The sequence below is a fragment of the Nansenia antarctica genome (assembly GCF_963989245.1).
Source record: "Nansenia antarctica genome assembly, chromosome: 7".
Taxonomy (NCBI): domain Eukaryota; kingdom Metazoa; phylum Chordata; class Actinopteri; order Argentiniformes; family Microstomatidae; genus Nansenia; species Nansenia antarctica.
The window spans coordinates 57,976,376-58,048,464 of NC_137677.1; the positions used below are offsets into that span (position 1 = coordinate 57,976,376).

At 42.6% G+C, this 72,089-nt stretch overlaps 2 protein-coding genes across 3 annotated transcripts; one reads left to right on the top strand and one right to left on the bottom strand.

Moving 5' to 3' along the window:
• The first annotated feature begins 5,299 nt into the window (after positions 1–5,299).
• Positions 5,300–14,359, top strand: ndufa10 (NADH:ubiquinone oxidoreductase subunit A10). Its single transcript, XM_080535867.1, has 10 exons — positions 5,300–5,430; positions 6,393–6,561; positions 8,010–8,225; positions 8,473–8,559; positions 9,050–9,171; positions 10,581–10,660; positions 10,818–10,872; positions 11,070–11,155; positions 12,023–12,131; positions 14,065–14,359. The coding sequence occupies exons 1-10, from the start codon at positions 5,356–5,358 to the stop codon at positions 14,131–14,133; spliced, it is 1,068 nt and encodes a 355-aa protein (XP_080391993.1). The 5' UTR covers positions 5,300–5,355; the 3' UTR covers positions 14,134–14,359.
• A 27,973-nt stretch (positions 14,360–42,332) lies between these two features.
• gypc (glycophorin C (Gerbich blood group)) lies at positions 42,333–68,795 on the bottom strand (the record flags this gene model as incomplete). Of its 2 annotated transcripts, none has more annotated exons than XM_080535839.1 (4): positions 68,700–68,795; positions 44,558–44,584; positions 43,289–43,333; positions 42,333–42,529 (listed from the first exon to the last, which is right to left on the bottom strand). In XM_080535839.1, exons 1-4 carry the CDS (start codon positions 68,785–68,787, stop codon positions 42,333–42,335), a joined length of 357 nt encoding a protein of 118 aa, XP_080391965.1. In that variant the 5' UTR covers positions 68,788–68,795. The 2 variants fall into 2 exon arrangements, with proteins under 2 accessions (XP_080391965.1, XP_080391966.1); XM_080535840.1 differs by having other exon boundaries at positions 43,289–43,330; positions 68,700–68,749.
• Positions 68,796–72,089: the final 3,294 nt, after the last annotated feature.

The window sequence follows — 72,089 nt, forward strand, 5'->3', positions numbered from 1 at the left end:
TATTAGTCAATTAAAGAATGTAGACTTGTTCATTTCTCATCAGAATATAATTACTGTGCTCACAAATTAAAGTTATGAAATACTATTATGATATTATGATATTTATATAATATATTGTATATACAATTTAGGATAGCTGCTTTTTTATTATGCTATAGACTAATAAAACAGTGAGAGCAGTGCATGAACCATGACCCATAGCAGGCTTCAGCGGGGTCTCCCCATAATAAATCAGGGCCATCATTACAATAATTTAAATATCAATGTGCTCCCTCCCCCCTAAAACGTTTACGTTATCAAAGTTGCGCGCCCCAAAGAGTCATTAGACTGGACCTAAAATGAATATATAATGTATTTATTCTTAATGTTATGTAACTTTTTTTCTGAGTGGGGCAGTTGCACTCATATTCATCTTATTGGATAGTCAGTGAAGATAGACAGGAAAGTAAGGAGAAGAGGGCATGTCAGTAGGGCATGGGCCAGATTTGAACCCATGCCGTCAAGGGCATACTGTATGTGTGTACTGTAGACCACAGTGCTAGACCACTGGACCACCCCAGACCACATGAATATGTAATTCTGACACTGTCCACCCCTCACCACACCTCACTGACGACCAGAAAGCCGTACAGCACTACCCAGAGAGACCGATCAAACACTCCCAGAATGTTCTTCTCTCCTCTGTAAACATCAATGTTTATCTAGAGAACTGTGTGACACTTCCTCATAGCAACAAATCTGTCTGTCACCATGTTCCCATCCTCGCCCCAAAGTATGCTAGTCTTTCTGAAAAGTTAACTCTATCAGTGAAAGCAACACACCATTGCTTTTCATCACCGACTGAGTGATTTAGAGGTGCTTCAGATAGGTGCGTGTATAGAGAGTATCTGATGTGTATCAATGAGAAAGGATACATTTTACCCCTCAGGCCATGTATATCACTTCTCCTAACAACCAAAGAAAGGAGATAGCAAAGAGAGAAAAAAAGAAAGCACGAGAATATGTGGACAAGTGTTAATGACACAGTTTTTCACTGTCACCTGCTTTTCAGGTCTGGCGTGCTCATTAGGCCTACCGTACCTGCAGAGGACAATTAAAAACAACCACACATTTATGTAAGCTGTCATCTCGGCACATCACAGGGGAAATGGGATGGGTGACGAGACGACTGCGTTAACACTATCGTGACTGAGCTGCTTCAATAGGAGCGAGGGAGGAGGAGTGTTATTATTTTTATTTATTTTTAGGGTATTTCTGCTTTATTGGGATAGAGAGAGTAGAGATTGACATAAAGGTCAAGTCGATGGCTGGAATCAAACCAGGGACCCTGCAGTTACGTGGGCATGCGCCTCAGTGAGCTACGCCACCCAGGGGCCCCAGAGGAGTGTGTTTATGTGTACTGTATACGTGTGTCTCTAACACTTCCCCTACGTCAAACTCTTGTTGCCATAATCCTGCAGCAGGCCAGCCCTAAGTGTAGCAGAGGTGGTTTTGAACCACTTTCCTGTAATAAGTATAGGCCTTTCCTGAGACGGAAGATGAGTTGGGTGAGCAGGAGTTGGGTTTGAGTTGCACCCAGCTCAGTGTGTTATAGCTTTATCACACTTGGGGAGTATGATGGCCATGAAGGCCTTCCACATCCAACGAAATCAATACCCGTTCAGAATCAGACGCAATGCTTTTCTGCGAAGCTATACTACTGGGAACATGGTCGTTGTTCCTGGCCGCAGAATTCGGGGGTGCGGTGGTGTGGAGCGCCCCGTTGCAGCTGTTCCCATGGGCTTAATTCATTACGCGTGTTTGTTTATGCGGCTATGTCACATTCCTTTGTGACAGCCACCGGTGCAGGGCAATCAACGCCCTGCACGGCTAGATGTATTTTTCACACAGACACACATGCGCACACACACGCACACACACACACACACACACACACACACACACACACACACACACATCCACACACACACACACACACACACACACACACACACACACACATTATACAGAGTTTTTTCTTTGTGGACATGATGTAGACAACCTCACATGATTTTATTGCCAGTGTTACTCCCACACCACTGCCATCTATAGCCACACCACAACATCACACTGGTTTCAATTGTTGTTGTTGATTCTGTGGAATAGAGCTGAGAGTTTGTATGCAAAACTGAGATATAACTTTTTTGTACGGTGCACCTTTTTAAGGTTCTGTACCTTTACACAGATGCAATACAATGTGCTTCACAAAGAAAATAAATAAACAGATGATCAAAGGCACAAAAGATAACAACCCATTATAAAGATAATTTGAACCCATGCCGTCAAGGGCATTATTGTATGTGTGCACTGTAGACCACAGTGCACACATACAATATGCCCTTGACGGCATGGGTTCAAATCTGGCCCATGCCCTACTGACATGCCCTCTTCTCTTTACTTTCCTGTCTATTTTCACTGACTATCCAATAAGATGAATATGAGTGCAACTGCCCCACTCAGAAAAAAGTAACATATAGAAGGATCACCCTATCCATAGACAGGGGAGGCCTGAGAGAACACATGATGCAAGCCCTGTGGGAAAGCAGTAAGCGTGTGAAGGCTGAAAATGCATTTATAACACCTCCAGTTGTGACTCAGTCGTATAACAGACACTATAAAATGGCTTCTACCATTACCATCAGGTCACGTGATGTGTCCAAGGAGGGAGTGTGTGTCATGAATTCTTCTCTGCCCATTTGAGACTGCAGTGGTTGAGTGGTAAAGGGTGATGTTATTAGCTAACTATGGCAATTGCTTCTGTGTGTTCTGAGGGGAGGGGAGGGAGAGGAGTGGAGGGAGGGGAGGGAGGGAGAGAGAAACCACAGTTTCTGTCAGGAGAGTGAAGACCATAATTGTTGCCCTATGTTTTGTTTCTCCTTTGTCTAGGCAAGTTTTCCTTTCCTCCTGGATTGTGGCGTTAAAATCACCCCCCTACCTTCTTACTGGGATCTGGACAACAGTAAGAATAGTTCATGGACTATTCTGGTTTAATAAAGATAAATGAAAGAAAGGTCCCCAGTGGTCATCTGTTGGTACAGCATTGTACGCTTTTAGGTTTTGGTGATTTAGGTTGTGGTTGGATTCCCACTGGGACCATACTGAAAAATGTATGCACTCACTGCAATATAAGTTGCTTGGATAAAAGTGTCAACTAAATGGCATAGAAAGGACAATTTATTCATGCTTTTAATTATACACTAAAAGGAAACAGCAACTCAAATTAGCATTTCATTATTAGGTAAGCAATGTTTAACGTGATACGCCTCAGTTAGAGAATATAATATTAGGCCGATATGGTAAATGCAAATTCATTTTCCTTATAACACATTTTCAACAAAGGTATGCGGTACAATAGGCTACTAAAACCTATTTTTGTTGCCATGGTTGTCCAGTTGTTTTAATTATAAACAAAACAGGCACATTGCCTCCCCATTGGCACTGTTAAAGCCACTCTAAGCTGAAGAAAAGTGGAATAAAACCTGCCATAAAACCAAGGGAAATTTGGCAGCATCACATTGCCAAATCCCTAAACTAGCCTCACAGGGATTAAGCCGTGAGACCTGAATGTGGTGTATTGTTGTTTTACTGCACTGTACATTATTCAATAATTACCATGGTTCCTGTGTGTGTGTGTGTGTGTGTGTGTGTGTGTGTGTGTGTGTGTGTGTGTGTGTGTGTGTGTGTGTGTGTGTGTGTGTGTGTGTGTGTGTGTGGTGGGTGTGTGTGTGGGTGGGTGTGTGTGTGTGTATGCATTATAATGCTGGCAAGGATGTGTGTGTGTGGGTAGGTGTGGGTGTGTGTATGCATTCTAATGCTGGCAAGGATGTGTGTGTGTGTGTGTGTGTGTGTGTGTGTGTGTGTGTGTGTGTGTGTGTGCGTGTGTGTGTGTGCGTGTGTGCGTACGTGTGGAAATACGTGTCTGTGTGTGCGCAACTCTTGTACAGTATGTGTGTGTGCATCTTAGGTTATGTGTGTGTGCTTTGTCTGGGTTTTGTCATGCATGTACATTTAATCAAAGACAGTACGGCTTGAATATTGACTGTATTGGTCAAACTCAATATTGTATGGACTGCAGAGAACTGTTAGACTAGTGAAACAGGAAAGAGTAGTTTATACTGTAGCCTACTAGTCGGGGTTGTTAAACATTTTCAATTCAGGCATTCTATGTAAACTATATTTGAAAAAAATGTCCTGACTCTTGAACATTGTTTGTTCTGTATGCACAAAATAATGATTTAATGTATTTAGATGGGTCCCTACTTCTTCAGTAGCCTATCCTTGAAGTCAGTTCTCCATCGTTTTTCACGTCTTGACACGCACTCACCAATGTTTTTTTTTTTTTTTGTCTTTGAATATTTTTCTGTAAGAAAATAGGTGAGAAATGTGCCCCTGCACTCTGAACAATAGATGTTGGACTGAGGCTGACAGTATGCCATGTTGACATTCATGGTTTCCTAGACTACTGGGGAAACAGTCGGCAAGTCACGCTCATAAACTGACAGATTGAAGGTGTTATACTAAATCCAAGTGAGTTAGAGGTGTTAGAGTCAGTGTGGACAGTATTCTGGAGTGGTGTAGGGGCCCACAATGATGGGAACCAAGCTATCTGTCTATCAAAGTATCTGCCTTTTTGTATTCAAAGTGACCAAAAGGCAGTTCAAGTGATCTACTTGAGGCTGGACACATTTGGCTATTCACAGAGGATTTTTGTTGCAGGGTCTTAAGTCAGAATCAGGGAGGGTCATGCAAACAACACTGAATAGACCTACCCATGTTTACCCTATTTTGAGACTTTTCTTCCTATTCCTGTAAATCAGTGGCCCTACCCGGGTCAGTTTTGCTTCAAGCCGTCAGATTGTCTCCTAAAGACAAAAGAGAAAAAGCAGTTTCTGAGATTGCACTACTGATCTGCATAGTGGGGACCCCTGCTGGCAATATTGAGACATCTTCAGATCTATCCTAAGCTTATCCCTAATGTCATGCACATGCACAGCACACATATTAATGTTACATTCTCCTGTTCACTTCAACGTTTTGTGAGAGATAGCTTAGATAGATGGAGCATTCAGCATTTAGAAAAAATATAATTTTCATTCGTGGAAACATTAATCAAAAATAGAACTGATAAGAAAAAAACAACATAAATGCACTTTATGAATCGAATATTCAGGCACTACGTCACTACGAACACGTTGGTGACGTCAAATGTATGCGCCTAGACAGAAAGAACGCCCCCTCTGACGTGAGATTGTCGCGCCTCTAAAAGCAAGAGGGCGATTCTTCCATTCTTCGGTCAGATTTGAGGGTTTAACAACCATGGCGCTACGGGCGATCCGACTGGTCATCCCCTCCGGGACAGCGGTGTTTAAAGCAGGGACAAGCGTGCAAAGGGTAAGATTCTAAAAAGCACCTGTCAAAATGATTTCTCGCGGAAACGAAGGACCTCAAGATCACACAAACCTCTACAAGGACATCATAACAACATGCTAATGTTAGCAATGCTAACTGTCATAGAGGGCAGTTTGCGACAGTGCTGTCTGCTTTTTGGCAGTTAGCGGTAGGAGATTGTTATAAACAGCCATGCGTTGTCACGACAACAGATCACATCACCTATGCTGAAGTTGAAGGTATAATGATGATCTCACTGGCTTGCTTAGCTAAATGCTTTAGCCTGTAGGTAGCCGGAAGGGGGCGCTATCTTTCATAGCTGACCATTCCTGCCAGCCTTCGATAGGCTAGGTGCACAATCTCCACTACTTCCTGAAAGGCACCTTGCATGAACATATCCTGTCTCACTCTATTGGTTTAATTGATTAATCAGCTGTGCGGTAAACTGTTGGAACACACAGTGCACAGCTGATTAATCAATTAAACCAATAGAGTGAGACAGGATATGTTCATGCAAGGTGCCTTTCAGGAAGTAGTGGAGATCGTGCACCTAGCCTATTCGTGACGTTAGAATTATAAGGTTCTATCTCCATTTTTGGTCAGAATTGAGTTTTTTTACATGATCTGATCCATTAGGTGTTTATTAATGCCTGTGTGGTGTTATTTTTAAAATGTTGACATTTTTGAGTTAGTAATTCATAAAATACAAAGGTTCCATCTCACAGAACATAATGGAATGTAAAAACGTTGACACTTAATATCTCTGAACTACCCTAAACGGAGATAGAACCTTATCATTCTAAGCTCACGATCAATATTCTAATATATTTAAAACTCCTGATTGTTCGCCTAACCCACAGCCTTACTGGTTTCAGACTTAACTTATTACAATGCCCAAGTTACCTAGCTAGGCCTACATGTTAAGCTAGTGATGTGATGTGATCGTATCAATCGTTATCTTTCAGGCTGGTATCCACACAGGCTCAGTGAGGAACCTGCAGTATGGCTGGTGGTCGTTCGCTCTGGGTGAGAGGACGACCCCCAGGTTCACCGAAACCAGCAAGATAATCGCCATCGATGGCAACCTGGCCTCGGGGAAGGGGGCGCTGGCCCAGAAACTGGCTGACAAGCTGGGTAACTATCAAGTCTGTTATCGTCACAGTCTTGTGAGGCCAAGGGCTTCTTGGTGAATGTTGAACTAGGACGCTTTGGAATCACCAGACTCTGACGTCACCCCATTGAAGTTGAGAAAACAACTGCAGTAAGGTCAGGGTTAGGGTTTATGGTTGGGTCGTCCCACGGATCCCACTTAACATCCGCCTGGATTTCATGTGCCTTGGTTTGCGTGTCGTGTGGCTCTGGCGAGGCATACGGTCACAATTGCACACTTGGAAGTAGGTGCGTGTCCAATTAGGATGCAGTGGATGATGTTGATTAAAACAGGGGTGCAAACTAGTGCTGTCCCAAACGACAATTTTTCTAACGATTAATCTAGCGATTATTTTATCGATTATTCGGTTAGTCTAACGACTAATTTGTCGATAAGTCTAACGATAATTTTTGTACTGTAAAAAAAAAAAAAAAAAAAAACGTATTTGTCTCCACCTCACTGCTATGTTTAGCCAACTTGAATGCCAACATGGCCATTTAGAAGTCTGTCCATCACCACAACACATAGCTAGCTAACGTTACTCTCGCTGCTATGTTATGATTAGCTAAATTGATGCTAACGTAGCATGCGAGCTACGAGCTAGATAACGTACAGTAGGTGCGAGCACCACAATGACAATAGGCTACCGTAGCTAGCCAGCTACATAGCTAACGTTACTAACACCAGAAGACAAGACATACGAACTGTGGTGAGCTACATTGCTTGTGTAACATTAGCTAGTAGCTATCCATTTTTCACTCATACACTTAATTGTCTCGCCTGGTAAAATAAAGGTTTAAAACAAAACAAAACAAAAATCGCCATTTTGTTTATTTACGACTAACCGACGCATATTACGCTAACCGACGTATTGACGTAGTCGATGACGTCGACGACGTCGAATAATCGTAACAGCCCTCGTGCAAACTTGTCACCTTTCTGCTAAATTAGCTGTTTTTACCTCAAAATAGGTCATCCATGTGAATCATGTAGATCTGCAATATTTCTTTTTTGGGGGGGGCTCTAAGTCTCATCCAAGTCACATGATGCGCGAGCTAACTAATCTTCCTGTCTGCTAAACTCCGCTGCTGTTGAAATAACCTTTAGCTTCAGGCCGCTAGGTACAATTCTAGACAGCGGGGAGGACAGTCACAGTCAACTTTTTTCGAAGTAATTATGCAGGTGTTAAGGTCCCCCCCCCCCCCCAAAAAAGAAATGTGTCACCTTTTTGGGCCATCACCAATTTGCGCCCCTGAAAGTATTAATTTGTATTCGTACAGTATAGCACATTGACTCTAGAACATAAAGAGCATTGTCTTGTGGACCAGGAGTTTGTTTTATGTAATTCCCAAATAAGGTCACAAAGCCCCCCCCCGCCCCTCAAGACAGTCTTCCCAAAGGGATTTTTATTGATGAATTGTATGTCTTACAGGGATGCTGTACATGCCTGAGCCTGACGTTCACTACATAGACAAGATGACCGGGGAGAAGGAGCCCCTGGACACTACCTTCAACGGGCAGTGCAGTCTGGAGAGGTTCTACATGGAGCCCAAGACTGCGGACGGGAACTCCTACCGCCTGCAGGCCTGGATGTACCTCATGAGGCTGCTGCAGTACTCCGACGCCCTTGAACATCTCCTCACCACCGGTACGGCTGGATACAGGGACGCAGTCAGCTCGTACTGTATGAGAAGATTGTGTGTTAGGGGTGTGGGGTTGAATAGGTGCAATCTGTGAGAGTTGCTAACTTATCATTTCACAGCACTCCCTTGTTTCATTTTCAGTGGTTGTTTGCATGCAGCCTAAATCTTCAAACAAAAGCATAAATGTTTAGAAATGATTAATGTTTGGAGACGATTTAATCTCATGTTGTTGTCATCATGTCTGTGTCCCAGGCCAAGGGGTGGTGCTGGAGCGCTCCCCCTTCAGTGACATGGTGTTTGTGGAAGCCATGGCCAAGCAGGGCTACATCAGGAAGCAGTGTAAGTGTTGGAATCCAATCGCCTACTATCTTTGTCCCTAGATCTGATAGCATTATTGATTATGAATCAGCACTACCATGGTTACCCTTTGTCAAAATACAGCGGAAATATTTGACCAATGCATGCTTTCTATCTCTTGTGGTCGTGTTGTAATTGAATTTTACTTGAATGCTTTATTTTAGGTTGTAACAAGAATGCTCATAGTCTCAGTGGTTTGTTTGAAAGGCAGGAGAAGTGTGAGTGAGATTCACAGCAGTTACTGGAGGAGGCAGGAGCAGCACGAGTTGTCACAAATGTTGAATCGATGGTGACCATAATTGCGCATTGCGCTTTTTATTTCTTTATTGAAACATAGTATTTGAAAACGTTGTTGGCTACCTGCCATAGTGGCTGTTGTTAAGATTTACAGATGTACCTGCCAAATTCATGGTGGGTGTACATTTTTTGCTCTGGCCTTTAGGTGAATTAATCCATGTGCTCTTGAACGCAGGTGTGGAACACTACAACGAGGTCAAAGGTATCAGCATCTGTGAGTTCCTTCCCCCACACCTCGTCATCTATGTGGATTCGCCAGCCGAGGAGGTGCAGAAGAAACTGAAGCAGTCGGGCAAGGTGGGGAGACAGGAAAAACTAATGATGGTTGTATTCCAACCCCGTCTCCAGATTAGTCACACTGCATTGAAGTTGAGTTTTCTTTTTGTCCCTCCAGCAAGGGGAGAGAGAACTGCAGTGGAAGTTCCTGTGAAGTTGAATGTGTCAAATAGGTCATGCACCCTCTGGTGGTGATAATGAGCAATACATACAGAAAAAAAAAGATTACTCGGATGAATGTTATCTTTCTCAATCAGAAACCTTTGAGTCCTTTGAGGTTCATTTGTCTTACCAAGTCGTTTTGACTATGATAAAGGTCGGGAGGCAGAGATAATGCTGCTTCAATTAACTGCTCTTAATTGGAACCGTTCCTTAGCCAAATGCCTCTGGGTAATGCGTCACAATTACAGAAATGAGATGCTCTTCTGCACGGGCTGACTCTTCAGGACCTCTCTCTCTTGACAGACAGGCCTCTTACAAAGCCTTGCGGTTATTACCATTATGCAAAAAGTAATCCTCTCTTTAAAGATAATTATGGAGGCTGGCTGGAATTCAGTGTGAATCGAGTTGAATATGGAGTCACACACACTGCCAGACGAAGTAGGGCTTAGGGGCAGACCAAGAAGCCCTTGGTGCTGCTTAGAAGTTAGATATGTTCAACTATCACCATATGACACATTTGCACACCTACTTAGAATTGCCGTTTCTAACAAACGAACGCCTGAGTACATTTCACAGTGTTGTGATTGGAATCTCTCTGTTGGGAGTAACGTCAGTATACAGTATCTCATTAGCGCCTGAGACATTGGAGCTTGTTTTGCTTTTAAACTGTCCGTTTGAAGATACCCTGTGTTTTATTCTGCTTGTTAAACAACCATTCTGTTCTGATCTTATTGTTTATTTCCCAAATGTGTCCCGTTATGTTTTCTGGAATTGATAATGTGTCAGGAGGCTGGGTAGCTGAGGGGCGTTGAGCCATATGTCGCACTTCTGAAGTCTTGAGCTCATTCTGGTCAATTGACGAATAAAGTGGAGCTAAATCCTGAATTACAATTCAAGTACGGCCTTTGGCTCAGATTTATAATGACTTCTATTGAAGCGTTTTATTTAGCGTACACCCAATTAGTCACAAGTTAATTGCTTTTTCCTCTCTCGGAATTGGATATTCTGAGGTGTTGTTGAAAGTTTACAACAGGTGGCTTTGATTTAGAGAGTTGTTGACTGACTTCATTCACTTCTAACACGTAAGGAATGGAAGTGTGCCACTTCAAACCTCCCTTGACGAGTTCAGTCAATTGGAAGCACTTAGCAAGATGGTATACAACGTAATAAATCACATCTCTTCTCGAGTCAAAGCTGATACAGTTTATTTGGCAAATTGATTAATCTTTCTAAAGTGTTGTTACTGTCGCTCTCTCTTCTCTTTTCAGTCTCACCTGCAGAATGTATCCCTACCCTATCTGAAGAGCATTGAGGATGCCTACAAGAAGACCTTCCTCCCCAAGATCAGGTGAGTGGAACTGAAACATTGAGGTAATGTTTGATACCTTCCGTTGGACACCATGGATGGTTTACCATGCTGTTTTTTGTTGTTGTTTTCCTTTAACTTGAACCATAACCATACAAAAATGGTCTGAGTTTGATCATGTTTATTTTCTATATTTCAGTGAGGCCGCAGAACTGCTTGCTTACGACACAACCCAGGCACAAGATATTGAGAAGGTAAGAGTATATTGCGAATGACAAGACACATGGGAAAAGATCATGATGGCGTACAAGTTTTTAGATAGAGAAAAATGCTGTTGATGTCATTATTACCCAATGCTATGAAGCTGAATTCCCTGAATCCCGTTGTTAACCGTTTTACTCTGCGGTATGCACGTTATGTTGCCGAACTAAAGAAATCTTCTCATTGACAGATCGCTGAGGACATTGAGGACTTGAAGTTTGAGAAAGGACCATGGGCAGAGCAGGATGACGTCACCTACCACTACATGAGAATGATGTGAGTCTGTTTATGGAGTTATAGTATATAGGCCGATGCTTCCACCCTGAGGTATTTTTATTCTTCCACTCAGATTGCACAGTGACCCTGCCGGCTTACACTGTATTTTAGGTGTACACCTATAAATGACCTATCGTAGTGTATAATCATTTATACAGTTTATAAAGTTGCAATGGTGCCTGGCCACCTAAAACAAAACATGACAGGGGCTGGTGAAAGGAGTAACAAGTCGGCAAGTGTCAAGTCCCTCAAATGCCGAAAAAAGTTATTATTATTATTAATAATTGTTTAAATGTGGTTCTCTTTTTTTCATATTACGAAAGTTTAAGGGTTGAGGAGCCCAGTTTTAGGATCACTAAATAGATAGTTGAAAAGTCTGCCTTTTTTTTTTCGTCTGCCGTCCTGCCTTGTACTCGGAGTGTTGGTGATACATGTCTGGTTTATGTTTTAGGACTGTTCAAAAGCTAGGACTGTGTGATTATCTAGTTGTGTAGTAGTTATGTTTTTAGCATGTTTATCGTCATGTTCTATGCTAAACATGCAGATGTTAGATATGTTGTTCATTGTTGTTAGCTGCTAGGTAGCTAGCTAGCACGATGGAGCACAGTCTATTTGTTTTGGTCCAGGGTGATTTTCACCTCTATTTGGATCGAGGTGTACCAACATTCACATAAGGATATCTTCTTCAACTATTTTCAGATTTCAATGTATGACACATCATTTGAAAGCTTTACAATCCTCACTTTCAAAATGACCTTGAAGACACACACGTTGACCTTCCCTTGCCATTCAGGTCCCTGGGCGTCTCCTGTTCAGCTGTGGACGTGTCATTATAAGCCCGGTGTCTTCTTGCCACTCTCTCCCCAGGGTCGAGGACAAACAGAAGGTGGCAGACTTGACCAGCATCCCCTACTTCCTTCCTGAGGTCACCATCGGGGCGCATGAAAATGATGAAGGCTACTACGCCTACAGATCGGTACTATTTTAAAATACTTAGTGGGCTTGATGGAGTTTGCCGAGAACAATGGAACCAATGGAATAGTCCCCATAATGCAAACCCTATTACCCTATTTGAACCACTGTTTGACCCAGGACCGCTCTCTACTTCTCTTATGTGGTGGTGTGGTGTGGTGCTAGATCACCTGATATGAGGCCAATATGAAAGTGCAGGGTTATACGGTACTGTATTATACTAGGATATCTCTTCCCCTCCTTTCCACCCCCCTTTTTCTATTAGTTTTTTTTTCCCCACCATAATAAATAGTTCTCTGCCATATGGGTTTCTGTGGCTGTCCACAGCATTGGCTTTGCCTCCAGCGTGATAAAGAACAATTTTCCTGCTGAAATAACGAAATATATAAATATCGAATGAGAGAGAAGGAAAATGCCAGCCCAGATGTAGAATATTCTCAGAGTCATTGGTATCATCAGTCTTGCAGGAAAACATTCGCTTCTGACCTTTAGAGTTTATTGACTGGAGACTAGTTTTGTCTCCCTGCTGGAAAAAACCGGCTACCTAATGTGCTACAAGATCCTTTTAGCTGACATTTTGCTCTAGACGTGCCGCATCATGCTGCGAGTGATTGTGAGGGGGAATCTGAAATGCTATGGCCCTAGCTTGTCTAAATTTCTCTAGGTACCTTCTGTTGACAAAGTTCACTTTTGTCAGAGAGGAGGATAGAATTCTAGATACAGTGTTGTGTAACAACATAATGAACTGATGGGGGATATTTTTGCCTTACCAATGTCTCACCAATGTCTTACCAAGGCCGTACCTACATCTTACCAGTTTTAGAATCGGGCTGCGTTTTGATTTGATTTGATTATTTGATTTATTAGGATCTACCTGCGGTCCACACAGAACATATACAAGAAATCATCATAAAAACATATAACAAAGAAGAATCAACATAACATCACAGAAAATATAACAAAGGAGAAAACATCAACATCAACATAGATAACAACAAATAACAAAATAAATCAAATAAATAAGAACAAAATAAAAGTTGTCAATGGCCACAGCCTCAGTTTTTGGGGAGCAAAAAACACACGCAAAAAAAGATCCATCCACAGATTCTACACACAAGTTGAAGGACCTGATGTCATCGTTAACAATCACGATTCAAAATCAACAAGCCGGAATGTGCTATAACACCGCTTCCACAGCCCTAAAGCTGTGATCAGCTTCTATGGCTAGACCTAGTTGAGTGAAAGTCATAGTGTTAACGCAGCTAGGCCGCAGTTAACAGTTCACTAGTTGTTTTTGTTTCCCCAGTCACAAGACTAATAGTATGGCAGAGTGTATGTGACAGAGCAGCCCGGCTGTCTATCACTCTGTCACTGATGTGGCTTCACATTAGCAGTAACTCATAACATGCTGTTTGCCAAGGCTCGGGGGTGATGGACTGCAATGTCGCCCCCAGCGACACAGGCACTTTGCTATACCATTAGTCTTGACTGTCATCCCACAACCCAAGGATGGATGGGTCTTGAGCGGACTACTTCTCCTAAGCTTAAGGGAATTGAAGTCTTCGGCTCAGTTCCCTAAATCAGATCACTGTTAAACCTGCCCAAGTGTCCTTTGGAATCTTGACAGTGTTTCTTCTCTCTACCCAAGCGATTCCCATCGATTTTTCTTTGGAACTCAAGATAACTGAAAGCCATGCATTTCCTGTTTTTCGTGTGCGATTGTTTAGTGTTTTGCGTGACAGCAACTTAGCAACGCATCCAAATGTCACGTAACGTGTTTTGTAACGTTAACAATGACCCTGTCTAATACCATTCACAACTCTGCTAAGATTGGCTAACTACATTTTCTGCAACGCACAGTCACACCTATATCCCAATGCAAATGATGTCATTTTTACATCTCTTTAAACAGACTTTTATCTGTGTTTTCCCCACAGCTCCCAGGGAAGATGTATGCTAAGGGTTTCAATGCAGACATCGGGGACAAGAACATCTGGCTGAAGTGAAGGAGTGTGCAGACTCTGGAGTACTGTTGTAAATTAATGGTTACCCACCCTCTTCTCCAACACCCCCTCATCACCTGCTCAATCCTCCCTATGGGCGGAGAGTTACCAAATCAGTTCCGGTAACAAATCAACAAGTTCTCTTCTCCGGTCTATCTACTGTGTGTATCAAGGAGAAATTGTATGTCGTAACAGAATATTTACCTATGTATTGAAAAATAAACAGAAAAACCTTTCAAAATGTCTGTGTCCTTTCACTTTTATGAAATGTATGCATCTATGAAATATGCCAAGACTGACCATGGGTTCAAAGAAGGAGATAATTTGTTAGCATATCTGTATTCACTGATTATTTTAAACTGGAAACATTCACGCTTGTTTTCCCAGTGGATGACTTGTATTATGACTTGTTTTCACTACTACAGCTCCCATATTGGTGTGTTCATGAGAAGTCGGAAACTCCTCTGAGTTAAAATGTACGCAAGTTATTTCCGTAGAGCTTCCTATTGGTTGATTCTGACACTCCAAATAGTAGAAATACAACACAATCCGGACTGGGGTAAATGGAAAATCAAATCACAGAGCAGTCAGGTTGGTCAAGTTCAATGAATAAGCCTTCCACGCATCAACTGTACTGGGCCTTGCTTTGTTCAATCTGGCCGTTGTGCACTCAAGATTCACAATCCTCTGTAAAGAGTAAAACCAAAAAGTGTTCATACTGAAATCAGGTGTCATCCAATGTTGAAGAATAGTCTTTTTTGCAGAGGTGAAACCAGCAAATAGCATTTTCTTTTGCGTAATACTTAAATCAAAATCAGAGTCGTCATTGAGCAAACATAAACATGGATTAGGAGCATAGTCAATCTTAAATAACTTGGACATTACAGAATTGACATGGTTCCAAAAATTGGCCACGACTGGACACTCCCAGAACATATGGAGAAATGAAACCGGTGTGGGGGTAGGGCAGAATTGACAGTAGTAGTTGGGTTGTAGTTTCATTAAGTATCTTCTATATGGTGTAGCATAGGCCCTGTGGATGACTTTAAAATGAATTAACTGATGAGCTAAGTTTTTGGAGGTTGAATTGAGATTAGACCATATTGTGTCCCAGTTTGGGTGGAAATCCAATTAGTTTCCTAGTTCTGACATGTTATGAAGGCACCATTAGGCCCTCTGGTGGTCTAGATCACAACCAAAACAGAACCAAAAAAGAATCCTCCCGTTGTCACCTTTTCTATTTAAGTTGAGCCTTTCCTGCTCGTTAATGCTCCAAGGATCCTCCACCCCCCTCTCTGCAGACGACAGGAAGGAGCTCTAAGCCTTTGACGGAGCGTAGAGGAGAGGCCCCTCCCCCCTCTCTGCAGACGACAGGAAGGAGCTATAAGCCTTTGACGGAGCGTAGAGGAGAGGCCCCCTCTCTGCAGACGACAGGGAGGAGCTAGAAGACTTTGACAGAGCGTAGAGGAGAGGCGGCCCTCAATTAACTGCAAGTGTGAGTGGAAGAAGCAGCTGTGCCAGATGTCATCCCCAAGAGTGTTAATTGAATTTGTGGCATGAAGTTAAATTAAAATAGTCCCCCAGATGTGAAGCTCTCTGTGCGTCCAACACCTGACTACCTCAGCTTTCTTACTCCCGTGGCTTTGTTTTTCATGTGTTACCTGTTGCACACACATGCATGGACACACACACACACACACACACACACACACACACACAGCTTTACAGCTGCTCAGATAGTCTCACTGCCCAAGCAAACAGTCTTTAATTTTAAACTTTAAAATTAACTGAGCTCAGTATTTTCAGCTGGCCTTTCATGAAATACATTCGCATTGGATGTCAGAAGGCTATCAGAAGATCAGTCATTCCAATGCGAATGTATTTCATGAAAGGCCAGCTGTGAAAAATACTGAGCTCAGTTAATTTGAAAGTTTACAATTAAAGACTGTTTGCTTACCTGCTATCTTTGTATACCCAGCAGCTTGCTGATGATCCAAACCAACGCAGTGACCAGATCTCTCTAAACAGCGTTGGCTACTCGAGAGCAGTCTGTGATTAATTTCTGCTCCCTTTGTCAGCTGCTGGAGAGAGTCTTATTGCTATAATCATGTCTTGATTGCCAGGGCTGATACAGTACACAGCAGGCTCAATGGCAGAGTGCAGTGCATGGGAGGCCAGGGGAATTCTCCAATTACACACACATCCTGCGTGTTGATCTCCATGACGATAGAGGAACTCTCCTCACTCCAACTTGAATCTCATATGATGCGTTCAAATTATTCTACTGTTATAATCACTATTTTGTCATATTTCATTTCGGTTTTATGTTTATATTTTACCCTGTATATTTTATTCATGGATCTTTTTCTTTGTAGGCCTACATACAAGTGATGTATTTAACTGCCATGTGGAGTTTTTTTTGTTGTTGTTTTTTGTTTTGTTTTTGTTGTTGTTTCTTTGTTTTTTGTTTCGTTCGTTTGTTTTTACTCTTCCCTACTGTCCTTTCCTGTATGAAGTGACCTCAGACATGTTCAGACCAGAGAGCATTAGCTAGAGTAGATGCTGCAGTGAATTTCAACTGATTTTTTTGGTATTTTCTTTCAAAAGGGGGCACTATTGCACCATTCCAGTTCAATGCTGAGCAGTTATTTCCCTATGTTTAAATATGTTTTTTCTTTGGTATGCATGCCACGGTTTATGATTTTGGTCTGTGCATTTCTCTGTGGTGCATTTGATGTTAAGAAGCTTCTATTTTGACATGAGCATTTTAGAAGTATACATTTTTAATGCCTCTGGACTCATTTTGCAGTTGTTGTTGTTGTGGGTTGCTTAAGCGTCTGATTTTGGGGAATATTGAGGGTGCTGTGATATGTCTATAGCAAGAAGCAATAAGAGCAGCAGACACATATTGGATATCGGATAAACACATTTGTCATCATAACATGTTGAAACAATGTCATTTATTCAAATCAAATACAACAGACTCCATGTTTTTTTGATGAACATCTGCCCAAAGCACTTTACTGAATATTGCCGTCCATCAATGTTATTTCTACAATCATGGTGATTCATCTAATCTGATGCCATTTGTTATTGTCAGTGTATTAAGGATGAATCCACATGATACCATTCATCTGAGACACACCAACATCCCAAGTCACCTAAAATGGCTTAATGGGTTTCTATTTGTGTATAAGTCACTTATAATGCATTCACAAGCTTTGCATCACCACACAGATTTGTTTTGACCTACCCCCCCAAAAAATCTCCCTTCCATAGTAACTACAGTATTGTCATATCACACAGCTCTAGGAGGAACACGTTCAACCACAGTGACAGTTCATGTCAAGTCTACAGTATATTCAAGTCAAGCTTGAGACCCCTTTATTCTCCAAGTTCCATGTCGGATCCCTCTAAGGCACGAGGGGAAGGCACAGAGCGTCATTCATTACAGGATTGCATGCTGGGAAGGCGGAGGACCGGGGGTATGATGGAGGCCACCAGCGGTTGGAAGACATAATGAGAAGATCAAAGAGTGTGACACGGCGGTGTGTGGGAGGGTGTCGCAGGAACAGCGCTATTTAAATGTGAATCGGATCAGCAGCTGCCAGCGCAGGGCAGGAGGGGCGCAGGGGAGGGCGGGGGGGGCAGAGCATGGGAGGTCTTGTGACAAGTCAATCAGTAACACTCCATATTCCACATGACAAGTCCTCCCTCCTTCTCGACAGCCACTTACTCCTGCCTGCACAGGATCCGTAAGTCCTCATTGCTCACAGAGTTGGAGAGAAAGTTTGTTGCGCACACACACACACACACACACACACACACACACACACACACACACACACACACACACACAAATACTACATTGGAACACAGCAAAATAAAGAGATAGTTAACCTAGCTGTTTCTTTGAAATAATGCAATACATATCTACAAATGAGGACAAATAACCTGTACAAACATTACAATATTATTGCAATATTTCAGTAGTTTCTCACATCATCACTAAGGTCCCCCAGGGGTATGCAAATGTTTAAATATTTCATGTTAAATCGTGCTTGAAATTGTAATGTACCCAAAGGCTTATCATTCATTCAATCAAACGTGCATCCCCCCCCTCCCTTTGTTTAGATTTGAGTGTTTTTTATTCGATTTTAATTGCATACAATTGAGGGGAGGCATGGCAGTTTCAACGCCAACATTTTCAGGTAAAAAGAACACCCACATCGAACTTGTTGTGAGAACACCCAAATAGAACATCACAGTATCACAACAGACTATGATTCCAAGATGATCTCTCGATTGTTTTCCACTGTAAACCCTATTTCATACAGGAGGATTGATCAACAGTCCTCGGGGTTCATCTCCTCTTGTCCTGCCTCCATCACAACAGCAGATAACACAAATCCTGACACACTGAGCCTGCCTGCAGGACATGATTTCACAGCGACACAGGGTGTCATTAGCATCTCTGTCCTTGTGACACACAATTCCTGTTTCACTGGACAAGCCTTTTGGGCCAACGTTCTTTTTGATAGGTCGATACAGTATAAATGACACGTATGATGAAGCTAGATGATGATATGAAAAGATCTTCCACTCACTCCATTGTATTTCTGACAATATGAACATCATTTCCCCTCAATTCACTTCCTGAAAATATACAAGTGGATTATCTACTCAAGTTAATGGCACACATGTGTCTGTTTCTCTCACAGTGCTGTACTAGATCTATGTTATTATAGAGGAATACACCATTCTGTACACACCTTGGGATGCCTAGCTCATTTTCTCGTTCTCTCTCTCTCTCAAACACGCACACACACACACAGATGCACACACGCACGCACGCACGCACGCATGCACGCACGCTCACACACACAAACACACACACACACACACACACACACACACACACAAACACACACATACACACACACACACACACACTGTGATTAAGGGGTGTTTGATTCAATTAAACTTCATCACTTCTGTGTGTGTTTCACTGCCAACTTAAGCAGAAACGGATCCCATTCAACCTAGGATGCCAAATTGTGCCGACTATAAAAATGTGTAGGAAGATGCACACAAACACACACACTCTCTCTCAGCAAGTGACAAGTAATTTATCCACTGGATGAAAATCAACATTTTCAGTCATACCCCCCCAGAACCAGCTGGGCAGTCATCTCGGTTGAAAGCCTCATTTGGAAAAGGGAAGTGTTCTCAAACACATAATTTGAGTGAGGCATGCATGTAAGTCTTCCAAGGCCATATTTTTGAAAGGCAATCATGTCCAACACTGTGTAATTTCCCACTTAATAATAGATATTGTTATTCTAACGGCTTGTCTATCATCTTCTTCCAGATACACACCTTGAAGGTCTAAATGAAAAAAAAACTCAGTAAAGAGTCTGGGTACGGAGACCGGGCAGATTGTAGCAGAAGACAGAGTAAGATCCGTCTAAATTAAGATGAATGGATACAGAACATGATATCCTGGGGTTGGAAAACCATGGGTGGCAATTTCATTACTAGAGTTTGATGTTTTATTGATGACATTAGGTTGGAGGTTGGACCCAAGACCCATATGGAAACAAAATACACTATTAATGAATACCCAGACACTTACTTTAATCACAGATGGTTAATACAATGCATTATTTATTTATTTCACCTCGCAACAGAGTAGTAGAATGTGAGATATGTAGCCCTTTATTTCAGCCATTCTAAGTGAATAATACTCCCTCTGGAGCGCTTAGTGGCAGAGCACACTGATGTGCATACCATATCATCGGCCAGGCTGATTCCGACCCATCTACATCTGCCAAGCAGGGGGGTAAAATGTGTTTACAAAACGTTAACATCCAAAACAGAAGTGAACATCCATCCATCACACAACTAACACACCATCCATCTCCTTGAGGGGACATGATCATGACTCCCAGCTACCCAACAGTCAGACATCACATCACAGACTTTTCAACACCTGGGCCACTTGGAGGTGGTTGATTCATCATCATTCTTCATCAAAGAGGAAACCGAGCTAATTCTTAAGCCAATCGCACAAAGACAGTGTGTTAGCTGCCAGTGTTAACATCCTCCATTATTTACATGCCCAGTGGATGCCCCCTACAAGGGATGCTTACATAACTTAAGACTTTTAACTCCTCCATTTATAGAGCGGAATAGAAACTGAGCCAATGCAGATTAAAGCAACTCGCCCAAGGGTGTGAAATCAGGCATCGCCTCAAACATGATTTGAACCCCCTCCTAGCCATAATCTTCAATCCCAAACTACTACTGCCCCAAGAAATACATCTTTTTTTTCCTTTAAAAAATACACATTGATATTTTGAGAATGAAAAAAAAGGGGTTACAGCCTGCCTGGGTTTGCTGGATAAGCTGTTGGAAGAAGCATAGCTTGAAATAGAAGTTTTATTCAAATGTTCATATGTAACACATATTTGAGGAAAAGGAGGAAGGAGGAGGGGAAATGACTTTAGGGAATCTCTTGAAAATCCAGTTAATTTGCTCCCTGGCCAAAATTAAGCCCGCAGCTTTCATACATTACCATTTCATTAAGATTCAGAAGAAAAACAGATTTAAATATTCATGTATTCTCCGGCACTCTGGCCCCTTCTCTGATTAGATTTTAATTACATGACTTTGTCTTAAACAAATGAGGGGCGGCAGCATAAAAGGCCTATTTGTCTTAGCCGATAATGAGAGCACCTGAAAGGTAGCTCCCGCTCCCGCTCCGCTGAAAGGAGCATAACGTTTCTTGAGCAGGAACAAAAGATCCCCCCCCCCAACATCCCCCCGCCCCCACGGCCCCTCCTGGCTTCTCCTGTTTACTTGGGGGTGAGTGAGAAAAGGAATGGAACGAAATATTGGCTCTCCATAACGGAAACCCACAGGACACGATTTCACACTTAGTCACCGGTTGTCAGAGCCTCTCCTCCCTCTCGAGTGAATGTCTCCTCCTCACCTCTTATCCCGCCCTCCCCAACCCCAACCCCTCCAAATATCCCTGTTTTACTTTTCACAACTCAGAATTATTCAACGGCTCAGCTGCTCTCCAATGGAGAGAAACAGGGCCAGGTCAAGGTCAATTAACTTTCTTTCCCGTAGTGTGTGTGTGTGTGTGTGTGTGTGTGTGTGTGTGTGTGTGTGTGTGTATGTGTGTGTGTGCGCGTGTGTGTGTGTGTGTGCGTGTGTGTCTGTGGAGGAAGCTTCTCTCAGGCAGCTATCATCCAGCTCATTCTTATTCAGTAGGATGGGGGAACCTTTACTTGTCTCTGCCCCTCCTGCCACCAGCAATACTGCGTGTGTAAATAGTTTGATGGCCCAGGGACACCTCAGGGACACCTCAGGAACACCTAAGGCCCAGGAACACCTCGGTCACCTCCGGCCTGATACATTCGCTGGCTTTAAGTGGAGTGTCACTATGATAACAAATACAAAGTGAGGGAAGGTTATGTCTTCCCTCCAGTCGATGTAGCAGCTTCCATCTGCCATGCTCTGCAATGCCAGCCCTCAGAATACCATCCCAGAGATTGGAGAGAGCAAGCCCCTACGGTCGGTATTATAGGAATTTGAATTGGATGGTACCACTAGTCAATTGTACAAATGTATCCATGTTCATGTCAACCTGCGGTGCATTCTACGTGGTTAGACAGCTTAACATACATCTAAATAAAGTTCTCTCTGGGTGAATTGAAAATAAAAAAAGCAGTGGTTTTCCCCTCTATTTTTCTGAAATTGCCAACCTGCCAATGTCAACCTTTTGATACAGCTTTTGTATTCTATGCCTCGGAAGGTTATGCTCTGTAAACCCATCTTTCTCACCCACCTAGTGCTATCAGAGGGGTTCATTGAAGATCTCGTTTCTTCAGTCATGCTCCCTCCCTACTTATGTGCGAGACATCATCCACACCCACCACATCCCTGTATCTATATGCCTGTAGGGAAGGACAGTGTAATGATCCCTGATAATGATCTCTGTAAAATCAGGAAGCCGTTTTTGCCCATGTAAGCAGCATGAGGTCCCTTATGGCCCCTCTTGGACCTGGAGGACTGACTGCAACACTAATTCATTTTGGCTAATGGCCCTAGACCTCTCTCTCTCTGTCTCTCTCTCTCTCCCTCTCTCTCTCTGTCTCCTCCCTCTCTATCTCTCTCTCTCTCTCCCTCTCTCTCTCCTTCTCCTCCCTCTCTATCTCTCTCTCTCTTTCTCTCTCTCCACCCTCTTTCTCCCTCTCTCCCTCCCTCCCTCCCCCCTCCCTCTCTTTCTCTCTTCCTCCTTCTTTTACCTCCTCTCCACCAATTAAGGCCCTGTGAGGAATGCTAATGAGGCAAGCTGTTTGAAGTGTGGATCTCAGACATGGCCTGGGCCCTCAGGTCTCTATTACATGACTCATAAAGGCTGCAGACTCAATACTTTTTTGTTCTTCTTTTTTTTGTTTGTTCTTTTACACTTTACTACCTTTCTCATCTTCATTGATTACTGTTAGACTTGCTGAATGTGCTTATGTATTGTAAGAAATGGGAATGTTGTAGAGTCACCTCCTTGTGTTGATTTTTAAATCTGTATACCCATGACCTGATTATCGTCTGTGGTTCAGGTTCAGAGTTTCATGACTGCTGGCATCTAGTGGTGGGGAGTGGAATTACAACATTCCCTTTTGTCCTGAGGCAGACAGTCAAGTCAGCTACCCTCTGAGTTCCAATATCATTGGAAGATTAAAATCAGCACATGCTTAGTAATGAATCCAGTCTCTACAGTAGACTATTATACCCATGACAAACAATGTTACTCTGAGAGAGATAGAGAATCATCACTAAAGTATAAAGGTATATTATCTTGCAAACAACAGCGACACAAAATTGCATCATTAATATCATTTCAAGTACTTTACTCATGGCTGCCTTCTCGGCATCTCAAAAGTGTAGGTTGAAATTGGTCCCTGTCATGGAAAGAACTGTAGCAGAGAAATGACAATAAATCAACTCTTTCTTCTGATAATTGTGTCTTTGGAGGATTTGTGAGCTCTGCATAATTGCTCCCCCCAGACCCATTAATTAAGGCTGGATCAGAGCCTGAGTCAGCAGATACTGTTGAGCTGAGAGAACCATGATTAGTCATACACATCATTGTTTTCATATTCCACAAGTAAATCTAATTTTCATAATGTTTTACTGGCATTATACATTGTTTGACTGGCTCGAATGATTAAATCTCATTACATATTGGAAAACAGTGGGGGTCCAGATGTAAACTGATTGTTTTCTCCGACCTCGATATGATCAGGAAACTAGCTTGTTTCTATTTGGGAATAATCTCTGATGTGTTTACTTACAGTATATGTGACATGTTCTAATACTTTGGTCCGCATATCGGGATCTGATGTAATTATCAGACTTTTCTTTCGAAAAATTTGAATACATTTCCACGTTGTTGAAAATCAACGACACATTGATAATCAACTAACACAGCTTGTTTTGTGAGCCTGCTAACAATGTAAAGTAGTGTTATAGTCAATTAGGTAGCAGTGGGGATTACTCACCGAATCCATTGCGTTGCAGTATTTTGGCTTGACTAGAGAGTTTGTGTTGTGATCCCCAACAACGTTGAAACGTATTTCCGTGTTTCAAAAGAAAAGTCTGAACATTTTGATTGGTTGCCGATATGCGGACCAGGACTAGAATGTGTTACATCTATGTGTGTTTTAATGGGAACTGAATCACTGAATGCAAATGTGCGTTTCACACCCACCTATATGAAACAACCACACCCATTATAAAAGTGCTATTCAACTGAGAGACACTCTGAAAGCACTCGTCTCTTTTATGTCTAGTTCTGCAACACATTTGAAATGCTCACACAATGATTACAACTTAGACTTATTATAAAAAATAATTGCTTTTGATTGTTCTATGATGACTTCTACAGCTTTGATTGTCGAATCTACAGCATGAGGGTCATAGGTCATGGTGCATCTTTTCAAAGGGTGTTGAAACAGAAGGCCTCATCCTCCAAGGCGGAGATTGGAATACAATGCGAGTAAAGTGCTTCCAACAGAATGAGATGCACTGTCATTTAATGAAAGCATGTTGAAACAGCATTTGTCTTGGAGCCTTGCGTTCAATGCAGTAATGAAGACATCCAATGACCTTGTGTCAGGTAAATAGCTGTAATTTCAGAATAATTTCCACCCCAATATGTTTTATTATATTGATACTGCAAAATCAGCAGTTGCTGGTGAATTGCCTCTCACAAAAGACTCTCTCTCTTCCTATCACTCTCTTTCATTCTCTCTTTCTCTCCATCCCTCTCTCTCTCTCTTTCATTCTCTCTCTCTCTCTTTCATTCTCTCTCTCTCTCATTCTCTCTTTCTTAATGAATAGACACTCGGTTCAGTGGTGGATACTCAAAGTATCTGAAGGTTTTATTCTTTTTGGTGGGGACTCAAAAGAAGATGGATGCATCTCCGTTGTGATTGTTGCTGTGAGGGCTCATCTCCAAAGGATGTTCAACAAAAGATATCCAACAGATGTGTCACAAAGGATATCATATGAGTTTTTTATTACTGCCAGCTACTGTTGCTTGATGGTACTGCTTAATTGCACGGCTCATTCAGTGGACTCAGTGAGTGGGTGGCAGATGTATCAACCTTGCGAGATGAAATACAGCAATGATAATAGGCAACCTCCTATAGGCAACCTTCTCCCTCCTCCTGTGAGCACAGATGTCATATCGTCAGGAGGGGAGAGTACATTCTCCAAAAAGTGACCCCTCAAAGTAAGCATCTCTCTCATCTTGTTTGCCAACCACCTCTAAAACTGGCAGGCACAGTTCTGAGCAAACATTGAAAAAAGTCTTGATTGAAAAGTATTTCTGAGGATTATTTACAGGACAGATTATGGACAGATCTGGGTACCATCTCAGCAGATGCGTTCATGGATCTACGTACTTCACAGACTGTGCATCTATAAAGCATGTGAACATTCTTTACAAATACATTTGACAAATAAATGTAGTACTTGGTAATATATTATGGAGACACGTATACTATAAGGAGACACTATAAGATCTATTACCTCTCTGAAGAGTAAGTATTGGGCTGTTTGAGAGAAGCGAACAACATGCCCAGTGTTGAGTGTCGATTATGTTGTTTGTACATAGTACAGTTGTACATTAGTACAGTAGCCAAACAAAGCTACGGTATTGGAGCAGGAGTCAAAACTAAGTGTGCTAGAAAACCCTGTCAGTGCATAGGTCAGATTTAGAGTTATGGTGCTCATTCAAATTCCCTGTCTTTTTTGGCTTTTTTTTTACAACTCTAAAGATCTAACTTAAATACATTTATTATATGAATATAATTTTCTCTGGCAAAGAATTTGCTCTTTGACCTCATGCCATATGATATCATATCAGCTCTTGATTAATTAATATTTGTCGCACAAACGAGGCATATGAATTTGCTTGAGCAGCCTTTCCTGCTTAAACTTCCTTTTGATGTGCAGTTAAAGTCCTAACAATTCTGGTCCCCCCCCACTTGCTTTGTGATTCTTTCTACTGCATCTCATTTCAAAGTCTAATTGCATTTCTATTATTCATAATGATCTGGTTACACTACATTCATTTTAGATTACTAATTAGAATGTTTTAATACACAGTGATTTTCATGGGTGGTACAGCTGGGAATGCTTTGCTCTTCACTTTGTAGATATGAGTTGTATATACTGTACAGATTATTTATCATATATCATATTAAGTATGCGCTTAATAATGTTTTTGAAACTCCTTCAACTAAAAGAGCAACTTATCATCACATTAAGGAGGTGAGTATCAACGTAGCCTTAGTACCAGGATCAGGATGCATGCATTCACAGTTACCAGGGCAGGTAAAACAATGTCAGCTTTCAAACAAAAGCTTTGGACAAAAAAATACAACTTGAACTCAGTGTATGTGCTTTGCTCACACAGAGAAGTCATTAGAAAGTCAATGCTGCTTTGCTGTTGGGGAAATGTTAGTTTAAATGCTCACTGTTGGAACTTGACTTTGATATGCCAATCCCCTGCACGACATGTCACCACATAGAACCACAAAGCACAAATCAAACAGTCACGCTAAGCCTTTTATCACAAAGGAGAAAATGCATTTTCTCTCTTTTCCACCCTCCTGATCTTGTTCACTCTTAAAGAGAGGGGAGCCTTTGGAGTTTTATGGAACGCTAAAATAAACTTTAAGAAAGCAATTTCTCTTTGGCAACAAGAGTTATTGCATGTGTGTCACCAAATTCCGAAGGGAAATTCAAAATACTCACTCTGTAGTCAAGTGAGGACTGGGGATAGGGATGGGGGAGATGAAGAAGGATGGAATTACACCAATCTGCAGAATTTCGGTAAACCCAAACACAGAGACGACTACACTACTACTGGGACGTCAGTATGTGGACTTCTTATCATAATGAAATGTCTTGGCTCCACTTAAACGCTACACAGAACACTTGAACACTTCTCATAATAATAATAATACAGCCGAGCTGCTGCCTCTCCTCTGTCTCCTGGAGCCCCTGTTCACTTTCACTTTCATCACAGGTGTCTTTGGACAGATATTTTCAAAGTGAGGAGCTCGAAATGAGCGGCTAGCCCAGAGAAGTGATCTGACAGCAGGTGTCCGACGGCCATGTCTGTTAGACCACACTGTGAATTATTACTGTGATTCTCTTTTCCCAGAGAGAGGGAAAGATCAATGGCGATGAACGGTGGGGCTATAACTCCTGCCTGAGACCTGATGGATCAAACTGGCCTTATTGTGTCTTTCCACGGCTGTCTCGGAGCAGAGAAGGGCTACTGTAGGCTGGACTGTGGTGACATACACCAGACTGCAAACACCCTCGCTGTACGAGACACTTGTCAAGTGGGCAGGGGAAATACCAGTCAACATCGCAGTAACACTTGATAACGTCCTTCATTAGCAAGCCATTGTATATGTTTAAGTTGATAGAACAATACTGTTTCATCGTGCGTTCAAATGTTGGAATACTCATTTTCAAGTTCTGTATGTTACTTATATTGTATAGTTTAAAAGAGGCATGTAGTTGAAAGTTAAAGTTGAACTCTGGTTTCCTTCTTTGAGTAGAATAGTTCTGGAGAGAATTATTAAAAGTTCATAGATTAACTTGTGATCCAATTCCAAATCATATCAAATCAGACATTATTTATATGGCGCTTTTCGTGCAAAATTGCAATATAAGGTGCATAACAATAATAATACAACAATACAATGAAACACAGAGACCAGTGTAGCACAGTAAAAGAGGGTAGATTAAAATAAGATGGATGAAGAGAATGCTAAGATAAAAAGGTATGTCTTAAGATTTCTTTTTAAGGTGTTTACAGATTGTGATGACCTCAGCTCCTCTGCAGGCTGTTCCGGAGGCAGGGCTAAATGCTGCCTCCCCGTAGTTCTGTGTCCTCACCCAAGGAACAACTAAAAGGCCAGTGCCAGAGTATCTGAGTGATCTAGAGGGAGCATACATTAAAATCATGTCTAAGTATCCAGGCGCTAGTCCATTGAGTGATTTGAACACCAATAGAAGGCTCTTAAAATCTATTCTAAAACTGACAGGCAACCAATGAAGGGACTTAATGACAGGTGAGATGTGTGCTCTCCTTCTAGTCTTGGTCAGTATATGTGCTGCTGCATTCTGAATGATCTGTAGCTTATTTATAGCTTTCTTAGGTAGACCAGAAAGGAGAACATTGCAGTAATCAAGCCTGCTAGTGATAAAAGCATGTCTACGTCTCTCAGTATCTGCCTGGGAGAGAAACTGTTGCACTTTAGCAATATTTCTAAGGTAAAAAAGGCAGTTTTAGTGACATTCAAAATCAAATCAGAGTCTAGAAGCATGCCAAGATTTTTTTTGCTAGGGGTTTGGCATTTTGTGCCAGCGATTTTAAGTTGCACTGTATCTCTCTCTGGACATTTGCTCCCATAATTAAAAACTGTCTTTGTCTTTGTTCAGTTGCAGGAAGAAATTATGTGACATCCACAAGTTGATACGAACAATGCATTGAACGAGTTTATCAATAGGGCTGATGTCATTGGGTGATAAAGGGATGTACAGTTGTATATCATCAGCATAGCTATGAAAATGTATATTGTGTTCTCTGATGATATTTCCCAGTGGCAGCATATAGGGACTGAACAACATGTCCCAGAATGGAGCCGTGAGGAACTCCACATGTAATGCCAGTGTTAAGGCATAGGAGTGGTAATCAATGGAGACAAAATAGTCCAGATAAGTCCTAAACCAATCGAAAACTGAGCCAGAGAGGCCAACACACTCAAAATATACATCCGAAATGTACATACTCATTTCTCAAGGATTTTAAGCAAGGTTTGAAATTGGCCTGAAATTGTTTAGCACTGAAGGATGCTTTTCTTTAGAAACAAATTCACAATAGCAGTGTTCAGTGCTAGGGGGAAAATACCAGTCAACAAGGAGTGATTTACAATCGCTAGTACTTCATCCTCTAGAGTCCAGTCAAGTGAGCAGGTGGAGGTTTTTAATCACATTACTTCCTGAGCATTTATTTACCAAGAGCAGCAAAATCATTCATAGCGGTCTTAGGCAGAGGGAAAGTGTCCAAAGACTGGCTCACATTCAATATAACATGATTTAGATCCAAGCTGATTTTTTGTTATCTGATAAATGCTGCAAACTCTTCACATTTTTCGAAGTTGAGGTGATAAAAGAGTGGCTTTTAGGAGCTGGATTTATGAAGCTGTCAATAGCTGAGAAAAGCATATTATGATTTTTAGAAACCAGCTCTGAGAAAGGAGTTTGCCCTGCATTTCTAATTGCTTTGTTTAAAATAGTGAGGTGCTCTTTAAAAATGTCATTGTTTTTCTCCATTTACACTTTTATAAATGTTTTCTTTAAGTTAATAATAACATCCCCAGTTCTCCATGGTGGTTTCTGTTTAAGTGTAATCTTCTTAAGTTTGGCTGTGCAAACTGTAGCATCAATGGTAGTCTTCAGTTTATTATGAAATGTTGACTAAATCGTCACAAGAGGAAGGAAGGATCTGTGGGGGTATGTTATTAAAATTATGACATTTTCAGCAACTTCAGAGGTAAGATGACGTTTCCTAACAATCTGCTCAGTAACAAAGCTAGATGATGATACAAATGCAGAGAAAAAAATACAGTAGTGGTCTGAGATTGCCCAGTGCATTACAGAGGATACACAAGTGATAATTAGATGGAGGATCTATATTGTTATAACAAGTACAGATGGTTGGGTTTTTAACAGTATAGCATAATGTTCAAAGGAGGAAAAAAAATCACCAATCGGATATTTCTACAGTTTATCAGCAAATATCGAAGCAGTCTCACTGCCTTTTTTCCCCTGGCTTGTAAAATGCTAAAAACTATAGCATTGAGGGGACGTCTCAATCAGAACAGCAGGTCAGTTGCTAATTAACCAGATTTCTGTTAAAAACATGCAGTGGATTTTATGTTCAGATATGAGTTAATAACAAAAGCCTTATTGCATCGATCGAACATCGAAGTGCCATATCCATATTTCACCCATCCAGTCTTTCTTAGACGTGGAACATGTAATTGGACGGAGATCAGATTACTTGCAGTTATACCATGAGTAGTACAGTTTAACTATTGGTCAGTGGATCTGGTTGCCTGTGTAGTATATTTCTGTAGTATGTATGATCTATGTATGAATATGTGGTATGTTTTAGACACACACACATGCCAGGGCATGCAGGGACACAGATGACCAGCAGGGACCTTTGGGGGGTGGGCAGGGACACACATGCACGCTGGCCCCTCCCCTCTGGAGGGGAACGGGGAGAGAGACACGACAAGCGCTCTCTTGCAGCCCAGGATCCACGGGGAACAGATGTAATGTATAAACCTGCCTGTAACTAATTAAATTATCTTAAACTAACTGTTCTTTGATTCATAATCAATAAGAATACACGACAGTAAATGGCGAGCCAGCCAGGAGATAAATGTAACTTAATTTACAGTATTTTGCGAACTTCAATCTAACAAAGAAGGTAGATTTTCTGCAGAAATCTCTCTCTAGTCGATTGGTGTGTTTAAAATAAACTGTAAATCTCAGATAAGTTATAGTCAAAAGAATCTGTGTAACGGTAATCTTGTTGGAATAGAAGCAAACTTTTCATAATCTTGGGTGGTGAGAGCCGGACTTTGTAGCCCGTTTTTTGTAAAATATAGTGTTTAATGGTAAGGTTTGTTTGTACGGTATTGGAATATCGTGTGTGTGTTTGTGTAAAATTCGGTGAGGTTGTGTTTATGTGTTGGAGGACTGGGTAGTCTGTTTTATATTGTAGCAGTGGAGAACATGTGAGGCTCTTTTGTCTATTTGATAGACGCCATTTTTATGAGGGTGTTGCAGTGTACTGTCGGCGGAGTTTAGACGCCATTTGCATTTAGACGCCATTTGCAGTGTGTCAGAGAGTCTATTCTTAGACGCCATTTTTCTTTGTCCTTAAGAAAGGACACACACAGAGGCCATCTTTATGAGGGCAGGCTACAAACACGCGGTGGTTTCTCAAGGACAAAAGGGTTGTTAAATTGAGCCGCCTGCTTTCTGTCTCTGGCCTTTAGGCTTCGGACACGTAGGGGGGTTGCGTGTGATTGTTGCATTACATAGACTATAGTATTTAAGATAGAGATATGGTGAATTGATCTCGGGGTATTTTAAATAGTTTAGAGTTACGGTTAAAACATTCATAGCCTTGGCTAAGAGTTGGCGCATGCGCAATCGATGCGCGTTAGCCGGAGCACAGCTCCATCTGCTGGTCGAAATACGACAATACATTTTAAAACACTAAATCCTCAGGGAGATACAGCTGAGGTCGATGAAACAGTCCGATACATTAATAAATAGATGGTTAAATGATTGTTCTATATTAAATTACTTTAATTAATTTAATTAATTACATATCAGTTGAATTAATTATTCAGATCATTCATTTTCTGTTTCCCAAAACAATTGATTGATTCCATAAGTTTTAAATCAATGTATATGATGATATAGTGAATAATTCTAACTAATCATTTATTCCTTTCAAATAACAAGTCGATTTCCTTACAGATTGTAATGAATAATTAATCATTTTATTCCTTCCAAATGACAAGTCGATTTCTTTAAGTGTGTAATTAATAATTAATCATTCATTCTTTTCCAAATAACAAGTCGATTTCTCTACAGGTTATAATTAATATTTGTAATTTACATCTTTTATTTTAGTTAGGTCATTTCCACAGTGTTTGATTAAGAATAGCAGAATAGTTTGTATTGATAATTAAGCAGTAAAAGGGTTTTTGTGGGTCAGTGAATACTTAGGTGTGACCAGCTGTTGTGATTTAATAATTGTGTTGACCAGAACTGTAATTAGTATTGAATGAGTAATTAAGATACATTCATAAACAATTAGGAAACACATTTAAGTATAAAGTACTTACACAGAGATTAGATTTAAGTTAATACTGCACTGACATACACAAGAGGCAAGTCTGTTATTCTGGAGTTGCAGGGTTTTTGTGGGGATGGTTAATACAGTTATATTGGACTAGCATTTGTTTAGCAAACAAGACAAAATAAGGTGGGTTGTAAGAAGCGTACACCTTATCTAATATAGAATATTGTCAGCATATTGAACAAGTAGAATGGGGTCGAATTCCACGAAGCTGTTAAAAGATATTAGTGAACATCGTGGAATGTTGGCTACGTTATCCCCTATGGCTGTAGTGGAAAAAATGAATCCTCTTGTTAGGGAAATTAGCAAAATGTCAACGAAATGGAATAGCCGTTGGGCATACATTGAACAGCCGTGGCCGAAAGAGGGCAGCATTAATTTACAATTAATTGCAACATTGGAAATACTTATCAATGGGCACAAAGCACATCAAAGAGGAAAGATTAGATCAGAGAAACGCAAGTTAGAGTTAGCTATTTTAGATCTATTTAAGGTAGAGGGACAGAAAATAGCTCAGTGTCCTGCCTCCAGTCCCCCTCCATATGCTAAGGCACTGGAGGATCATTCCCAGAAGAAGAAGAAGGAGCCAAGGGGAAAAGGGGACGACAGGAGTGACGAGGAAGATGACAGCGAAGATGGCAGTGCAGACTCAAGTGATGACGACAATGCAGATGGAGGCTACAACCCGCAGGTCAGGAAGATGATAGCCACAGCCGAAAGGAAAGGTGGGAGAAGACGCCCGGAGAAAGAGGGAGATTGTCACCGAATGTCATCAAATACATTAAAGAACTGTCCAGTGCTGATTCGGGGTAACAAGATGGAATATCATCCGTGGCATCATACAGATTTGTCTGAAGTGATCGAGAAACTCCCAGTTCTTCAAGAGGGAGGACATTCGTGGACGACGCAAGTCGACGTGATACTGATAGGAACGCAGGCCGCGATGGGAGACCTGAAAAGACTCTTAGCTTTTATTGCAGGATTGGATACAATGCAGGAAATATTGATGAAGGCAGGACTTCATAGATATATCAATACATCAGTTTATGATCCAGAGCTTTTCGCAGCAAACAGAGGCAAACTGTGGAAAGCAATCAGGGAGATCTACCCTACTCACATTCACCCAGACAATATCATTGTGAAGCCACTGGGGGGGGATGAGAATCCCAGGGGTTATATTGCCCGTATGCACTCTCAATGGAGAAGTGTGACAGGGAAAGACGCTGAAGATAACCCCTTAGAAAAATCCATAATCAGGGAAAAAATACAAGAAGGGCTTCCTACCCCAGTTAAGGATAAGCTAGCAGAAGTGGTGGGGCTACGACACATGAACAAAGCTGTTTATATAGACCACGTATCTCATCAAGTTGAGTTATATCGAAAGAACATTCAGATACAGAAGGCACGAGACGAAGAATCCCTCAGAATATTGACTCATTTGCAATTGACTGAAAGCGAGAGGAACATAGAGGGAGTGCAGGCTTTAGCCCCACAGCAACAGCCACCTGGAGTGCAGACTGCTACTTACCAGTCCTACTCACAGGGGCCACAAGGGGGGTATCCTGCTACTTACCAGTCCTACCCACAGGGGCCACAAGGGGGGTATCCATACCCACAAGGGCCACCAGGGGTGCAAGCGGTTCCATGCCAGATGTACACACAGCCTGGCCAAGGACCACCACCAGGGGGATGGACAGCAGCAGGGAAGGAGATGCTAGAACCATGCCAATGTGACCAGAATGGACATCTAGCCTGTGCCTGCTGCAACAGGCCCCAGGGGGGCGCAGGGGGGAGCCAAGGAGGAGGATATTGGCCCCCTACTACACCTGCTCCAGGAGTGATGAACCCTTACGGAGGCCCAGCAGCTGGCCTATAGGGGTGCCCGGAAGATCCGAGTGGGAGGTGCCAGCTGGTGGTGACACAGAAGCCTGAAGGCGCCACGCACCTCCCTATGTCTAGAAAATATGTGAAGACAATCGGATTTGAGGGAATTAAACAGCTGATTCCTACAACTGAGCTTGTAGACTTAGAGTACAAGGGACAGAGAGCAACTCTGTCAACACTTGTGTCAGAACACACGCCAACAGGGCTGCTAGGGAGAGATGCTCTATGCCAATTGAACTGTACAGTAAAATGCACACCTGACGACTGTCAGGTGACGGTGCCATCCGGTGCTCAGGTTCCATCGACAGCCAAAGTGATTAAGCATAGAACAGACCTACAAGCTTTGCCTTTAAAGGGAGCTGATATAGAATATTGGGTTGATGGGTCTTGTTACGGGGTAGGAGAAACGTTGTGCGCTGGGTATTCCTTAGTTAAAGCACAGAATTCAAAGTTTATTGTAGAACAGGCTGAGGCAGTTCCTCAGCCTTGCTCGGCTCAGTTGGCTGAATTGATTGCCCTCACAGAAGCATGCAACTTGGGAACCGGACGGAGAGTGACAGTGTACACCGACTCTGCCTATGCACATAATGTTTGTCATTTTAATGGAGCTGTATGGAGGGGGCGGGGTTTTAAGAGAACTGATGGTACGCCTATACAGCATCACGCACAGATCATGAAGCTGTTACAAGCCATGATGAAGCCAAAGGAATTAGCTATAGTGAAGTGTGCCACACACAGGTCTGACTCATCACATGTCACACAAGGTAACAGGGCTGCAGAAGATGCAGCCAAAGCCATTACAGGAGCAGACAAGGCAGGTAAAGGTCTTCTGGTCACACATGAAAAGCAATTACAGGGCATGATCACACTTGAGGATTTATTGATGTTACAGAGTAGAGTAACTACGTTAGACAAGAGCGTTTGGCTAGCAAGGGGGGCAAGTCAGGATGACACAGGTCTATGGAGGAATCATGAGGGGTTGGTTGTAGCACCCTCAGATTTATTAGGCATGTTAATACAGGAAGCTCATGGATTAGCACATGTGGCTAGGGGGGAGGTAAGACGCAAGATTACCAAGAAATATGGGTTTTGGAGTCCATATTTGATGGAACAGATTGACCATGCTTTAGGTCAATGTGGGGTCTGTTGGAGAAACAACATCAGAGTGGGTACACCAGTGGTGTCTGGGCATATCCCTACCCCAATAGGGCCACGGGTGGTGGACAGGGGGGTGGATGTACAGAGTAGGCAGGATGTTGTGCCAACAGGTGCCGAGGTCCCCAGAGAACCTGAGAAGGAGGAGCTACGAGGAGATGCTGTGGTGTTGCCAGAGCCAGTGGCAATGCCAGTGTTACAGCCAGTGACATTACCGGCAGTGCCTGAAACCGAGGGGACAGTGGAAAGCTGTCCAGATGCCAATGAACCAGAAACCAACGAAGCAGAGAGTGCTGACAGTCTGGAGGTCCAGCCTGGGAGTGTCCAAAGCCTGGACACCTGTGCTACTGGGGATGCTGGCGAGTGCCTGCACCATGCTTCAGATGATGCTGAGGGCGACTCCCCAGACCTTGATCAGCGTGGGAGGGGACCAGGCGGCTGCCTTAACCTCAATGACACTGACGGACGACGACCAGTTAGGAAAAGATTAAAGACTATGAATAGGGTAGTGAAGCAGCAGATCAAAGGGAACGACGGGAATGGACAGCAGATGATAGCATGGCTGGAAACGGTCTTAGGGGCATGGGAAACTTATTTTGCCAAGATAGGAGCACCTATTATAGCAGACATGATTTTTGACTTTCTTAGAAGGCAGGGCCTCATTGACTGTTTTTGGAAAATCAGTCACTCAGTCCACGTTAATGAACTTTTCAGAAGACTAGTCCTCACCTGAGGTGAAGATCTATGCATTAATGCATTCCCTTTGTCCTATGTTTACTGTTGGAGAATTATGTGTTATGATAACTGAATGTCATTATTTGTGTATTGTTTGTTTGTTTCTATATCGTGTGATTGAGGTCAGTTGAGAAGTGATGTGGTGGTTATACAAAGCTAGGAGAGAGGTTCTGTTCCTAGCGCAACGAAAATGGAAAGCTCCTGACTATGGAAGTGTTATCAATCTGAGACAGCGGTAAAGGCTGTTCTCCAACTGGGTACAAGTGCTAGTAACCTCTGACCCCGACGCTTCAAGGACAAAGAAAACATCGGTCGTTGGAAGTTTCTGTATTGATTTGTGCATGATAAACTGTGTTTAGTTTAATTGTGGTTGTTATTTTCAAAATTCTTTTTATTATTGGTTGTTTTCTATTTTTGTTTATGATATCTTTGGTTCCTAATACTGGTCCTGGGTTGGTCTGTGTTATTGTGCTTCTTGTGTTGTGTGTTGGTGTAGTTTTTCTGTCTGTTGTTGTTTATTTTTTAATTTTTAATTTTATTTTTAGAAAAAAAAAAAAAAAAATTTGGGATGTTTTGTGGGGTTTTGTGTTTTTGTTTTTGTTTTATGGTAGTTTAGTTTCGGAACACCCTCTGGGTGGTCCGAGGGGGGATGTGTAGTATATTTCTGTAGTATGTATGATCTATGTATGAATATGTGGTATGTTTTAGACACACACACATGCCAGGGCATGCAGGGACACAGATGACCAGCAGGGACCTTTGGGGGGTGGGCAGGGACACACATGCACGCTGGCCCCTCCCCTCTGGAGGGGAACGGGGAGAGAGACACGACAAGCGCTCTCTTGCAGCCCAGGATCCACGGGGAACAGATGTAATGTATAAACCTGCCTGTAACTAATTAAATTATCTTAAACTAACTGTTCTTTGATTCATAATCAATAAGAATACACGACACCTGTTACGAATGTTAACTGGGAGGAAATTAGACTGAAAACAGACTGCCCAGTAGGCAGAGTTTAGGGGATATTTGTTTAGTAGTCCAGGCCCCTTGTAGTGATCATGACAGCCTGTAGTAACCATACAAGGTAACTGTTTTAATTGATTTTGTTCTAATGGCATGGGTGATGTGATTACCATGTGGGGACATGGACTTTCTCACTTGACTATGACAGTGTGTGTGATGGCAAAGTCCATGTTTGCAGAGAGAAAGTGTGCACCTGCACTAGTCTCCAATTCTCAAATGGCAGAAAGAGATTATTCCCCTCGAATCACATCAGAGTAAATTGACTTCAGGGCAGAGGCATACTGTGAAGTAAGCAGTTCTGAGAATCTTCACAGGTCATCAACAAAATCTTTTCTGCTGGGGCAGACATGCTTGATAAGTTCTCAGCAGTGTTTTGATTTTTAGCTCATTACAGTTATCGACAAACAGACCCACACTACTATACAGTACACTGTGTGTTTGATACAGAAGACCAGTCACGGCTCAAGGGACGGAAAATACTCCTTCTGAACCTGAGCAGCACTTTTCACATTATGAATACATTCATATATGTCATTTTCTTTGAAAACTTAGAAATAGTACATGTTCGACTTGGAATGACTTTTATTTGCTTTTAGTTGGATTTACCTTGTGGAAATGAATAAACCATTGGACCTTCAAAATAATGCAGCGCCATGAATATTTCACCAGTGAAGAAAACATTTTCTCTATACAACGAAGGGGACGTTAAGAGTAAATTCTTCCCACTTGAAAAAATCAGTTATCCCAGAGTGCAGAAGGAACAGAGAGTAACGTTTTTATTTATTTATTTCTCCAGCTGAGACTAGCTGGGTTCTTTCCGCTGTTTTTCAACGGCAACAGGCTCGTGTCACTTACGGAAGAGAGGACGGTGGGACACAGAAGTCTGTCTGTTAAAAGCACCTTACTGTTTGCTGTATGCCATACACTTACAGTGAAACCCATTAGCATGGCTTCTTGCAAAGAGACAAAAAAAACAAATCAGATAAAACATAGCGTTTAGAATCAAGGTTGGCTATTCGAAGATTGTTTGCTGCTCTTATATTTTTATGGAGCGAGAGAGGCGAGATAGAACTGCATTATCTTCAGGAATGTTAAGCATAGATAAAAGTGTTCTGAGTGTCTTACCCTCCACTCAATGTGTGGAAAGAAAAAACTGCTCTTAGGCGGGTAATTGCATTGCTGTGTGTGTGGGTGGGTGGGTGCGTGAGTCTTGACGTTGTTTGCAGAGCTATTCATACGTGCGTCAAAGGTGATTATCAAAGCTGACTTTCTCTTCAACAAACCTGCTGTTTCAACCCAAACACCTCTCATCCTATTTGTATATATAGGACAAGCATCAGAATCAGAATGGGAAAGAAAGGTGATGAACATGACATGGGTGTTGGTGCCATATGGGTGTTGGTGCCATGTTGGTGCCATATGGTCTGTTTTGAGTATTTCAGAATGTGTTAATCTACTGGGATTTGAACTGCAGCAACTGTGTGTTATTATAATGTCAATATGGATCGAAATCTGGAATGTTTCCAGCACCTTGTTGAATATCTATGCCACGAAGAATTTATGCAGTTTTTGAAGGCAAAAGAGGGGGTCCAACCCGGTACTAGCTACATTAGGTGTACCTAATAAAGGGGCCGGTGAGTGTACACTGGGGGAAATAAGTATTGAACACATCAATTCCTGTTTCATTCCACTTTATTTACATATGGACTTTAATGTTTCGATTTTTTGTCTGGATTGTTTGAGTTACTACCAAAGTCTGGTGCAAATTTCACTTGAATAGGCTCATTGGAAATACATTTACTGGACAAAGTATTGATGTGTTCAATACTTATTTCCCCCACTGTATATACTACATTGTGGCATCCCTCTCACCACCACCCCTAAGCCGGGGAGTCAGCACCAGGGACAGCACCCCAAACCCCTAGGCAGAGTCATCGGAACTTCACGGCCAAGCCATCTTTCTGAGTGGGCAGTGCCCACCTATAATCCTAAATTAGGAATAAATATGGCGATGAGCCTATTGATATCCTCCGTCTCCTCATCTCTCTAGCTCGAGTGTGTGTACTATTCCCTGGGTCATTGTGAGAGGGTTGCCACAATATGTGACACCGTTTCATGAAAAGGTCCTCGTGTCGGGAATTGTGAAACCTCGCAATCGAGTCTTGTTGTAAAAAAAAACGGTTTTCCCGTTTTTTGGCAGAGGACGAAGATTGAAGCGATGAAGAACCCACTCGATATCTTAACCAACAGTTTTACATTCACTAAATACCTACACATTGTTAGGGGGGGGGGGGGTAGTATTTTTATTTATTCATTTATTTTTTAATGGGCGTGTCGCTTTCGGGACTCCCAACCCACATTCTCATAAATAGCCATGTGCGTGTCTGTTTGTTGACGAGAGAGGCGCTGCAATCAAGCACTATACACAGAGAAAGTTTCATGTTTTTGAGTAAGTGTTAGTTTTTTTTACTATGTAGTGAGTTACATGCTAAGCTGTGTCAGTGTTTACAAGGCTAGCCACACAGGTGTTAGCTTGTTAGCTAGCTAGCTAGCTTTGGTAGAAGCTTTTTACGAACGTACACAAGTTATGGTGTGTGTGTGTGTACTAGCTAGCTAGCTTTGTTAGAGATATAATATATTATAGAAAAGGTAAATGCTTTTGTAATGAACGGTAATGTTGTGTGGAATCAAAAATAATGATTCATTTGTGGGAGTGAGTAGAAACGAGGAGACGGTATAATAACCGAACAGCAGCAGTAGTATCACAGTGCAACAGCAATGGTAACAATAGCTTCACGTAAAATACTTGTGTGTATAAACAAGAACTGCTAACTCAAAACACTACCCAGTAAGCCACTGGGTTGAACTCTCAACTCCCCGTCTTAAAGGAGCCGTACCTCCTCCCATAGTGTCTAGGGAATGTCTATGTACAGTGGGTCACCACACAGGTCCCCCCAGAATTCACTAGAACTGAAAAACAAACCCAAAACAGCTGAACAGTCAAAAGTGAAAAGGTGCACAGGTCGGGGGGCGGACCGGGCGTCCAAAGCGACTGCGCTTTGAAGTGATTTCACTAGCCTACTTCTTACAGTACAGGATGACTTCAAGAAGTACAGTACACTATTGTTCATGAGAGTCTAAAGGGCTCTGCACACAGCGTGCGATTTATGTTGCGCGTCAACGTTCCATTTTGAAGTTTGAATGGAAGTCTATGAGAACATCGCATCGCAATGCACACGGCCCCGCACGGCGAAAATTCGATTCCATTCATAACAACAATGGAAATTATGGAACGTTGACGCGCAACAGAAATCGCACGCTGTGTGCAGAGCCCTTATGGAAAGCATACAAGCCTACACTATAGAAGTATCCACACCTCTGACCTGAAATTTGTGTTACAGAATGACAAGGTGAGAGGTTCTGAGATCTGATACCTTGAGTCACCAGCACTTCAGGTATTTGTCATTGTCATTGTATTAGCAAATCTATTTGATCAACCTAGTAGTATTTCCTAAAAATGGTGTGTTGGTAACAGTGGGCAATCATTTGACAGCTTTTATGCCCAGATGGGATGGGACGGAACTACACCAATGTCCCACTAGATGCTTTATGGACTATAATGATAAATGCGTACACACAGGCACAACATTATATATATTTTTACCATTCTATTATGCTCAATTGTATGCACACATGGCAATAGAAAAATCATGAATCTTGAATTATTATTATTATTATTATTATTATTTAGCAATTTAAACATGTCAGCCATGCAAGTTTGTTTCCTGAGCTGACAACCCCACTGACCGATGACAGGTAGATAATGACAGGTGGTGTAATGGGGGAGTGGTTGTCTTGAGGGAGTGGTTGTTACCTGTGAAAAAAGGCTGTGAGAACTTTGAGGGCGGATTTCTGGGTTTGGTGATTAGGGGGGTATCACAATTCAAATATGCATGAAATATGCTTCAACTTGTTTCAGATTTCAATGTATGACACATCATTTGAAAGCTTACAATCTACCCTTTCATAATCTGGAAAAAAATCAAAAATGACGTTGCCAGACATGCAGACTTTTTCACCAAACCCTGTCAAACACACACACTTATACAGGTATATATAAATGTTTACTCAGCAATCATGAAGACAAAGAAAAAAACAATTCTGCAGAGTCTTAAAATTAATAAAATGCAACAGAGAGGAAAAGAGCAACAGGGGTTGGGGAAGAGGAATTAGATGAGATTCTGAGCTCCAGGGGCTTATTCCCAGTTTCTATTTCAACCACAATAAAAATTAATTGACAAAAAAAAAAAAAAAAAAAAAAACTCCTTGGTGCTCTCATTGTTGCTTAGCGTCATCCTGGCAGAAAAGGCACACACAGTATCAAATGATTGCAGCTGTCATTTCACTGAGCCAGGGCAGTTATTGTTGCTGCCGGTTCATAATAGACTTTAATCTTTTCCTTACAAAGGCAATTTGAACAGCATTATTACAGTGTTTTGAGAAATAGTCCCTGCAAATAGGGTTCTAGGCTTGACCAAATAACAACACTATAACCCTGCTCAGACGTACAGTATTTACAAGCGTCAGGACCCTCAGCCTTGAACATCAGCCTTCATTGGGTGCAATCAATCAACCCGAAACAAAGAAAAAAAGTCACTACCGTAATCTCCATTCCACACATATAATAGACACACTCCCCGCAATAACTGAAGACTCAATTTAAAGTACTTTATTGGTTAGTATTAAGGCACATGTGTCTAATTTCCTGAGCCTAGATAAGAATGAGAAACAAACGGCAGGTTATTCTAACCTTATGGCTAAAAGCAGCAATATACTGTACTTGTAATAGACATAATGTTTGTGAGGAAAAGCAATGCTTGTTCAGGTCTAGTACAGACATGTGGGATGTACAACTAACCACATTAGACTAGGTCTTCCAGCAGCTATCCTTCTCTGCATCTCATTAGGTTAGGAACAACTGTAATTAGAACCAAAGATACGTGTTTTCCCCGGTTTGTCGTCAGGGCACAAATGGTTTGTCATCAGCACATTGGCAATGAAGTTATGGCTAAGAAAAGTTTTCTTGTACATTATCTGTCTGATGTTGTCATTTATGCATAAGAGAACAGAGGACACATTCTAACTCGGTGGCAATTTATTTTTTTGTTTCTTCATCACAGAATGTCTGGCTTCCATACAGTCCTTTTTTGTATTTCCTATTTTAACTTCAATACAGTTGTTTTCGTAAGCTTCGAGTAGGATTCTGCAGACCCATCAATTCGGTTTTGTGACTTTCATCATAGGCGAAGATTCCATCATAGGCAAAGATTCCATTACTGTGTGCCGAAAGACTTTGTCCCAGGATAACTGATCCAAGTATGTGACTATGGGGATGGTCTACTACGGATCTCTTAGATGCACAAGAGATCCTTTCTTCTGACAGTGCCACACAAGATTTTACACAAGGCAAAAATAGCTACCTAGCAAAGCCGATACACTTGCTTTTAACGTAGGCCTATTCCTATGTTCCTACTCTACTTGGGGATGGCGTGATATGCCACATGAAGTCCTGTAATCTAGCGCGGGGAGGGGGCGTGTGTTGGGGGCAGGGAGATATAGATCCCTTATCATCTGGGAGACGCTTCATATGTTTCTTTGGCAAATTGTTGTCAGATAAGTCTCTGATGATGAGTCCCAATAGGAAATGTTGGGAGATGCTAAGGACATTCTTCACTTGAATACAATGAGGGCATTACAGCAACACCACTCTTCTCACTTTTCCTCCTCCAACCCAAAAACACTGAAGTACATGCATCGGGAGACTAGAGTTCATTCTAAAACAGCAGGGGGTGATCCTCAGATGAAGTACTCCTTCTTGCTCTCGTCCATGGCGCCCTGCAAGGCAGGGTCACCCCGGAGTGCGGCATCCGCTGTTTCGGCAAACTCTGTGCCCTTGGCCTCATTGGTGTGGTAGGTGCCCTTGTGCCGGTACATGTAGCGAAGCAGCACCACTGCAAGGCACAGAAGCACCAGGACCACAGCAGCAATGACAGCTGCAAACGGAGAGAAATTAAGGTGTTACAGGACAGTAAGATCTCACAGTGACAATTCATTTTCAACAGCTTTATATGCTAGATATAACAATACAGTAGTTCTGTATTTCAATTATTAGTTAAAGTGTCAACATTAATGTCATTGGAATCTACTGAGATACAGTATAGTAATACAGAAAGAGAGGCTTGCAAACCCAAATGACCCTAAATTCATGGGTCCCATAGAGTTCAGGCTCTCTGACTGAATAGTCCCAACTCTGACTGTGAGCTCCTTAGTGGATTGAACTGCTTTGGGCCCAAATCATAAATGGTGGTGGTCAAAAGACATTTAAGTCTTTAAATTCTTTGTCTTTTGAGAGTAAAAAAGGCACTTTCACGCTAAATTCAAAATTGAACCCATTACTTGTGGAAAAAGAATAAAGTGTCGTTTTGAATGCATAGTTTGTGGTAATTTACAGCTTCTGGCAGACAAGGACAATGTGTTGGGCCATAAATATAGCAGTAGCACTACTTTTAAAACTTGGCCAGTTGGTTGGCTGACATCAAAATGTCTGTAAATAGCTCTGTTCTGAAACATTTAGCATAGACTTCTGCTTTCACTCTTTAAGAATGAGATGTCTTTAGGTTGCAGAGGGTGTCTGCTTCCAGCTTCAATCCATGTGCCATATCAATTTAAATGCAGATTATAAAGGAAGGCAATGAAATATAGAATGACTTTGACTGTTCCTGAGGCATGGCAATACATTCATTTAAACTCACCTCCTAATATAGCATCAAAGTATCCATCATCCACGTCATAATCTACTGAGGCAAAAGAGGGAAACGTTTAGATTGATGTGCTCAGATGGAACCAAGAATACAGAATAGAACATTGAGCAGAAATGCTTAACATTTCAAAAAATATAACTGGTATCTTTCTTGAACCACATCAATATTTATTTCCTCATTTACTTTTGACATTGTTATTTTAACAAATGTGAATTTTTCATGAGGGTTTGTTTTTATAGACTGCTGTCCCCCTGGTGTGTGCCGTGCACCTCTTTGTATCCGTCACCAGGGGACAAAGTGCTCATTAAAGAAAGCGATTAAAGGTAATCATTAATTATTGCACAGGCAACATCTGCCCGCCTTGCCTTGCCTTGACTTTCTCTGAAGGACGGAGATTTAGAGTCAGGCAGTCAGCTCAGCCTAACGAAACTGTGCCATTTGTAAAACACAACATGAGATCTAAAATGGAGATCGATTCCCACAAACTATGAAGCGCAAAAGAGGGGAAAAAAAAGAAAGAAAAAGACCAGCATCCAAGCTTCATTAATGGAGACCCCAAAGTGTGCAATTAAAAAGCAGGCTCATTAATGCCTGATCACCCAGAACATCTAGGTGTTCGCCCACTCATTAAATCCTCATCATGCAGCATTGTTTATGATGTGGACACATTCTCAGCAATTAAAGGGGAATTACAGGATCCGCTCATTTGGGACGAGGGGAGAGAGTTGTAGGACCTGAATACAGTGGAAGAGCAGTTTGTGTGTGTGTGTGTGTGTGTGTGTGTGTGTGTGTATGTGTGTGTGTGTCCTGCAAACCAAATGAAGAGTATCTTTAATATCTGTGCTTCGACTGAGTAAACAAACAAGCCTTGGTTGTAGGCTTTGACAAAAACATGTCTGTGTCCTTGGGACATCACTCACTCAGGGAACAACGACAGTACTGCACTGTCTATGAATTTATGAATCCAAAAGTTCTTCATTAATTCTAGTTACAAATATGATTAGCTATTTTACATGATCTCTTCTGCCTCTCTTACAGTAGGCATGATCAAATACACTCTTTCAGTTAAGAGACTCTGCTACTTTTTAGGATTCATCTTGCAATCAACAGCCGGGAGAGGCTGTCTGTACTGTATTCTGTCTTAACTACTCTACTAATATCATTTTTTAGCACACTGTATTTTCTCTCCATTGATCAGATAGGGAACAGAATGCAATCTTCTTTAGACGTTCAAAGGTAATATTGAAACACTGTACTTACCAACACGACTTTCTTCTTCACTCAGACCTGTGAACACACAAAGGTAAAGAAAGCAAATGGTTAGTTCTGTTATTCATGTGCACACAGCAAAGCTCTGTCACTCTCGGAGTCTGTTGCTGAAACCCTGGTCCGTGCATTTGTCACCTCCCGCCTGGATTACTGCGAGGGTGTCCTGTTCGGGGTGCACAACAAAACCCCGGACAGGCTCCAGTATGTCCAAAACTCCGCTGTCAGGGTTCTCACTCATACAAAGCCGTGGCAGCACATCACCCCCCACCTTCATCCACCTCCACTGGCTTCTGGTCAAGTCCCGCATCTCCTACAAAATCCTCCTCCTCACCTACAAGTCCTTCCATGCCCGTGCCCACACCTCCTCCTCCGACCTCCTCCGCTCACATGCCCCTCCCCGGAACCTGCGGCCTTCAGACTCTGGCCTGCTTGCCCCCCCCCCCCCCCCCCACCCCCCGCACCAACCAGGGCACCTTTGGCGACAGAGCTTTTAGTGTGGCAGCCCCCACCCTCTGGAACTCTCTCCTTGTGGCGATCCGCAGCATCCCCACTCTGGACGCCTTTAAAACAGCCCTTAAATCCCAGCTGTTTGCTAAGGTCTTATTCAGGCCCTAGTTCTGTGGTTGTTTTGTCTGCCTGTCTGTTTATCTGACTTTTTCGTTCTTTTCTTTTTCTCTGTAAAGCGACCTTGGGCCCCCTGAAAGGCGCTATATACATTAAAGTTATTAGTGTTCCTACTACTACTACTACTACATAGTAGGACCAGTTTTGTTATTGGTAGTATACTTCTTATTATTCTTTTCCTGGCTTTTGTCAAATAGCTCAAAAAGTCCCTGACCAAAAATGCTCTAAATGTGCATGCCAAATACTATGATTAGACCATAGGTGGCGCTATAATTACAAATAGAAAATCAAGTAACTTTACAATGCAGGCGTTTCTACCCCGTTGTATGAAAATGTATGAAAATTGGTACATATGTGTCTTTCCTCAAGGGGAACATATTTGCCTCAAGAACCCATAAAGTCCGCCATGATGGATTTTTTTGCAGGTGGAAAATTTGGCCAAACTTATAAAAATTCAATTAAAATCAACTGTAAGTTAGATTGGTCCGAAATTGTATATGATCATGTGTGGTGCACATCTCTCTATATGATAAGAGATCCATTTGAAGATATCTGAGAAAGAAAGAAAATTGGCCCCGAATTTTCAAATGCTCTGAGAATTTGCCATGCTACGTCAATATTTATGGCAGTCGATAGGCTGATAGGGGGCACTACAATGTGCTACTATGTCGAACATCCAGATATCTCAAATATCTAATGCATTAGCTAATGCTAATATATCACTTTAAAACCCATCTTCTCATGACCGTTTTACTTGATTCAGTCAGATTCAGTCGCCTCATCGACTCGCCTATAAACGAAGCCTTGCGCATTGTGACAGGATGCCTGCGTCCTACCCCCGTGGACAACCTTCCCATCCTAGCAGGCATCCAGCCCGCAGGCCTCCGCCGCATGGGAGCCACAGCACGTCTCGCCTGCCGGGCCGTGGAGCTTAATAACCATCTGCTCCATGATAGGCTCACTATAACAGCGGAGCCCTCCCGGCGTCTCAAGTCGAGACACCCATTTGTGCCTGCCGCACAGGATCTCAGGCAGCAATGCAGAGATCTCAACATCAGTGCGGCAGGATGGGCGGATTATATGTGGCGCGCGGAGTGGGAGGCTAACACCTCCAAACTCCGCGACCACATCCCAGTCGCCGGCGCTGAGCCCCTCGGGATGGACTTGCCAAGGCTATCCTGGGTGAGGCTCAATCGTCTCCGGACCGGCGTCGGGCGTTTCCGCTCATCAATGCACAGATGGGGCTTGGCCCCAAATGCGTCGTGCGAGTGTGGCGCAGAGGACCAAACCGCAGACCATATTATCCTGGATTGCCCGGTGTACCACCCACCCAACGGGATGCATGGTCTGTCGGTACTAGATGACGAGACGATGACGTGGCTTCTGGAGGGGTGTCCAGAAATATAGCCCGGGTGAGCCCCTCAACCAGGTCTCGGGGTGGTAAAAGGGTAGCCCCTCGGCCCCGAGCCTGGTGGAGTGGAGAGGAAAAACAACTACCCATACGCCGAAGAAGAAGAAGTCAGATGGGGGTGGCATACTATGCTAGGCTCGCAGAATATAGTGTAAGCACATTATAAGTAGTGAAATGCTTGACATAAACTATACAACATGGTCATTAACTGGGGAAGGTTAATCCACAATGCATTTCCGTATTTCCGTATATCTATATATTTACGTATCTATGTATATCAGGCCATAATTAGGTGACTGGTATCTTACAGGCCTGTGGTCCTAGGGTACTTCATAATATCATAGCTTAGTAAACAAACAAAAAACAAAAAAAGTTTGGAACGTTATTTCGGTCGATTATTCCTCCCCTTTAATAATACCAATTGGTATTGTATTTTATATCGTTGGAAAGCCTGATTTGTCACTTTTACAACGAGGTAGAACTTGTAAGGATCATGCATTCGTGGAAGGAGCAACACAGCTAAACGTGTGGGTAGCGGCCCAAAACAATTTGCCAAAATCCCCTGCAATATTCTTCTGTTGGTATTCACTCTCGTTTTGAGTTGCTTGGTGGATTGGATGATTGCACTCTCCCACAGTAATTAGGAAAAAACAACACATAGACATTTTTATACTTTATTCATTTTACACTGTCAGGGACCTCAGTAGCGTGTGGAAGATGCATACGCAGTCACAACCTCCTCCTCATGCAGGTCACCAGCCTGGTCACACACTGCTGTGGGATGGCATCCCATTCCTCAACCAGGAGTTGCTGCAAGTCAGCCAATATGGTTGCATTGGTCACTCTGGTCCTGGCTCTGTGGGGGCGAGCGTTGTCATCCTGGAGGATGGAGTTGGGTCCCAGATTCTAGAGATATAGGATCGACACTGGCTCCAGAATATCATTCCAATATTTCTCACTGCATTGAGATTGCCTTCAATGATGAGAAGTTCTGTTTTGCAGGGGATTTTGGCAATCTTTTTTGGGCCTCTACCCACACATTTAGCTGTGTTGCTCCTTCCACGAATGCATGATCCTTACAAGTTGTACCTCGTTGTAAAGGTGACTAATCAGGCTTTCCAACGATATAAAAAACAATACCAATTGGTATTACTAAAGGGGAGGAATAATCGACCGAAATAACGTTTCCAAACCTTTTTTGTGGAGTTAATATCATGAGTTCAACTTGGCCCATATTAGGTGAGTGGTCTACCCCCCTGTCTGTAGGTCTACCCCCTATCTGTCAATCTACAACCTGTCTGTAGATCTACCCCGTGTCTGTCAATCTCACCCCGTTTATGGTTATGGGGGCATATATGTAGGAACACGCCCCATTGCCTCATTATTATTATTATTATTATTATTATTATTATTATTATTAAAGCAAAATTATAATTTTAATTAATAATAATTATAATGTCCTATTTTGTCCATCTTCCACACCAAAAGCAAGATTATGCACTAATACCTACAGTATATATACATTTAGGTAATTATATAATATAATTACATTACAATTCAATCACGTTCACTTTCAGAATGCCACATTGGCCTTTTAATGGAACAGTGAATGTGGATAAGGATGTGTCAAGCTTTTAGCGAGAGTACACTCTCTTGGCCACTTCCAATGATTTACCAGTTTGCTACAAATGCACAATTTCTAATATTTGCAAACGTTCACTAACATTGCTAGAAAGGGAATATAAAAAAGGTTTGCTTTAGGTTAGACTTATCATCACAGAGGAGGCAGGTCAATAGTTTAATCCTCTCCAAAGATGGTGGGAATGCAGAGGTCTGGGCCTGGCTATATAAAAGCTGAAATATTCATAATTCACAAGGGAACCAGAATCATTTTAATTTCTCCCGTCTCACTCTTCTTAATCAGGGCAGCCAAAAAATCTCCCACAGCAAAGAAGTGAGCTCAAATCCCTGATAAATTTGCCAACCAAACACGGGGGGCCTGTCTCACCCGGAGGTGTCTCCTCGTTAGCAAGATCCGCTCGCTGCCTAGACATGAAGAGTGGGACATCTGCACCGCCCCGGCGGGGGCCGTTAAGCCACATCCAAGGGCAGATTTTCCCTTTTTCCCTCACCGAGCCCAGAAGGGAAGACACTACAGGCACGTGATGCAGGCAGGCAAAGGGGTGAGTAGAGGGGTTGGAGAGGTGTGTAGAGGGGTTGGTGTGTGTGAAGGGATGGGGTGGAGTGTGGGGGGGGGGGGGTTGGTGAAGAGGGTAGAGGGGGTAGTTGAGTTCAGATGCCACAGTGAATTAAACCACCATCATGCCTCTCCCCTCCTCTTTCGCTTTCACACATTTTGCAGACATATCCAGCAGAAGAGCTGGCTTGCCTCGGGAGCGGGAGATACACTTGCTTTCATCACATTCCCAGAAGTGCCGTTAATCTCGCCCAAAGCCGGCTCTGAAGCAGGGCTGGTAAGTGTCCTCCCGGTAGGAAAAGAAGGAGCAAAAGAACCGAACAGGGAAACTGGAAGCCAAATTAATTCCACCCCGCAGCTCCATGGCTGACACTGCGCTGATATGATATTCTCAGGAAATAATATGCTGAAGCCTGGCCACAATCTTAACTCTTGTGTTCCTAAATGTGGTCCAATTTGGGGGGCCCCTGTCTCATTGGAAAAATAGAAAAATGACCGATTATAAATATTATGGGGCTGCCATGCTTGCTTCTGACTCGTGCTATCACACTGTATGGATAATCTTAATGAAAATGTTATCATGTTGTGCAGACAGAGTTTGTGCTCTCTCTCAAAGTATTTCCTAATGTTAGGGGTAGCTATCGCACTTGGGCAGTCAATTTCCTGGACACTCCCAGGACTGGCATGAGTTATGTAATTAATGGAGCAGTGATAAGTCTTGAGAGTTATTTCGCTGCCAAACAGCAATCAGAACAATGACACATATGGTTTGGGCAGCTGTCACTTGAGGTCATCCAGCTGGGCCACAACCACACAATGATGTTTGCAGTCAACAGCCGTCATGTTGCTATGCTGGTTGCTGAGTAATTGTTAACTTAAATGATGTGACTTCCTTTCACATGTTCTATTGGCCCACTACTGCTCCTATTGTGAATGGGTTGGGGGGACATGCAGTACTATGCTCAGCTCAGTCAATGGAGTGAGTCCTCACTAAGTAAGAAAATGGATGGCTTCACATCAGTATTCAGGGCGAAAAGGATAGATATGAATTTTGCTGGCATTGCAAGGAGAAAGGAAATACAAAAACACCATAATCTTCAATACCAGCTGTCACAATTCGAGATTGATCAGACTCCTAAAAGTATAGTTTTACCTTGTCTCAGTGGATTTCAAAGTTTTTAAAAGCTGAGGGGGTGAAAGGGCCTTTCATTTGCCACCTGTCTGTGTTTGTTTGGTGTGAGGTGGCTGCGTGGCGGACGGGGGATATGCCTGACTCGTCCTGATTGTTGTTAGCTAGCGGCTCAGCTGTGGCCTAACTGACGGTGAAAACATCCACTAAACGGCTGGCTAAACACCTCTCTCTGTCTTTCCATTTTTGGAATGGCCCTAGACCTGAGCCTCTTCCTCTCCTTCTCTCCCTCCCTCTCTCTCTCTCTCTCTCTCTTTATCTCTCTCTCTCTCTCTCTCTCTCTCTTTATCTCTCTCTCTCTCTCTCTCTCTCTCTCTCTCTCTCTCCCCCTCCCTCCATCACAGCTGTCTGTAAAAGAAAAATACTGAGTGCCTATTAAATGCCCACCTTTGGACTTGTGGCAGGTGTCTGGAGTGTGTGTGTGTGTGTATTATTAAATGTGATAATCACATTTCCCAAGTTATTTTTTCCCTGTGTTGCAACAGCATTTGTGTTGCGTGGTGGATGATCTAATTACAAACCTGTAGCATGCCTATTAGTAGTTATACATTGCATAAGCACTTTGAGCTGCAACGTTTGCAGGAAAAGCGCTATACAAATAAAAGTTATTATTATTATTATTATTATTATTAAGCTACCATGGGTATTCAAAACCACTAGCTTCAAAATCTTATGCTATTCTTTTTGTACTGAGATTGACCTCTATAAATGACATAAATGACAAATATTTCAACTTGCCAGCCAATGCGCTACATCCTCTAGCATTATGTCAATATGCAGGGTTTCTCTTGTCTCCTTTGTTCGCCTCAAACTCCTTGCCTGGGCTCCAAACATATTTGACTTTCTGACTTTCTTTTAAAACTTTGATCTATTATTTATCTACATGTGTTTTGAACCCAGCCTCCTCACACACTGCAGGTACTAAAAAAATCACTTTGACTGTTCGCGTTCATTTTCTTCATCACGGAGCATGGAGAAGCAGAAAACATATATATTTTATATATCCTTCTAGTAAATTCAATGTCAAGGTAAGGGCCATACAACAGTAATTATATTTCATGGACTTTTCAATGACGTTTTATAAAAAATAAAAATAAAAGATCTCCATAAGTGTACAGGAGTTATATTGCATAAGAAGCAGCAAGGCTGAGTTTAGGTAAATGTTTGCCCAAGATGACATAGAAGTCATCCAATAGAAGTTTGGCCCTTAGCACAGCACATGGTTTCAACTACACAGCATATATTATAAAGAACAATGGATTGTAACATGATATCATCTGTGTCAGCTAAATGCACATGGTTGTCTTAGAAAATAACCATTCCCTGCCAATCAAGATTGTTATTTCGTTTCAGCTGACCATGCCATCGTTCTCTAAACACATTCCTGGCTAATTCTCCTCCCACTTTCTGTACTAACATACTGACCTCAAACTCACCTTCTGATAAGGATAGAGAGGAAAGTGCTGGGTGGCTGAGGGAGACATTTTATAGGCCAGGGGAACCATACAGTACATGCAGTCTGTATGAGGTCATTAGCTCAACAGAGATCCCTAGTGGGATCCACCATTATATATGTTCTTTGTACTGCCAATTTGTGCAATGCATACAAGTACAGTACTGTGTTTAAGGATAGTCTTTTTAATACAATACCAACTGACACTATACTATACACACTCAGTAATAGCCAAGCCCTTGCATGTTTAGAAATGTCATCCAAAAATACTGTGATTTTGTATGGAATAGATGGGAACCTAATGGGCCGGTGGTATGAGTGTGATCTCTGTAGCAGAGATGCAGGTTGATCATCATCTCCAATGAGGGTAATGAAACGAAATGATGGCCTGAGGGATGCAGCATGACTGAGAAGTTCTCTCTCTCTGCAAATAGCCTGCCAGGCATAACTAGTCTACACATTCTAATGAGTCTCCTTCTTTTTGCTGCTCTAGACCCACCCTGTTGATGGGGAGGGGCAATATTTCAATCTTTTCAGCGTCAATATGCTTTGATGAAACACCAGCAATATTCAAAGTGGTTATACCAGCAGTGCAGTCTGGCAGAATGGGAACGTCTGTAATGAACGCGCAAAAGACATCTTCACAAACAAACAGCGAAGCCATCATCGGCATGGTCGGCAAGATTTCCCCGGGAGCGAAGTTATTATTTCTCAATCTGTATGGACCGAGGAGAGGAGAGGAGAGTTACAGTTTCGAGAAAGATGTTATGAGATCTGGCAGGCTATCTCAATCGATACAGAGTGTTACGAAACAACTCAAGGTATTAACTCTCTCCATCTGGCAGAGACTGTTCATTAGAGAATATATCCAACTTTGTGAAGGAACATTCCATGACTATAGACTATGGTATATCTCTGGGAGAGATCACATCACTGATGAGCAGAAGTAAATAATGTTTTCGTTGTGTGAGCTGAACAAACACTGTTGACAGTGTGATGAAATACTGAAAAAAAACGGTTGACAATACAAAGTTTACTTGTGAGTAAACTTCAAGGGAAGTTTGGGTGACCTTTGAAGTCATGTAAAATGTACAGAAGGTTCATAAAAAAGTTTTCAGACAGAAATGTTGTCCACAGAGTTAGCCTCGCGTGAAATGGTGTATAAGCCCGATATATCACCCAGTTATAGGTGAGTGTTACAATTGGGGTTTACTGCTTGTTTACTGCTTGTCAGACACATTTTCCTGTTATAATGCGCAGGTTTAATAAACCTGTAGTTGTTGGTGTTGAACACTTTTTATCATCAGGCTTCCCATCAACCTGGTGAAAAGTGGACAGTGTATCTCTCTCCGCTTCAGGCATGATGTGTTTGAGAGATGCTATCAGAAAATGTGTCCTTGAGAGAACATTTGTAAGGTCCTAGGGTTGTTTATCAAAAGTTATGTATGTTGTTAAAATGTGTGGAATGTCAGATCCCAGAGACCCACACGTGGGCCATGATCATCCCTTCCCCTCTCCCGCTAGCATGCCCCATCTTCCTCCCTTGCTATTTCCTGCTCTTTGATGCCCTAACAACCCTTATCCTTCCTCTGACAGAGGTCCTAATGATGACTCGGGCCAGAGTTCTCAATGAAAACATTTCAATCACAGACAGCTCTCAAAGGAAGCTCAGACGGAGAGCAGACAGCGACGGGGGGAGGGGGGCGGGGGAATGAGATGAGGGGGTGAAATGAGGAGAAATGGAAAGAAGAGGGTCAGAAGAGGGCAGAGACATGAGCCTGGAAGAATATACAATGACATGGAAGGGAACAGTGACAGGATCGAAAATTGGACTGGAGAGGAGAGAAAGGAGGAGGGAAAACATGAATGAGAGGTATGAAAAGAGGAGAGGAATGAGGATGAAAGGAGGAGGGGTGAAAGGGGGGAGATCTCAGTCTGAGGCCAGAGAAATCAGCCACACCTTGGCAGACGCTGTTGTTTATCGTCAAGAGGGTCATAATAACACATGGGCAGCCCCTCCTCTTCCCTTCTCCTCCTCAGTCCGGACCAATACCATTACACTGCTTCTCAAATATTTGGCATTACACTCCTTTTTCACTTATCTCGCCTCTCCCCCACATTCTTTTCTCAGCTTTTCCCCGCTGTATCTGGCTGTGTTCAGCTGTTTCTCTCTCGCTATCTCTGTCTCTCACTCCGCCACACTTGGACTCCCTCAGACTCCCTCAGACTCCCTCTCTCCTCAATCTTTGTTGCAAAATCGAAGTTCTTCTCCCTTCTGATCGATGACAATGTTATGAGCACTCTGCCACGGAATACTCTTAAAGTAATTAACCCACTGAGAGGGTGGCTCTAACAAGCTAAATTGGCATCTGATAATTTACGATGACACTACGAGGAACACTTAATAAAACATTGGCCCTTCCAAACATCCCACATCTGATTAAAACAAAACAAATTCTCTTTCTTCTGCACTTGTAGCTTTATTTATTCATCTGGCCCAGAGCTGTCAGAGAGATGTATTAGGTTGTCCCTAATCCTCTCTCCAGGTCTGGTGTACACAGGATCTTCCGAAACTGGCAAGGCTTGTGGAGGTAGAAATCGGAGGACTGGCTCATTGTACCGCATAGAATGGAATAAGGTATGGCATCAAACATACATTACATGCATTACAATGAGCCCAGCCACCGATAGTGATAATGGGTACTTTTAAATAGTCATTTTACCCTGGATTCCCACAAAAGAGAGTTATGATATTGTTCTACTGTAAATATACAGTAAATACAGTTGTATTCACCTTGTAGTAATACAATTAAATGCCATGATATATGCATGTGCTCTATAACACCAAAATTGCTCCCAGTGAGTGGGCCGGCGCCTTGCATGGTAGCTTGCCGCCATTGGTGTGTGAATGTGTGTGTGTGAATGGGTGAATGAGAGGTGGTTGTAAAGCGCTTTGGATAAAGGTGCTATATAAGTGCAGTCCATTTACCATTCCATTTACCATATCATTGCTTTAGGCTGTTTTGTGTCAAGCAATTTTCAGCACAAACCAATTATGATAGACTGGCAGACTGTGACGGAGAGAGTAACTCGCCGATGAATTTAATATTCAACAACTCTATGTAGACACACCTGTTTCCTGTGTCAGTGACTGGGTGCGCGAGGCAGCACGTCCTGTTTGATGATACTGACAGATATCTTAGTTCCAAAAACAAAAAGGGAAGCTGATAACAAAACAAACCCTACTGGGTGGAGTCAACAATAAATATGATTTGTGAAAATGCTGTGTTTACTTAAGTCAAGGTCAACTTCGAATTGCATTGAGAGATTTATCCAATCTTTTTCAAGGGGAAGAATATAGAGGGATGGATTATGAATTACTGAAAGAGGTGACATATGGGAGATTGTGAATGACCTTTAGGTCAGCAGGGCACATATATAGTTATTTACTGACCTGAAAAGAATATTATGTTTCACGGAGACAGAAAATAATATTGGAAAATAAAGCTCGAAGGGGGCGCCTGGTTGATAGGTGTTTGAATTGAGATAGCCCAAGGGCCTTGGCTGATGGTGAAAAACGTTTTGAAGACCCTGTGAAAGGCTTAGGAGATGATATTCTGTTGCACACGTACACACACCATTCACCATATATTATTGATTCTCTGCCTGTAAAGATAATACTGCTCAAAGAACAAAGGCGGATGGACAAAACCATAATCATCTTTTGACATGAAATATAAATAGCTTCTGCATGAGTCGATCCACAAAAGGACATGATTTGAAACATCCTCCAGACCAGTCAATTAACCAGCAGCCCCTCACAGTTTTAACCCCTGAGCTTTGAGACACAGATACTTAACACGAGCTGCATCCCTGAGCTGAAATAGTTATTATAGCCAATAATCAAAGTGTCATCGTGTGTAAGAAATAAAAGAGGACTGAGCCGCTGAGGATTTTAACAAAACGTTTTTTTTTTTTTAAATGAAATCACTTACACCCTTTAGATCCGTTCAATTACTATACCTCTGTTCCCCGGTTCAGGTTCAATGGGAGAGCCACATTTAATCATGCTATGAAATCAGAGAGAGAGAAAATAATTGGAGGCAAAAGGTTACATACTGTGTGAAGATCTGTCCCTTGTGCTTTAGGAGAACTTCATTTCAGTGCGTTATGTTTAGAGTCAGAATGTCTATAATCTAATGAGACACCTCTGCATTATTTCAGAAGACAACCCGTGGCTAAATGTACTCTGCAATCAAATCTTAGGCAAACAAACCGAGTTTATGAACTGACATTATTTAAGACCATAGCGACCCATAATCTTATGTAAACCTTACTTTATGAGCTACTTTATCTTTGCTCAACTGCTGTGCACTGTGAATCGTTTGTTAATGAAAGCTGAACAAAGGTATCAGTGTTACATTGACTTCCTCTAAAAGAGGGATATCCTCCAGGGAATTACGGTCAGTCTGAGTCCAACCACACTTCACAACACACACACATTTACATAACAAGCTTGAATGACCCAGCAACAGGCAATGACACACACATACAGTACACACACACACACACACACACACACACACACACACACACATGCACATGCACACGCACACAGACATACACACACACACGCACACGCACACAGACATACACACGCACGCACACACGCACGCACACACACACACACACACACACCCAAGCACACATAAACTCAAGCACGCATACACGCACCGTCCTATTTCCTCGAAAACACAGTTTGCAACCCACGCTCATCCCTCTCTCCCACCGACTGGCTGCCTTAGGTCACTATCTGGCTGGGAATATGGAGTGGAAACACTCAACTCATATCTTTTCCAACCATATGGCCCTGGCAACAGCTGGACACAATACTTTTTCTTTCCCCTTCTCTCTTCCCCTTCCTCTTCCTCGTAGAGCAAACTGTGGAGGTACAGCTGACCGGGGTGTACAGAGGGGAATGGGAGTGGGGTCGGAGCCAGTGTGTTAATGGCTATGAAATCATATGACAGGATCAGATGACAGGCTGCAGGCATGGCGGTTTGGGCTTATTGGGGACAGATGGTGCAGTGTCTTGTGCTCCCTGCTGCCTTACCTTGCCCAGCAGCCTATGGGGATGAATAGAAAGGCCTTTTCCCTCCACTGGCCTAAGCAGTGGAGACAGACACAGAGATACCACTGACTGGACCAGAGGACAAGGACAAGCAAACAGAACCCTAGAGACCACGGCCAATAGTGTTCAGCGGCATGGCTGCATGTTGTGTTCATGAAAGAAAAGGTCTAGACTCTAGAAAGTTTGTTGCCATGGCATAGGTGGAGACTCTAGAGAGTTTGTTGCCATGGCATAGGTGGAGAAGCAATCTCAAACTGAGACTCAATTCTGAATTCCCATGGCAAACAATACAGTTGTTATGACAGTTGCTATTTGATTTGTTGCATATAAACATTCAGATTGGTACATCACAAACACAGCGTGTGATTTTGAACCCCTGCATACATTCTTAGAAAAAACTCCAGTTAGTACCAAAAAGGGTTCTTAATTAAAAAGACCTTTTTGGTGCTTGTATAACTCTTTTATATAATGGTTCTATGAACAAATAATGACAAAGAACCCCTAAAATAACCATTTTTTCTTATGAGTATCCAACTGAGGATATAAAAGCTTGGTACTTTCTGGTGCAACTGTGTCATCTCACCCTCTGTTCTGTGTGTTTAAAAAGCAAATGGATATATACTGTAGCACTCCTACACACCGAGGGCCTCTTTCTCTGGATGGAATCAATTAAACACCTCTCCTAGGCCTGCAACTGAGAATCCCTCAGAGGGAATTGGAAAGCTGGCTGGACAGTTGCTCTTCACAGACGGCATCCCCGCCAGGTCTGAGATTGGCAATCCCTGGTGTAAAGCACACCAGCATGGAGGAGGAAGAAGAGAAAGAGAGATGGGGGGGGGGCGTGGAGAGAGGGGATGGGGGCGCGAGTGTGTGAGAGAGAGAGGGGTGGTTAGAGAAAGAGAAAGAGGCAAACTATTGCTGCAGCACATTAGCCTCTTATCTTTGGAGAAAGGTTGATGATGGGCAATGGGGAGGAGACACTGGGGGGGGGGGGGGGGGCGGGAGGGGGGGCTAAGATAAACAGAAACCAGTACATGCCCTCTTTGGGATCGTCGTTGGGTCTCTCTCTCCCAGAGAGAAACACATCCTCCCCCGTCTCCCCCTCCCCCCTGTCAGAGAAGTGCTGTACCTCCAGCAGCTCCTGCGGTTTCAAACTCAACACATCCTGCTTTAAAAAAACATGAAGTGGTTGTTTAGTTGTCTACCTTGCTCCTATCCCCCCGACCCCTTTATCTTCTTATCGATCTCCCTAACTCCCAGCTGCAACTACTGGTTCTGCTGTGCTTTCTCTCTCTGTACCTGACACCCCACTGTTCCCCTCTGTCACTCTGTTTCTCTACCTCCATCTCTCCTCCTCCTCCTCCTCCTCCTTCCACACACCCCCCCCATCCCCCCTGCCTACCTGCCTGCATACTGTTGAAGTGTGCAGAGTAAAAAACGCTGACAGCCAAAGAGGAGGACATTTCCTGCCTTTGTCTCCTCTGCCTGCATTCACTAGGAGTCTCTTCCTAAACCTCCTGCCAACCAGTCCGCTCCAGCAGCCCCAGACAAGCCAAGGTCAGCCTTGCTGTCATCTCATCCCAGATCCTCTGACACATCTGTTCATGCTAAAAATTGAGAATCTCCCACAATTGTATCCTCTCCTGGATGATTCTGGGATGTGTCTCAGATGACAAAAGTATGTATCTTTAAGGTTAGTTAGTGTGTGGGAGATAGTTTTTACTTCCTGCGCCCTCAAGCAGAAAGATGAGATTGTGGGTTCCCAGATTACATAGCCAACACAGCATATTTTGCATAACAGATAACCCAGTGTTGGCTCAGACTAATGACAAACATAGCATTGTAGCTTACATAGTGTAGAGTACCATACGGCTATGACCTTGTTAATGAGAACCTGCAGACTGACTGCTACCAGAACAGCTTTTATGCAAACAATGCCAGGTTGCTGCTCACTAACAGTGCTCTCAGACAGGTACAGTATATATGTAACAACTTGCTGGCTGAAAAACATATCATTATCCTTCACCACCTTTTACACGCACATTCAGACGGTTTCGGCCCCTGCAAATGGTGTGTGATGAGCAAGTTAATGATAGCAGACCAGGGTGAAACTTTATTTCACAGCTGGTTGAACATGGCGCTTCTTAGGGAATAGGACATAATTTGGTCGTAGTGGAGACCCTAATGTAACAGTGGTGCTTATTCAGATGAATCTCAAAGACCCCAAAGTGTTATTACTATATCATTATCTGTTAATTACCACCAATCAACCGGTAAATAGCAGGAGGTGAAATAGAAGCAGTACATGCAGTAGTATGTATAACCTACCGTCAAACCCTGTGTGTGGCTGACATAATCTTGTATTCAGAGTTGTGTGCAGTCATGTACGTGAAACTCAAGGCCTCATATAATGAAACTATAGAATGAATGACTCATACTTGGCTCACAGTTGATTTACCCTCACCACAACCACCAAATATCTCCTACATGGTCCTGGAGTATAGTGGGATTATAGATGGTTCTCTTTCATAGTATTCGTTTTGTGTCTCACTGTGGGAACGCCCCCTGCGTGACCTCATCGCAAGCTGAATTACACTGTGCCAGCCCATTGGCTGGCCCAGATGACGCTTGTGTCAGGAGGGACGGGGACCCTCCGCCTATATATGGCTTAGACACTGCGTCTCTCGTCATTCAAAAACCTCTTCTCGTCTTCTCACTGGAGCTGACAACTGTGCGGGCGGCTAGAGCTAAACTGTCCATAGATACGAGCGACCAACTTGTGTGTGCGGAGTAGAAATACTTTTGCCGAAGGGTAGAAATACTCTAATTCGGGGTAGCAATACTCCTTGTTCCGAACGACACAAGTAGCAATACTTCTTGTTCTATGAGTAGAAATACTCCAAACTGTTACGGGTAGCAATACCCAGTGTGAGAGACAAAAGTAGAAGTTCCTCTATAACGCACTGGTAGCGACAAAAGTAGAAAATTCCTCTATAACACACTGGTAGTGGGTAGATAGTAATATCCCTCCCATGGCCCCTCTTTTTCCCGTGATAGCTGACAAGCTAACTAGTGAATTAGCAAGGCCTGCTAGCAGCTAACCTAACCCTAACTAAGATAACCCTAACCCTAACCCAGCTAGCCTACGACCCCCTAGCCAGCAATGGCTAACGTTGAGGCTAGCGGACCTTGCACAACTGGGACTAGCCAGATGTCCTGCCCGTGCGCAAGTCAATGGCTAGCTGGGACACTCAATCTAAGTGCGCAGCGTGTCTGGGATTAACCCACACCCAGGCCGCTGTTATCTCTACCGATGAGTGGATCCACTGTGCCGCGTTCCCCAATAAGCTTCTCTGCCGACGACTAAGCCACATTGGCTAGCCTGTCGGGAGAAGATCCAATGGGCTGGCGCAGATTCAGCTTCTGATGAGGTCACGCAGGGAGCGTTCCCATAGTGAGACACTCATGAATACTACTCAGAGAACCGCGGTTATGTAAATAACCTAAAGATCTCCTAAAGTCCTAAAGTCACATGGGCCAGAATACAATGGTCGAAGATATCAGATTTTCTAGAACTTCTATGACCAATCAGATCAGATTCAATGTAATTGTCATTGGCATAGTGCAAGTACAGAGACAACCAAATGCATTCGACTTCGGCATCTCGCCAGATGCAATAGTGCATAGTGCACAAGCCATAAAGATATATGTACAGATATATGTACACTGAGTTATGTACAGACAAATGTACAGTATGTACATATGTACAGTAAAATGCAGTAGATATGTACAGAGCAGGGGCAATGGTTATCAATACAATATGTACAGTATGTACAGTGTGAAAAAACAGTAGTGGGAAAAAGCTGAGTTGAAGTCGTGATTGGTATTGTAGTGTAGGCAATGACATTATTTAACCTTTAGTTCACTGAGATAAACTCCTTGAGGTTGAAGAAAATCATTAGGACACTGAATTGTATTCCAGTCATGGACAGACTCATGTTATCTTCTACTGTACGATCACCTTGCAATCTAATAATAAAGACAATATATGGATATGGTATCCATGGATATCAGAATGGTGATGCAGTCATAGGCACAGAGCGCAGCCTCAACCATCACAGCCCTTCCAATATCCTAGATACAGCACAATCTGAGTGTTGTGTTATTGCTTTTATACAATGGGTTTACACCGACAGAGACAACTCTGAAAACAAGCACTGCCTGCTAATGTCTCCAATGCTAGGTATCAGTTTAACTTGGAAAAATTACTATGCAGCCAAAGAATCGCTTGCTAGATAATACGACATCCACTGGGGTAGTGTTATTTCAGTGTTGACATGTTACACATGTATTTTAGGTTTGAGATATTTACTTTGTTATTGTGTGGTAAGCAAGGATAATTCAAGGTCAGAGAGATGTCAGCCATGTTTTTTAACCCTTAACGACCCGGCACCACTTCTTGTCTCAGCTGTGTGATTCTCTGTGATTACACACGTATGTCTCCAAACCTGTTGTATAAGTGTGCTTCACGCATGACTATGCAGTCCTTATGGTTTCACTACCTTACATCATGGGCAGAAAATTATTCAACGTTGTAGGCATGGTGGCAGGTAATTGTCAATTGACTTCAAATTCCCACTTTGAGCACTTTGGGGACATCAGCAGTCAAGCATGATGTGAAATTGTATGCTTGCTTAATCATTGCTATTTCATAAAGGCAATCCTTTGGAGTTCATCTTCATCAAAGAGTGACAAGTGAGTCTCTCTAAGTGTCACTTTATTACCTATTAGACAAAAGATTAGGGCAACGTTTTCCACACGTTTGGCTTCGACCCAACTTTTCTTGTTGCTCAAATGCTTATAAGAAGACATTTTACATGTACATTGACTCTTTTACCCTGCATTTAGCAGACTCCTTTATCCAAAGCGACTTACGAAGAAAGAAGGCTGCAGGGAAAAGAAAATGCATATAAATGGGCTGCACTTATATAGCGCATTTATCCAAAGCGTTTTACTACGGCCTCTCATTTACCCATTCACACACACATTCACACACCAATGGCGGCAAGCTACCATGCAAGGCGCCGGCCCGCTCACTGGGAGCAATTTGGGGTTCAGTGTCTTGCCCAAGGGCACTTTGACATGTGGGGCTTGAACCACCGATCTGTCAACCTTTCAATCATTAGACAGCAGCTCTACCTCCTGCGCCACAGCCGTCCATTATCACTGACCAGTTCCTTTGGATTTCCTTCACCAGAGAAGACAGTGGTCAGAAACTGTATGACACTAGCTGTGTCAACACAGGGAGTAAAGACTACTTCAAGCCATTCACTATAGTAGTCTACTAACGTTATGGCGAATCTACAGTCAGCAGGCACTATCTCAAATGGACCTACAATGTCCACTGAGACCTTCTCCCAGGCAGCAGCTGGCAGAGGCACAGGTAGAAGTGGAGCATCATGGGTAACGGTCGACTTATCATTCTGTCTGCAAGTAGTACAGTTCTTTATCAGTATCTCTGTCTGAGAGTCTTTTGTGGGACACCGGTACAGTTGAGGCATTGTTTTGTGCCTTGGTGGGTTTCATGAGCAATGCCAATGAGTTTCTTCTGCAATGGTTCAGGCACGAGCAAACGATGAGTGCCTCTGACAATACAGTCGTCCACGACTGCAAGCTCATGATGAATCAATACGTATGATTGTAAGTCAGGATCAAGTGCTTTCTTTTCTGAGGTCCAGCCTTTCTGTATCTGTGCACAGAGCTTTGTGAGCACAGGGTAGGCACAGCAGACAGACTGGAGGTCCATCTCAAAAACAGCACTCAGAACAGTCAATATGGTTGCAACAGCTTCCACAGTCTCTGCAAATGCAGTGTCAGTTTCAGGAAGTGGAAGTCTAGTAGCTAGACAGTCAGCAGCATAGCTCAAAGATCCAGTTCTGTATTGTACATCATAGTCAAACTCCATCAGGTGAGCAGACCATCTGGCTATCCGTACGCCAGCACGGTTATTCCCTTTGGTAGTCTGGAGCGTAGTTAGCGTTTGATGATCAGTGCGTTGTGGAATCTTCCCCAGAGCCACGTTCCTTCTCGACGATTGAATATGTGACAGAAGCTGGTGAAACCAGGAACAAGTCGCCACCCAATCAAAATGTTCAGAATTTTATTCCGAAACATTTAAATAAATGTCAGTGTTGCTGAAAGTCAGTGTGTTGAGTAGTAAAGATTACTCACCGAATCCATTGCATTGCAATGTTTCGGCTTGATTAGAGAGTGTGTCATTGATTCTCAACAACGCTGACATTTATTTACATTTTTCGGAATAAAAGTCTGAATGTCGGTTGGCGACTTGTTCCCGGTTTCACCAGTGCTGTCACACATTTCCTCTCAGCATCAGATAGACTGTGAGAAGTAAAAGCAACAGTCTGTTCTTCACCAGTGTTGTGTAGTTGAGTAAAGACAGCTCCAAGCCCATAATCTGAAGCATCTGTAGATACTATAGTAGGCTTCTTGGGTCGAATAGTGCTAAAGCAGAGCTATTCACAATCATCTTCTTGACTTGGTCAAAGCCTGCTTGTGCTTCATTGTTCCATTGAAATGTACTGTTCTGTTGCCTCAGAGCTCTCATAGGCTCCACAACAATAGCATAATTGGGGACACAAACTTGCTATGCCATGCACTAAGTCCACGAAATGAGCGCAGAGTTGTAGGATCAGTTGGAGCAGGAGCATTCAGGATTGCAGTAACGTGTGAAGTCATCTGGCTGTAGACCATAAAGACAGATCTTGTCATCTAGCCAAGGAAGTTCAGAGTAGTTCGGTGAAAATTACATTTGTCAAGATTGAGTTTCAATCCAGCTTCGTTGATTTTCTGCAGCACAGCATGGAGGTTGGCTTTGTGTTCAGCCACTGAGGATCCATATGTAATTACATCATCAAGGTAACATTTGAGGCCACTGAGGATGTTGTCATCATCTTCTGAAATGCAGCAGCTCTGCAGTATCTGTACAGGCCTTCATGAGTAATGAAAGTGGTGAGCCCTCTACTTTCTTCATGTAGGTTTACTTTATGATTGGCGGATTTTAGGTCACGGGTCGAGAAAAGGCAGACCCTCGCAGCTCAGAAAGTATCAGCCGTAAGGGATGGCTATCAATGACCACAGCTTTGTTAGGTTCCCTCAAATCGACACACATGCGTATGCCACCAGTCTTCCTCTGAATGACTACGATTGGGGATACCCACTCTGATGCATCAACTCTTTCAATGATTACATTTTCTTAAGTCACTTTCTTTAGTTCACTGGTAACAGCATCACAGACTGAAAGTGGTAAGCGCCGAAGCTTTTTTTGTACAGGCTTCACTGGGCGTACCTTCACTTTGTGTACGAAGTCCTTTGCACATCCAAACACAGTTAAAGTCTCACCTTTCTCTTTGCATTTAGTGGGTGGAGCTTTGGGTTGGTGGACAGTCACACAGACAGTAGCACTCTTTGGTATCAGCTGTCCTCCTTTGATCTGTAGCTGGAGAGCAAACACAAGGTCCATCCTAGTATGGGTGCCCCTGTTTTTACTATGTAAAAGTCTGTGGAGGCACTCTTGTCATGATAAGTAATGTCACCTTTAAGACATCCTAGTACATTCAACTTCTCTCTCGAATATGTAACAAGCTGTGCTTTAGCTTTACTTAGCTTACTTGAACTAAAATAGTCACTGTAAAAATGCTCAGGCAGGATAGAAACAGACTTTCATGAGGATTTGCACACTCAGGATTTGCATAAAGATGTCCCATTTTCCCCACATGTTTTGCATTGACGGTCTTTGGCAGGGCGGGATTTATCACTGGCTAGATGGTTGGCTGAACCACAAAGATAGCAGGTGTGAGTTGCATTCTCTTGCTTTTCATCAATTGGTTTCCTTTTGTATTTTGCATGTCCTGCCCTCTTTTCCACACGAACGGAGGCACAGCAACGTCGGGTCTGTCATGATGACCAATTCATTTTTGCGTCAGCTATGGTCTAGCTAATGGTCATGGTAATATGGAGTAATAATCTGTTCTCTTCGCTGTCAGGGGAGCTCTCAGGAACTCCAAACTTTTATATTACAGTACATTACACTCACCATCAGTGAGGCTGCATAGTGGCACCAATGTCCTGTCAAGTGTGAAATTCTCTTCCATTAACAGTCTTTCACGTATGCGATAACTATTTGTTTTCTCAACAATCTGATTGCGCAGCATTTTCACTTTCCATTTTTATCGCTAAGCTTAAATTCCTTAAAGCTTGCGCAGGGCTGCCACATAGTGATCCATCCACTCACTAATAGCTTGGGATCATTGTCTGAAGCGATATCTCTCAGTGACAATGTTCAGTTATGGAAGGAAAAAACGTTTTCAAAGCAAGCACAATCCCATCATAGTTATCAGCTGCGAGTGGCACTGTGCTGGGCTCTTCTCCCAAAAACATAATAATCCTTGATTGTGAGCAGGTAGTTGTCAGACAACTTTTTCGCCCGGGCAGTTAAGGAAAACGGCGGGAGGTTGTAAAGAAAGCAGAGCCATCTCCTCTTCAGATTCTCTTTCGCTAGAAGTATTACATTTACCACTATCCTCGTCGCCACTTCGTTCTGTAGCTGAAGCAAGTTTAGAAAGTATTAGAAATCGGACAAAGAAACAGAGGAACAGCTGTGTGATTGTCAGTGATCTCATGTCTCCAAACCTGTCGTATAAGTGTGCTTTACACATGACTATGCAGCCTTTATGATTTCACTACCTTGTATCATGGGCAGAAAACTGTTCAACCTGGGAGGCCTGGCGGCAGGTAATCGTCAATTAACATCAAATTCCTACTTTGAGCACTTTGGGGCCATCAACAGTCAAGCTTGATGGCAAAATTAATGTTATACTCGCTTAATCATTGCTATTTCATAAAGGCAATCCTTTGGAGTTCATTTTCATCAAAGAGTGACAAGTGTGCCTCTCTAAGTGTAACTTTATTACCTATTGGACATAACACTAGGGGAACATTTTCCCCACTGGCTTCCCCTCAATTGTTGTTGTTGCTGTACGATATTGAATGGAACCTTGCACCGAGTATTCTCTCATAATTTCAGGCTTTTAGGTGTGCAGGGTGAAATAAATCAGATGCTTATAAGAAGAAAGTAGTCCGCAGGGAAAGAAAAATGCATATCCATCTTTTAAATTAATTAACTTTTAAATTAATGATGTATAGCCATTGATTCTTGAAGAATATAACTTCTAAATGCCTCATGAGCTTACAATAGACCGTCAGAACCCAAAATATAAGATTGTTTTACTCTCGTTGTTTATAAACAGTGAAATTGTAAACAATCACTGCATACTGTTAGCTCCGTCCCTCGGCTGTTTCCGCCAAAAAGTTACAGGGAGCCCGCTTTTGTTGTTGATTGAAAAACACACTGCGTCCTTTAAAGCTTGTGCATCATGGATTAGAAGAGAACCAGCAATTTGCTAATGTAGCTGAAGAGCATGTTTGCTGCCTCTCCTCCTCTGTTATGCAAATTCAGTTTAAAACTCACTGGAAAACACATAAGAGGGAACAGCCCCCGAAACTAAAAGACAGCTTTATAAATTCTGCAGGCATTTGCTCTCCCTCTCCCTGTATCTGCCTGCCTAATTGTGGACAGATGTATGGTGTGATAAGACTTGCCATTATGTTATTATCTCGAAAATGCTCAGGAGGAGGAGCAGATACGGTGAGAGAATGAGATCTAAACACTGAGATAAGTGGGACAGACACTGACTAAACCCACGGCCCATGTGGTTCGCACTCTCGTTTAAAGTCTTCCCCAGAGTCCCGATAGTTGCCTGACACCTATCTATCTAACCAAACCATAATATTATTAATAGCATTGATTAGCATTTCATGAGCTAAGACGCTAACGAGATGTGACATTGCTTGAATAGGCATTGCTTCAAAGTCTGAAAACCCCTGCCATAGAAACCTTTTTGTCATTTTGTCTTGTTTGACACACTGGTTGACACACACACACACACACACACACACACACATACACACACACACACACACACACACACACACACACACACCTACCATGGCCTGAGGCCCGTCTGCAGAGGTATATCCACACCTGTCATAATCTATCTGGCTCCCTCTCTAACACCTGAGGAGACATCACAAACACACGCATCCACACAATGGATGGCATGTCTCCCTCTGCAAAATGGAAGTCCTCTATGCATACAAACAACTACCTGTCATTGTCCCTCGTTTTTCTGTGGCTATGGATTTTTGGGGGGATTGTCGCTGGTACGCTTTCATGGCCGTCCAGTGTGTTTGGGCTGACAGCTGGTGGCAACCTGTCTGTCCACACATAATCACTGATAAACTCCCCAAAGCTTTATTATAGTTCTAACTTCATTTTATTCAAAGAGAACACCCGGTGAGAACTGTCCACATTGTGTTGCTGTGGCTGTCTGTTTACAATGTTCCTCCTGTCTGGGCCACTTTTACAAGAATGAGCAAGCTCAGTTCAGGCAGGATACTCTGAGTCAGTGCTAGCTGTCGTCTGTCAGGTGACAGATCAGCTGTCTACACATATTATGCACACAATTACTATGTGACACGTTGGTATGGAGGCTTACTTAAGTGGTCAATCTACACACCACTCCACAGCCTTCCATATGGTTGCTGGTACTGTTGGTCATTACTGTGCTGTAAGAGTGTTGTTTGTGTTTGTTCCCACCACTACCCCCCAGTCTCCATCTGCTTTGTTTCTGCTCAGTCTGTATCTATCTAGTTGATATACTGTCTGTATTGTATAGGCTCCCTGCCATGTTATAAACAGTACAGATATGTGTTGTGGTCGTTTATAACTATACCAGGCAGGGAGCCATCTAAATACGCCAAGCCTAATTGTAAAACCATTTCATATTCAATACAATGTATTGAGGCACCTCTTTAGAGCAAAATAAGAAGATCAACACTGTCTGTCTGACACTGTCCAGGTCACCTATGGAAGGGCAGGACAAAAACTACCCCCCCCAAAAAAAACTACCAACATGATACGGATTAGCAACTTTTCCTTTCAGTTTTAGAAGTGTGTAGAAACATTAAGTTAAGTTAACATTTCGTGAGCTTAGAATTATCTCCGTTTCAGGTAGTTCAGAGATATTGAGCGTCAAAGTTTTTACATTCCATTATGTTTTGTGAGATGGAACTTTTGTATTTTATGAATTACTAACTAAAAAATGTCAACATTTAAAAAAATAACACCACACAGGCATTAATAAACACCTAATGGATCAGATTATGTAAATAACTACATTTTGACAAAAATGGAGATAGAATCTTGTAATTCTAACGTCATGACTTTAACTTTAATTGGCTCTATCCCTAAATAATGCAAACACCTACAGCACAGACGCAATGACAACAGTCAGTAACGGAAATCTCAGTAACTGTGTGGTAATTGGTAGGAATGTATCCCCATGTGGAACTAGCTCCATCTTCCGTGTCTCTCGCAAAAACCTAATGAATTGAGTGGCATATCTCTAGTACCGGTACATACAATCTCTGGTTAAACTAAGACGTGAGTGTTCCTGACTGAACTATCTGTCATTGACAAGGAACTCTGACAGACAATACAGATAACATCAACCGCCACAACAATGCAAGGCTTGGGGGAGTGAATATAAAACAGCTGGTTGTCATCGTTTATTTTGTTCATTGTGAGACTCCTGACCTAGTAATGTATTAACTCAACATCCTCAATGCCAACCAGGTGTTCCAAACTGTTTATGCCTTATACAATCTCTCTCTCTCTCTCTCTCTCTCTCTCTCTCTCTCTCTCTCTCTCTCTCTCTCTCTCTCTCTCTCTCTCTCTCTCTCTCTCTTACAGTGTGTTAGATTGAGTGTGTTAGATTGAGGTTGTGAGTTTGTTGCTGTGCTTCCACAATGTTTTCCCTCCTGTCAAGAAGTACAAGAGTAGTAGAGAAGACAGTGACACTGCAGTCAGCCTTTTTGAATGCCACGCACACTTAGGCTTTTTCTGTTTTAGAAAGGTCACTTACGGCAGGGCAGGACAAGTGCTGAGAGGGGCACAGTGGTTAGACCGCAGTGAACCATGGCATACTTACTTGTTGGCATGGCTTGTTGTGTCATGGCCTCTGTTCTCATCTGAGCAGGGGTCGGGGTAAATGCCATGTCGAGAGTTTGTTGGGACATCCAGTGGAAGGGATTGAGAGGGACAGCTGACAGGTAGGGAGTGAGGGTGAGAGAGAGGGAGAGAGAGAGAGAGAGAGGGAGAGAGAGAGAGAGACGGAGGGTAAAGGGGTTTCCTGGAGGAGGGGTGTGGGGGTGTTGTTACTCGCCTCTTTTGGTTTCAAGTCTCTATGGGAAAGGAAGCGAGAGGAAATGGTACATTAATCTCTGAATTCCGCTTTTCCTGTCTGATACAATGACATAGAACCACACACACACATACACACACGTGTACACGCGTCCACACACACAGACACAGACACACACACACACACACACACACACACACACACACACACACACACACACACACACACACACAGAGAAACTGTGGCAATGGAAAGGCCCACCCAAACACAAGACTTCCTCACAGGGTTTGTAGGTAACTTATGGTGAATTACAGTGTTCACAGACAATGCTAATGCTAATGCTAATGTTCATAGCAGAAAATAGGTTGATGCTGAATAACCCATTCAGGGAAGTGATGATTTGGACTGAATTATTGAAATGTTGCCTCATTGCTTGGTCAAGTGTAACACAATATTTGATGTTCAGTGTTTGCTGCTGCATTGCACCGTGAATAAGATGTCTGCAAAGCAAATACATTCATGTGGAGTGTCTCTCCAGACACAGCGAGCCGTGGCTGAATCTATCCATCCCACCCCGATGGATGTGGTCCATAAGCCCCCCCGCCCCCCTCCTCTTCCCCCCACTCTCCCCAGCCTCCCCCCTGCTATCTCTAGCCTGCTGACCCAACAGCTTTTTAACAAACAGAGGATGTGGAGCTTGGAGCAGCGCCTTATCACAGTCAAACAGTCAGATATGTCCTTCACTCTAGAGAGCCCCTGCATAACTCCCCTGTCCTCCCCTCTTTGCACGCCAGCCCAGCCCCTCTCCCTCTATCCTCCTCCTCATGCTGTCACAGTTTCTGTGATCAAGCTATTTCTATGAAAAAGAACAATACAACCGTTTTAAACAGGGGGAAAAATCACAATGCGTGATCCTAGAGTTTTAAATACAGAACCTATTATCACTGCAGGTGCTATGCTGATGATGTCACCGTTGTCACTTGGAAAGTGTTAGCTGATAACTTAATTGGGGCCTAATTAACTAGAAATACACACGACAGCATAGTGTACATGGAGGAATCATTTCCTCTCTACCTGAATATCAGGTCTCTATCTTGGAGATCATGGTTTAGCATCCAACCAATGTCAAAACTATGACTTGTACTGTATGCGTTTGAATGTGTTTGAGCACTACAAGTACTCCCTGTGTTATACAAGCGTTAACTCTAAACCACATGTACCACAGTGAGTGATCTTGAACAAGGTTTTCTGTGTTTGGTTTGTCGTTGCTGACTGAGTGGCATGAGGGCCAGATGTTATACACACTGATCCCCAGTCACATGAGCTGAAGAGACTGCATTCAGACTGCTACGTCGTAACGACGTGCTACCACTATATAGCACTGCTTCAATAATAACTTTGCAGAAACCATGTCTGAAGTAAAGAGACATAGACAGACGAGCCCTCACATGAGATGCAAAGCCAGTTTTTGTTCAACTTTTATAGAATTCACTCCAAGCACACTATGCAATTGTACTCCATATGCCCCTCTACTGTAGGCTTCATTGTAACTTTGCAGAACTCTCTGAAGGGAAAAGACAGACACGAGCTGAAAAGCTCAGTTTGTTTTCAACTTTTAGAGACATTCAGTCCACACAGACGACTATATCATAACAGAAACATGCGGTACTGTGCCAATGTCTCTGTTTGAACATACCAGAACTTTCTATTGTGAGGAGTGTCTCATCCCTCACAACAGGGGAGGCTGGTGGGGGTATAAATCATGGCTCATGAATGAATGAATGAATGGTCTTTATTGTCATTTATATAGTACAGGTACCATACAACGACATTTGGGAGGGGGGGCTCCCCTGGTGCTAGGAAAAAAATGTATACTAAAAACAAGAAGGGAAAAGAGCTGGTTTACATAAATAAAGGCTATGTACACTATCCACTCTACTATACTATATAAATAAAACACTGTGCTGTACTCTATGCTATGCTATAAATATCCTAACAGTTCCTATCTCTGAACCTTATGTACCAGAGGGTTGTCATATTGCACATAGTGTTATTGCACATTCATTTAAAGTGTCGCAGTTTGCAGGTTTGAAATGTTCACAGTTGTGTTTCAGTATTGCACTTGATTACAATCTAGTAGTATCATGGTAGTACCGTAGTATTCATGGTAATGCATGGAACAGAATCAGGAATGGTATCAACCACGTGTGATGTCTATCTCCACCTCCTGTCTCCCCTGATACAAACACCAACTGACACTTTAGGTCACTGTTGAAGGCGAGGAAACACACCCCTCAAGTGTTGATCCTCTCCATGTCCGTTGTCACATGTTTCTGTGTATAAAACATCTATTAAACATGCCACCTGACCTGTCACCTGTTGAGTTCATAACTAGGGCAGTACAGTGTAATGCAATGTTGGATTTGATTGATTTGATTTATTATTATTATTATTATTATTATTATTATTAGCTGATGCAAAGCATTCTGGGGTCCACACGGAACCTATACAATAAATCATAAGGTGTTGATATGTTTATAAAAAATAAAAATAAAAATACATGTAACAAGGGTAGGCGCAATAAGCCATGGCTTCAGCCTACACCTTTTTGGTCCTGGTGTTATGCATTGTGACTGTGTAATTGTTTTATATCTGTATTGTGAATTGTATAGGGGACCAAAATAAACATTCTCAACTCAACTCAACTAAAATGACACAGGAAGCTTTGCCTTCCAGTGAATCTCTACTGTGACAATATTGTTCATGACTAAAGAACTGCCTCAGCATACCCCAGGCCTTTGTAACTGCCTCTGTTGAAGAGTGAATGCTGCAGTCTGTAGTAGTCTGACTGCAAAAAGCATACCTCAGAGATAATTCCACCAATGAATCAAGAGAGGAACACTCACCAGACCAACTTTCCAGGGCTGCACAGCAACAAGTTTCCGAGAAACCCTGTCTGCACTCACTGTCACCAGCACTCTCTCAACCCACACTCCAAAAGAAAAAAAACGTTATTCAGGACAGAGTTCGTGGAGGCAGAAAGTCCTCTCTCTCAAGTTGACAAAGGATTCACCTCACTTAGGCTGTTGTACTCCAACCTTGTGAGACTTGTTGCTGGTTTGTAAGAACCGGGTGGTGGGCTGTACGTGTCATGAACTATGTTTTTCTTCTTCTCTC

Coding starts and splice junctions, on each gene's coding strand:
- ndufa10 (XM_080535867.1), top strand. CDS start 5,356: ATGGCGCTACGGGCGATCCGACTGGTCATCCCCTCCGGGACAGCGGTG. Junction 6,562..8,009: donor GAAACTGGCTGACAAGCTGG/GTAACTATCAAG, acceptor TATGTCTTACAG/GGATGCTGTACATGCCTGAG. Junction 8,560..9,049: donor GGGCTACATCAGGAAGCAGT/GTAAGTGTTGGA, acceptor TCTTGAACGCAG/GTGTGGAACACTACAACGAG.